Source organism: Adiantum capillus-veneris, chromosome 15 (genome assembly GCF_014529385.1).
Source record: "Adiantum capillus-veneris isolate H3 chromosome 15, ASM1452938v2, whole genome shotgun sequence".
NCBI classification, from domain to species: domain Eukaryota; kingdom Viridiplantae; phylum Streptophyta; class Polypodiopsida; order Polypodiales; family Pteridaceae; genus Adiantum; species Adiantum capillus-veneris.
The window spans coordinates 81580742-81652830 of NC_140945.1; the positions used below are offsets into that span (position 1 = coordinate 81580742).

General features: G+C 42.1%; 1 protein-coding gene across 2 annotated transcripts; it reads right to left on the reverse strand.

Moving 5' to 3' along the window:
- Positions 1–12488: 12488 nt before the first annotated feature.
- Positions 12489–32128, reverse strand: LOC147440965 (putative hexosyltransferase MUCI70). Of its 2 annotated transcripts, XM_086482748.1 has the most exons (10): positions 31935–32128; positions 31206–31593; positions 30455–30883; positions 30120–30339; positions 29939–30048; positions 29659–29858; positions 13866–13969; positions 13450–13637; positions 13154–13353; positions 12489–13075 (listed from the first exon to the last, which is right to left on the reverse strand). In XM_086482748.1, exons 2-10 carry the CDS (start codon positions 31486–31488, stop codon positions 12884–12886), a joined length of 1926 nt encoding a protein of 641 aa, XP_086338874.1. In that variant the 5' UTR covers positions 31489–31593; positions 31935–32128; the 3' UTR covers positions 12489–12883. The 2 variants fall into 2 exon arrangements, with proteins under 2 accessions (XP_086338874.1, XP_086338873.1); XM_086482747.1 differs by having other exon boundaries at positions 31206–32128.
- Positions 32129–72089: the final 39961 nt, after the last annotated feature.

The following is a 72089-nucleotide window of genomic DNA, read 5'->3' on the forward strand; positions in this document are numbered from 1 at the left end:
CTTCAATTACATAACTACACCCCCAACGATGTGCGACATTTTTTTATAATGGCCATCCAACATATTATAACCTTGGTAAACAGACATACAAGCGAGGAAGGGACGAGAGCTGAGGAGTTCAAACAGGCTCGCATTGACGAAAGGACGTAGCGCTACAATCAGATTCAAGAGGAGGTTTGAAATATGCAAGAAGCAATAAATCAATATTATGCGGACGTCGTAGAAGTAGAGGAATGGGCTACACGTCAGTGGCAAGAGCAAGAACAGAGGGAAGATTCACAGGTGCAAGATGCATAGGAAGCCATGGAAGAAGCCCATGATTTCGAACGATGCGAAAGGATGCCCGAGACCAGTGTCCCCCGAGGTAGAAGTAGCAGCAACCGGAGAAGAGAGCAAGGGAGCAGTGGCAGCAACCAGGGGAGAGGGTAGGGGACCAGTGGCAGCAACCGAGGGAGAGGACAGGGGACCAGTGGCACAACTGAGAGAGAGGACAAGGGAACAGTAGCAGGGGAAGGGAGAAATAACTTGTATACATCTTGTCAGAAACAACACAATTTGTAAAGTTTTGAGACAATGAAAAGTGTACAATTTTTTAACATTGTTTGAGCGACACAAAATGTCTCTGTATTAGTCATTTTAAAGAGTACATCATGGTTTTCATGGCATCAAAGCTCATTGCGTGCACAAGGTATGTGACTTACCTTCCGGTGGAAGCAATTAAGTGAAGTGTATTTGAGAGTGACTCCTTGCACAATGTTGTTTTCTCCTTGCGTCTTGGAATCTGAGAAGAAGAAAGAGTTAGATTCTATGTCTTAATGTATTGAAGACAATCAAAATTCATCCATTTAGTAAGCACCTTTCTATTGTTGGGGCATGTCTGGGTTTAGTTCTAAGCTAGTCCAGGTTTATCATTTATAACACCATGTAAAATGGCATTCCTTTCACATGCACGCAGGCGACATGGTTAGCTCAAGCCTCAAAAGGTGTTGGGGTGTAAGGTCGTGGATTCCAATCCGGGCTCCTCACCTGTGCCCCCATTTTTTGGGGGAGCTTTCCCACCTCGGGATGCCTGCCACTCTCCTTCGTCGTCGATCCCCTTACCCACCCCCACGTACGCCCCCGCGTCACTTAGTGTCGTGGTTCATCAACGCCTTTTTGCAAGTCTCGACGCATCGCAACACTAGCTTTGCCTCGACCCCCCATGCAACTCCTTTATATGTTTGATTGGAGAGTCCTACAAGTACTCCTAAATGGGCTTTGTAGCAACATATACCAAGAGGGCGTAATATATAGGGGTTGCAAAAGCTCATTTCTCATCATTTATTGATTTAATCACATAATTAGGTGCCACATTTGGGACGTCGGCACCAAGTTAACACCGGGCAACATTAGGAAAATATGAACCCTCTAGGGGCCCTTTGGGATTAAGGTTAATTAGAGGCCAGCCAATAGGAAGAGGGTGGTGGACACACTCTATACCCTCAAAAAAGTAGGGGGACAAGGTAGCCTTACACTTCTTAATGGCCTCTTACCTAGTGAGAAGGTAAGGGAGGTGGCTAGGGGAAAGGGAGGGGGGGAGAGGGGGGGGGACCACTTTGACCTTTTTTTCCCCCACTTTTTGGCCCGGATTTAAAAATACACTGAAAATTTCAAATTTCAAGTTTTCCCTCCTTAAAAGGTCCCCTAACCTATTTTATGGTCAAAAAAGTATTTTTGACCTCCAAAAGTCAAAAACGTGCACTAAAAAATTTCAAAAAATTAAATTTTTTCAAAAAAATTCAAAACATCATTTTCCACCCTCCATAGTCTTTCCAAACCTATTCTATAGCTAAAAAGTGATTTTCTCTCTCTACAAACCCTTTTCCAAGCTCTCCATGGCTGCAACAACCACATGCACCCCCTATAGTCTAGCATTATCTCTCTACTAGCTTTCTCCCATCTCCATTATAGCACCAAGCAAGCTTCTCCCCCATCTCTTCCCCTTGCACACCACATAGTTCCACACCAAGCTAGCTCCTCTCCCTTCTCTCAGCTCCATTACAGCATGAAACAAGATTCTCCTCCTTCTACTTTCATTCACTCGCACTACATGGAAACCTCTACTCCCGAAGGTGGAAAAAGAATCAACTCACATGACTTGCATACCACAAGAACAAGAGGTGTGAATAGTGTATGGGCATTGCAAGGATTCATCTCCAACATAAAGATAGAATGGTGAAAAAACTACCCTTGTAGCTTATATTCAGAGCTTAAGATCATCTCCATCTTTAAGTTTATCATGCTGGAGGGAATTAACCTCTTTATGGCTTTCAATGTTTAGGCTTCACACCTCATAACATTGGATGGTGCTATTTTGTTGATGGCTTTGGTGCGCCATCTATAGTTTTGTAGCATGTGATTGAGTCTCACAATGTAAGTAAGTTGTGTTATCTATGGAGAGTCATCAAAGATTTTTCTTATAATATAGTTATCATTAGATTATTAGAATGATATCATTTTGTACTTTATAACTTTGTGCTCACATAATCTGTTGTTTACTTACAGAGTCAACTTACTTTGAGAGGACATGAGCAAGCAACCATGTGCAGAGATGGAAATCACCCTATTTTTGTTCCGTGAGGAACCTTTCACTACCGTGTTAAAAAATTTTGATAAGAATAGTAGGATTTTTGTAGAATCTTGAACCAATAGGTACTCTCTAGGAGCTCTTAGAAAATCCATCCCTATATTACTACTATCTTCTCTAGTGTCATAGACACACAAATACTCGTGTATATGAATCTCTAGATGAGAAAGACAAATACTTGTAAGAGAAGGCTAACAGCAACAACATTGTCTCCATTTGTAATTATTTTTATGAGGCTGGATTCCTCTATAAATGCAATATAAATATTTCTTTTTGTTAAATGGTGTCGCACTGAGTGAGAGTATTTAATTTAGATTACTGGAGTTTCATACAAATTTGAGAAATATTGTTGATTTTTATGGATATTCTGATTTGCCTGGAAGATGTTTGAAGTTTCAAGTCTTAATCATTCCACCATGAAGAAATTCATGCAATATTTTGATTTGAGTTTAATCACTAATGGTTATTCTTATTAAGTGGATCATAACCTTTGTCAAGATGTCCTCATTTGGGGATGTTGAATATATATCAATAGCAACATTTCAAAAGTTGAGAAAGCTAAATTCTTGCTTTCCAAAATGTTATTGTTTCCATACTATGCCTATGCCAAGCTTGACTTAGAGAAATGACAACTTGAGATGGAGGTGTAGATATATAGGGGTGACTTATTATTGATTCTTGTTTCATCATATATATTATAAAGCCTTTGAGTTTCCACCTTTTTGAGTACTGTTGACAAGTTTTTGGTATCAAACCTTCTTAAATATCCCTATTAATTCTCTATTGGTAGCTATTTATTTGGTATTACTAAAGATCATACCAATAGCTATCACCTTGTGAACTTAATTGTTGAATTGCGGATTTGATTTTTACTATGTCGCTCATTTGTATAGAGAAAGTGTAAACATAAATTATAGATACATGCATTGTTAACATAGAAGATATGTATCACTCGAACCTATATAACTGCTACTCAAGAAACCTTTGGTTGGATACTATAACAATAGGGGTCACATGTGGTTTTAAATACCAAAGAAATGGCTTAACCAAAACATTCCCAAGAACACGAGGTGAACACAAGGAAGTAAAAATTGGCTCCTTGTTTGGTTGATTTCTAGTGCTAAATGTTCTGTGTGCACAAAATTTGTGAGGCCTTTGACCTTGGGAGTTCACTAAAGTATATGTAACGTAGCACATGTGTTCAACAGAAGGGAATTTATATTCTTGTAAAATTACAGAAACATGTGTAGGTAAGGCCTATAAGGGCTACTTTCAATCCATTGTGGTGAATGCACATGATATAGGAAAATTTTACATAGTGAATACTCCGGACATCAAACACTACAACTCTATCTCATGGCCATACATTAAAACAAAGCCCCTATTTGTCATTTTGAAGCCCTAGGGACCCTCAACAAGAGGGACCACAATGGCGCGTAGAATGCCCCAGGGACCCTCAACAAGAGGGGCCACAAGGGCGCGCAAACTGGCCATCCAAAATTTTTGGATGGCCAGTTTGTGCGCCCTTGTAGCCCCTCTTGTTGAGGGTCCCTGGGGCCCTAAAATGACAAGTGAAACTATTTTTCAGCCATACGGACGCCAGAACCATTGGGAATAGTGCCCCACCTAAATTCCCTATTCTCAATGTTCATAGTCCAATTCCATTACACCATGTGTAGCCGCCCTTGTGTAAACAAATTCAAGTTGGACTCTCCAATGCGCCCATGTGTGGTCTCTCTCGAGAAGATAAGTCCATCTAGACATCGCCATCGACCATTGAATTTGGCCACCGGCCAACCGACGGACCATTTTCCAATCACTTTCTAATCACCATTCGGCCATAATATTCCGGTGAAAAGAAAATATTCCGATCAAGAAGTTTTGGTTTTTCAGCGAGAGTAATTTTTCTTACACACGATGGCTTCTCCTCATAATGGGGGCCTGACAAATGTACGTTTTTAAGACTAAAAGTTACAAGGGGTAAACTAGGCTTTATACTTAACACACTTGGAGAGTGATCTCCACACCAAACCTGTGATTGTTTTCCATCTTGGCTTCTTATCCTTGAATATTGATTGAAGATGAGCAAAAGCTCAACTTCTCCTTGTTGACCACCTTTGTAAACATGTATGTAGGACTCTCACTTGTGTGCACCTTTCCTAGTTTTAGATGTCCCTCTTCCAAAAGAGTACGTATGAAGTGATATCTCACCTCAATGTGTTTTGTCCCTGAGTCAAAGACTGAATTCTTCACAAGATAAATGCTACTTTGATTGTCATTGTAGCAATTGTACAAGACAATTGTGTCATTGTACAAGACACAATTGTCTTGCTTATATCCAAGCTCCTCTAAGAATCTGTGAAGCCACAAAAGTTCTTTATTTTCCTCTATCATTGCTACATACTCTACTTCCGTGGTAGAAAGTGAGACCACTTTTTGCAGCTTTGAAGCCCAACTTACCAATGTGACTCCAACTATGAAGACATAGCCAGTAGTGCTCCTTCAAGTATCTTTGTCACCTGCCATATCTACATCAGTATACCCTCGTAAGAAAATGTCTGTGCCTCCAAAATACAAAGCACTTGTAGTTGTCCCTTTTAGATACCTAAGTGTCCACTTCATAGCTTACCAATGCTCTTTATCTAGACTGTTCATAAATCTACTCACAACTCCCACTGCATGTGCACTTTCTGGCCTTGTTTGCCATACCATAGCATACATTAGAGAACCTACCGTTGCAGTATATGAAACTTTAGACATATAGGCTAATATCCTTGGTTAGTTTGAAGTGACTAGCCAAAGGTGTAGAAACCAATTTTGCATCTTGCATTGCAAACTTTTCTAGTACCTTCTTGATATAATCCTCTTGAGATAGCTTTATTATCTTCTTTGTCATGTCTCTTGATATCTTCATACCGAGTACCCGCTTTGCAGCACATAAATCTTTCATTGAAAAACATTTAGACAGGTCCATTTTAGGTCTTTGATATCCTGCATATTAGCACTTGCAATCAATATGTCATCAACATACAACATTAGGATGATGAACTTTTCATCTCCCAAATTCTTTGTGTAGACGCAGTGATCTGAGTTGCATCTTTTGAATCCGTGATCTAGCATCCATCAATTGAACTTCAAGTACCACTTTCTTGATGCTTGCTTTATACCATAGAAGCTCTTATTTAATCTACAAACCATCTTCTCCTTGCCCTTTACTTGAAGCATATAAATTTCCTCCTCCAACTCACCATGAGAGAATGTTGTATTTACATCCATTTGTTGAAGATTTAAGTCATGAGCAACCACAAGACTTAATACAATCTTAATTGAGTTTATTTTTACAACAAGAGAAAATATTTCATTGAAATCAATACTTTTCTTTTGAGAAAACCCTTTTACCACAAGTTTGGACTCTTACCTTTTCTTCCCATCTTCTTCTTCATTGAGCTTATACACCCACTTGTTATGCAGTGTCTGCTTAGCTTTAGGCAACTCAACCAACTACCATGTTTGGTTGCGATGTAATGAGTCGAACTCCACTTGCATGCTCTTCATCCCTTCTTCTTTGGATTCGTGTTGCATAGCTTATTCGTATGATTCCGGTGCTCCAGAATCTAAGACCAAGAGATGGTTGAAGGAAGGAAGGAACCTTTCTGGAGATCTACTTTCTCTCGTAGATCTTTGGGGCATAGACTGAGGCTCCTCATTTGGTTGACATTGTTGCACATTGTTACGTTTACACTCCTTGAAAATTCACCGTCCTCAAGCTCCATGTACTCGTCACCTATATCTTTTCTTTGTTTTCTTTTCAAGTAATCTTTGTACATATTTTGTTCATTGAAAATTACATCCCTACTTCTAAAGATTTTATCATCTTCAAGATTCCATAGGCGATACCCAAAGTCATCTTCTCCATAGCCAATGAAGAAACACTTTTTGGACTTTGCATCTAGCTTTGACCTTAGGCTTCTATCTATGGGCATAAAATCCTTGCACCCAAACACTTTGCGAAATGCATAATATATCGGTTTACCTGTATGTGCCTCTTCTGGAACCCCCCATCCAATTCCGTTGAGGGGTGATCGGTTGATCAAGTACACAGACGTACTTACTGCTTCCGCCCAAAGCTCAAGCAGTAGGCATGCATGTAGCTATATGCTTCGTGCTCACTCCATGATTATTCTGTTCATCCTTTTCAAAATTCCATTTTGTTGAGGTGTCCTTGGGGTTTTCCTTTGCCTTTGAATTCCATTGCTAGCACAAAAGCTTTCAAAAGCTTGGTTGTAATATTCGTCTCCATTGTCGAATCTAAGGCATTCAAGCTCGGTACCTGCTTCATTCTCCACAAAGGCTTTCCAATGTTACATAGTACAATGAGCCATCAAGGGATGGTGTACTTGTAGGATCCCAAACATCAGAATGAACCAATTCAAGTTTTTTATTTTTTCTTTCATTTCCTAATTTTTGAAATTTTATCCTCTTTTGTTTACCGTGAATACAATCTTCACAAAACTCTAAGTCCACTTCTTTCAAACCTGGTAGAAGCTTCTTTGATTGAAGGATTTGCATTCCTTTGGCACTCATATGCCCAAGCCGGTAGTGCCACACCACACTGTCAACTTTTGTAGCTGTTACACAAGTTGAAGATTGCATGTTGACAATACACAAGTAAAGTGCACCAACCTTTTCTCCTTTGGCAACAACCAACAAAGATCCCTTTGAGATCTTCCAGCATTTGTTTCTGAATGCAATATTGTGACCTTCATCGTCCAATTGTCCTATAGATATTAAATTTTTGCGAAGAGAGGGAACATGCCTAACATCTTTAACCTTCCATTCATTTCCATTTGCAATTTTTACACAAACTGTACCTTTGCCGATAAATTTCACAAGCTTCGTCGTCTCCCAAGTATACAGACCCAAAATTACCTTTGGTGTAATCTTGGAAATGCTGCTTGTGCGGTGTCACATGGAATGAAGCCCCAGAATCTACTATCCAAGAATTAAACACATTGTCTAATGAGAGAATTAGAGCATCTTGCTCTACTTTACCTGCCACATTAGCCTTTGATGTTGACTTGTTGTTTTGATACTCCAACTCCTTCTTCTTGGACCAGCAATCCTTCTTGACGTGGCTCTTCTTGCCGTAGTTCCAACATTCAAGGACTGAATTTGTACGTGACTTACTTCGCCTTGAGCGATCACGACCCTTTTGGTTTTTGAACCTCTCCTTAAGCCTTCTTCTTGTTTTCATTGTTGTGACAGTGCAGCACTTGATGATTCACCTATGCTTCTCCTTCGCATTTCCTCGCAGCTTAGGAGAACACCCACAACATCATCAAACTTAAGAGTATTTGTGCCAAAGATAGAGTTATTTATAGCCTTCACAAGGCTGTCCCAACTATTCGGTAGAGACGATAGTATAAGGAGAGCTTGCACTTCGTCATCGAAATTGACCTTCATCGATCGAAGTTGACTTATGTTGGTGCTAAAGTTTTGTAGGTGTTCTGTAACTAAACCATTCTCTGTCATTTTTAGATTGAGCAAGCGCTTCAAGAGAAATACCTTATTGGATGCCGATGGTTTCTCGTAGAGGCCGCCAAGTGACTTCATCAAGTCTCCGAAACATTGAAGGCCACCGTTGACGCCAAGCTTAGCCGGATTGTTCCTAATGTCTTTTGGTCAATGATAATCCATGCTCCATCTGCCATCATTGTTGGCTTCTTTTGCAAGACCGCCTAGTGGCAAATAAAAGTCCTTCTAGTCGAGATAGTTTTCAATCTGCATCTTCCAATGTTGGTAGTTTTTACCGTTGAACTTCTCGATCTTGAGCTTACCTTCCTCCATCATTACTCCCAGTCAATTCAAGGAATCCTTTCCTTGAGAAACTTTAGCTACAGGCAAACCTTGCTCTGATACCACTTTGTTAGGAACTAGGACGTAGCTAACTAGATATTATAGTAGCTTACTTAATGGAGAGAGATAATTTTTTACACACAAGAGATTATAGAATAGAGAGATAACTTTTACACACAAGAGATTATAGAGTAGAGAGAGAGAGAGAGAGAGAGAGAACACAATATACATGGTTCACCCAATGTGAGCTACGTCCACAAGAAAGCACCCACTCAATGGCTTTAGTACTTCAAACAAGAAGTAGCTTATAAAGGGATAATACTCTTAATGGAGCTCTTGTTTTGTTTCACTCTCACCACCTTACATGCACCGTGCTTCATCAACTTCACAATGTATTTTGTGCGTAGAAGAGGGCTCCTTTTATAGGCCAAAAGGGATGCCCCCGGTAGCCGTGTGTAGTCGCCCTTGTGTAGACAAGTCCAAGTTAGACTCTCCAATGTACCCATGTGTGGCCACCCTTGAGAAGACAAGTCCGCCTAGAAATCGACCATCGGCCATTGAATTCGGCCACCAGCCAAAGACTTCCATCTACTGGCCACTGGCCATTGGCTTTCGACCACCGGCCAACCGGCCAACCGACCGGTCGTTTTTCGATCATTTTTTGACTGCCGTCCGGCCATAATATTCTGGTGAAGAATTTTTTATTTTCCAGCAAGTGATTTTTCTTACGCACGATGGCTTCTCCTCATAATGGGGGCCTTACAAATGTGCATTTTTAAGACTAAAAGTTACAAGGGGTAAACCAGGCTCCATACTTAACACACACTTCATCAATCAAAATTTTGACTTGCTAACGCTCACCCAATTCAAAGAAAGTGAGAAGGGGGTGCTAGCAACTATGCCCAGGATGACGCAACCTACTCTCATAGTAATTGTTGGATTTAGGATTGAGGGATGTACACACACCTTGGAGAAGATGAAGAAGCTCAAGGCACACAACAGAGAGTGTATTGCTTATTGCGCAAAATAAAAAAATAAGTTAGCCCTCGATTTTGCCACCTCCAACGCTTCCGCAAGTAGTAGGCATGTCCTTGCAACAATAGCAAAAAGTATGAGAAATCAAGTATAAAGGCAAGAAAAAAAAGGCATTATTGCAAGGCAAATGATCATCTCATTAAGCAAAGTGGCTCATAAGAAAGAGGAAAATGCAGCCATTGTAAATGCTTCTTGAAATGCACATTTGACAAATGTTGTTCACAATGCAGAATGGGCTTTTGGTACAATGTTAAAATTGTTTCTATATATGTGGTAGTGATATGTGTGAACACACTTATGATCGCCAGGGCATTGTTCCGTCACTAGGAGGTATTTTTCCTCGTGCATTGTATATATGCCTATCACTTTATTCTTCTTTTTCTGTGTAGCCACAAATGATCGTTCAATACCATGCTACTTAGTCCTATTTTTTCTAGATTGTCTACAAAAGTCTGATAAGAATGTGGCAAAGCATCCAAAATTGTCTGCATTGGAGAATTGTCAAGAATGATCTCACCAATGGAAATTAAATGCTAATTGAGATCTTTAATCTCCATGAGGACTACATCCATAATCTTAAACTCTAACTTCTTATGCAAGCAAGCAATTTTTATCAAATTAGGACTTACATATAAAAAAGGTATTCTATTCCATGCATGTTTGCTATTCGTGTTAAGTGAATGTTTGGAGTAATGATAAGCTTAACCGAAAGCACAATCACTACCTGAGTGTGAACATCCTTAGCATCCCAAGATGCCTGCTCAACAAAATAACTCTAGTATTGGAGCTATTAGAACCCATTATCCATAAAATCTACATCCATAGTACTTTATCTTACATTATAACCCTGCACAATGTTTCAAAATTCTTTGCAACAAGGAGATGTTTCACCATGTATGGACAAAGTGGGTAGTCATCCACATCCAATTTATCCTTAAGAGACACCATGCGAAAAGCATCGTTTTGTCAGCCATGGATGGCAACTACACTTCATGCAAAATTGTCTTTATAGAGGTAAACTACACAAAACTAACTTGTGCTATATATCACAACCCACAAAAGATTATGGAGTAGAAAGGGGTAGTGGCCAAACTAAGCCTAAATCAAAATTTTGATGATACTGAGCTCTATGAGCTCACCCCAAGATCGCCCCACGGCGAACGCTCACCAAACATCACCTCAATATGAAAATGTGAGAGAGGAAGGTATTGGCGACGTTGCTCAAGATGCCAAAATCTCCTCGTATAACAATTGTTGAAAATATGGAGGCACAAATGCTCATGAAGATGGAGAAGATGGAGGCAAAGCTCAAAAGCACACAACGCAAGAAATAGGATTACACGGTGTGCTAACACAAAGATAAGGCTTGTCCTAGAGTGATGAACGTATAAACAAACAGGAGGGAAAAAAACGTTCAAGAATCCTAAGTGTGTTGAATGTTCACGCACATCACAACCATAATATGGTAATATTCACAAACTTATAACAATAACGACAATTTTCTTTAAAGGAAGTTGTTATTATTGCAGACCTATAAAATGTGTTTGTCTGTCACTGATGTAAATAGATTAAGAATTTCACGGAATTGAGGTCAATGCTCGTCCTTGAACACTCGAGTCCTTGCATGGGTCGCCCGAGGAGGAGGTTCCTAACTTGTTGCTACGGGTTCTCTCCGTTGTTCCCAGCACATGTGGTGCATCAATTAGGTGGTCATGGTGATGCCTACATGTGGCTCTTGCCCGATGGTATGGCCCTTGCCCGACCATATATTTGGAAGGGAAAAGGACCTCCCATGTGGGCCCTCTAGTGTGTTGTATAAAAAGTATAAAATAAAAAAACTTTCCTAGACAAAATATGGTATGTCCATGTGATTTGTGGCACCAGGTCACATGACAGTCTTTAATATAAATAATGCATCGTGTAAAAGGGAAAACAACCAACAAGTGAGCCATTTTGCAATAATAAAGTCGCACACAAACACATGCTGGCACCTAGGCAGCTTAAGGTGGGCAAAAGCAAGAAGAGGAGCAACTTGAAGCACAGCTCTACTCCTGTGTTTCTATCTTCTTAAGAAGCATGCTCATAGGAATTAGATGCTTTTAAAAGCCTTCGAGTAGCACATGCTTCTAATCCGGTCTTCAAACCTTGAGATTACTCTCTTGTCAATAGTATAAACAAAACAAAAAAAAAAAAAACAAGCAAAGCTAAGAGGGTTCCCCCATAGGCCCTCTTAAGGGGCTTCTGAGGGCAAAACAATTGCCCCATTGGACCCTCGCCGTTGCTTTTAATACAGCCCATGATCTCAAACACCTCTATTACTTGATGTTACATGTTATTCTACCTTTTCACCTCCTGTAAAGGGTTCCTCATTTGAATGTTGGATTCTTTGACTAGGTGGTCACATTTCTGGGGGAGAACACAAATTATTGATAGGTACTCCTACTTGCAGTGCATCAAATGTCGACATCCCGAAGTTTATGCGCATTTTCGTATACATTAAGCAGGTTATATGATTTTTATTTGCTTTGTTTGATTGTGATAACCCTTGCTTTAGCATTGGGCTCTTGAGCTGCCTACCTTGATTTGGTCACTGCCTCCTTGCCCTTGAGCTTGCAAGATGGGCTCCTACTGAGAGGAGAGAAAATGTTGTGCAGCATAAGTTAAGGAATTTCAGTGAATCCATTCTTGCATTTCCAAGGAACAATTCCAAGGGACCTCAAAGATCTATCCCATGAATTTTGAACTCGAGATTTGATACTCGAGGGAAATGGGATAGCCAATCCACCAACTTAGTACACTCTGCATTGTATGGCAGCTCAAGATGCATAATATATTGTTGGACCCTACTCAGTAACAAGTGTGGCATGTTGAAGAAAAACTCTTAACAGATAATGGTAAATAAAATGGCAATCAGTGATCTCACACACAAGTAGCTCCAGCACAAACACAAAGGGAAGTAGAATACGACACAGGACATTTAAGTTCCCCGATTTTCAATGGCTCGTATAAGCTAATAACTGTACACCCAGTTGCTCTCTTGTACACGGCATACTCAAATATGCCTTATTTTTCTTTTTCACCTATTTTTCTTTTTCACCTATAATGAATGAGGACGAACTTTTGGTTTGTCCATTTCCCAGGCTTTACAAATATCTGCCAAAATCTACAGATTAGAGGATTGTGATTTGTCCTGTTTGTGAAAATCTTTTGTGAAAGCCGTGCAAAATCACTCTTGGCCTGACTTTTGTATTCCAGGCAATCGCAAGAATCTCTGACTTGTCGGCCAGCTGCTCTCAGACATTCTCTGGTCTGAGAAACTTGTACCAAAAAATTGTGATCTAATCACGAAGGGATCCATAACTGCTATCACAAAACAGATCCTCGCCTATGTTTTCGTGCCTTCCTTGTCAAAGCTATGGGCCTGGCATGTGATGGAACCATCCCCTTCTCTTTTGATGCAGCTGAGGGTATAGATAGAACCTTATGCGGATCTCTCATCTGCCCGGACGAAGAATGTAAGAGGGATTTTTTCTGCTCCAGTACATCTTTATGATAACCCTGTCAAGGAACCACTGCCCATAATTAGCAAAAGATCCACTTAGCTGCTTACCCCTGAAATTGTGATGAATAACAAACCTGAACCACAAAATTTCGTCGTTCACAGTCGAGAAACATATTGACTCCCCAAGAAGCTTTTTCCATTAGTGTATTGCGAACGATAGCAAAGCTCAGCTGATCCCTAGGCGTGAACCGATCCACCTCATTGAACCAAAGGCACGTAAATAGATTGGAAACCGGGGTATGTTCTCGAATAATGACACAACCCTCAGGAACATCTACATAATACAATGACTAAGCATGTGATAACTAGAAATACAACAGTGAAGTGATAAACTTCAAAAAGAATGACATTGAAGATCATCAACACCAACCGCTTCGAAAAGGCGAACCCAATTTGTCAAAGTGCGTTATCCCCTCTCTTCGATAGAAGTCTACTTGTGCATCAATTGAAGAATTGTCATACTTTCCAGCAGCCTTGTTTGCCTCTGCTTCTTCAAAGACATCTAAGCGTTTGTAATGTTGAGAGATGGCAAATGTTTGATTTTGCCGCCACAAAAACCTGCAAGCATGTGTACAAGCAAACATTCCAAAATGTTTCACGTAGAAAGAAAAATAATTTTTCCACCTATTGCAGCAGACTTTATCTGATTGTATATGAAGAATTACTATTGAGCACCCATAACCCAGAGTTTTTTGCATAACCCACAAGAAAAGAGCTCCTTACTACAACAGTAGCATGTTTAACATTTATATTAAATTAATAAATTTGTCAGAAACTTCTAATCACCTTTCCAGTACTTGGTAAGGGTCCACAGCGAGCTGAAGCTTTCCATCAATCCATAATGAAAAGCGTGCATTTGGGAAAAGGCGATGAAGCAACAGCTTTGGAATCTGCAACAATAATGGACAACAGATATCATACAAGTACCATACAGCAAAAGAATCCCAAGCCAACTGTTTTTTATCTACGCATGCCCAAATGCCAACAACTAATCCGAAATAACAGGGCAGAAGACTAGCGAAGTCGACTTGCTTCAGTAGAAACATCTACTTTGCTTTGGCATACCTCTTAAAACCAAAAAGAAGAGACAAAATGAAAAGCACAAAATGATATGGCATGGGGGTAGCACCTTCCCAGGAGATCACCCATCCCAGTACTATTCCTACACATACACGAAGTTTCCACAAACTGGTCTAACCATCCAAAGACCATAACCTTAAGGGGTTAAGGAACCTCCGGTCTAGGTTGGCTGTTGGGGTAAGCAAGCCAAAGTGGTGCTTAACTAAGAGGCTTGCATAAATTGGCTGCTTACATGAAAATTATGTACGAATCTGCTTCAAGCAGATTCATAGACTTGCAGATTCATAGATACCACTTCCTATTACACCACGATTAATTGAGGTTTTTTCATCATTCTTCTACTACCTTTTGATTTACTCATCAATCGTGGGTTTTAGGTTTTCTCCATAAGGTTTTCCGATAGCTTGAGCTAGGCAAAGAGCCTCCCCTCAAGGCTCAAGCTATAGAGTTTAGGAATCTCTCGGATTCGTCCGGTTGGTCCCAGTTCTTCCCAAGGACAGGTGTTAAGGGAGAGAGGGCTGTTTTGTGGTTGTGCCCAGCCAGTGTGAGGTTGTTTTCTCATATCGGGATGTGTTTAGCCTTTGGTTTTGGCTTGGTTCCATGGCCATCAAGCTCTTGCAGGCTGGGAGTATTTTTCCAATAACCCTTGAGGGCTTTGGGTGCCCCTTTTCCAAATTTTCCTTATTTTAAAGGTCGTGGGGGCTGGTGGCCAACTAAAATCTTTGACAGTAAACATCCAATGTGTCTTCCTTGGTCATCCTCAGATGATTCCAAGTGGTAATCACATCTTGTTCTACCATCACCATTGCAGGAATATTCTCTCTCCAAGCAAGTCTCCACCATGCAAGAGCTTATGGACCATGCCGCGGTTGGCTACAAACTCATGAAGGGAAGTTGGAGTTTACCACAGAAGAACCTCCGGCCACTAACCACAACTCTCGACAAGAACGAACAAATTCTCGGGAGTCTCGTGACACCCAACCTCAAAGGCCTCGTCTGACACGACGTCAACGAGAAACCCTTTTACATGAAGGCCAATGCTTTGGATGTTTTCAAACAGGACATACATTTACTACATGTCTTGAGCGAGCCTCGACGTCTTCAGAACAACCTTCTACTCCTACGACATAACGATCCTCAGGGCCACCGCCAGCCAAGAGAGCTAGACCCGCTATTGGACTAGTCCATGATATTTATGGCTTACGCCTTGAAAGTACAAATGAATTGGGTCGAGCATATGGCAAAGTCAACGGCTTCAAAGCCCTTATTTTCTTTAACCACGGAGCTACAGAGAACTTCATCCATCCAGAATTCTTGAAGCAGATGCACTTTGATTATGATGCAGAAGGTGGAGAAATTGAAGCTGAGCTAGCCACGGGGCAAACTCAGAAAGTGGTACCGCTCATTGGTGTTCTTCCAGTGACTATCCAAGATTATCATGGAAAAGCTGATTTCCACATTATGAAGTTAGGCAATTGCGACGTTCTCTTGGGCATGCCCTAGCACGACAAGAATGATGCGACTCTCCAAGTTCGGAACCGAACCATCACTGTGACACAGAAGGGCAAGCCAATCATCCTCAAAGTTCGGTTGTCCGAACAAAGCCTTGAATAAACTCTCTAGTTGTTTTTTAGTTAGATACTTTTGAACATTGTTTGAGAAAGTATTGTTTGAAATTTGTTTGAAGTGGATGCTATCGGTTTTAAACCTATCTTGGTGCCGATTTGAATTGTTTGACTCTGGTTTTGATATTGGTTTCAATGATTGGTGAATTTACTCCCGGGTGGAGTAGTGAGAAATGTTGTTTTGGTATTGTCTGAACCTCGGAACGACGCACACGGAATGTCTGGGGAGTGTTTTGTTGTATGCTTGAAAACCTCCGAACGACGCAAACGGGATGTCTGGGGAGCCTTTCATTGTATGCTAGAAAACCTCCGAACGACGCAGACGAAATGTCAGGGGAGCGTTTGGTTGTATGCTTGAGCCTCCAAGCGACGCAGGCTACGGTCTAGGGAGTGTTTGGTTCTACCAGTCCTCTAAACTCATGGCCCGGACCTTTTTTAGGTTATTTGCAGGGGGAGTGAGGAGGTAGTCGTTGAGTAGCTTCATACCGCAGACCGTTTGTCTCGAGAGAGTGCTCAGCGGCACTATTTGTTGTGTCTGTAACATGCACATGTGAGCATTTGTGTTGCATTGTGATGTGCCAACCACTGAATATTCCTAATTGGATGAGATTGCCTAGGTATGTAATTTAAGTGCATCAAGACATCCGTGGAAGATCAGTGCGGTCTACGTGTGATGGCTAATTTTACTACGCCGGAATATCAAGAGTTCCGATCTGGACGAAAGGAGAAGCCAACTCCTTAACAAAAGAGCTGAAAGGGGAAGCCAACTACTTAACAAAAAAAGCAAACAGATAGTCCCTCAGAATATCCCTCGAAAATTTTTGAGCTAACTTGAGTTGTTTTGCAGATATGCTATAATCGCGGACGATTGCTCTCTTTCAAGAAGGGGGGATGTCACAAATTGCTGACGTGTCAAGCCATTGAAAAACGGAGCCGACTTGCACATCTTGATTCTGCCACTCCATGTCGTGTGTTGTCTCTCTCTTTCGGTTCAGTTGTTATTGAAGTGCTAAAAGTTTGTTCAATCTGTTCTTTTCTATTCACACGTGGTGCCCGTCTTGTGACACCTTCAACTGTGAGTTGAGGCTTCAAAGATTTCAGAAAAGGAGCTGACAAACAAAGCGTCATTAGAACCACAATTCAAGGAAATGGCCAAGGTGTTGTTTGAAGCACGCATCAAGGCAAAACAGCCCTTAACAGAGGAATGGATCCATACTACATCAGTCTATCACAAACAGGTCAAAGCCACACTCGCCAAGGGAAGATATACCTTGTATGATGCTAACACAAAGACATAGAATGCTCTGACGCCATATGAAATGGAGATGATGATTGATCGCAGAGAGCAGCTGGAGCAAGAAGCCATTTTTCTGCTCATTCAAAAGGATAACGGTACTGACAGTGCTCAGCATATGGGTCAACCTTTGACAATTTAAGCTCCACCTCAGGCGATTCCGAAGGCCACAAGGAAGAAGGCTCCAGATAAGAGGAAACGATGACACCAACGCATGTATGGAAAGCCCAAGAACCAACGTTTCAGAGAAGTCTGCAATTTGTTGCAGAAGAGCGTGTTAAAGGAAAGTGGGTGGATTCATACCACTTCCCCGAGGATATTAGTCATTTTCACAAGCATGCTTGGAATTTTGAAAACACTCCAAAATTCAAAGAAAAGGGGGAAGGAAATGTAGACAGTGGGAACAGACCCTAGTAGGAAATCAAAGTAATAATTAGAATTGGTAATTATTAATTACCGAGTACAGTTACCACGGTACAGTTACAGAGCACAGTTAGTTTGAGGCCCGGTTTGGTACCTATAAATAGGGCCTATTATTCATTTTGCGAGACTACTGTTACTGTTGGTATTCCAGAGTCTAGTTCTACTCTTGTACTTTTTGACATTTCCTCCTCTGAGTGTTACTTGGCTCTCAAGACTCATGGTTGTACTTGATACCTACCACTTGTACTCTCATTATCTAAATAGTCTCATGTCAGGAGCAGCGCACACAGAGCTTTGATACCAATGTCAAGTGCAACGGAAGGATTTAAGGATTTAGCTCGGATCTAGTCAGTGTAACAGGGAACGGGGAGCGCAGCCCAAACGTTCCGAAACACCGTTCCGGACGATACTTGTTCTCGAAACGGAGTTGGAAACGGAGTTGGAAACGGAGTTGGAAACGGAACGTTGTTCCGGAACGGGGTGTGTTCCGAGTAACTATGGATTTAGTACTCCGCACAAACACAAGGCTACTTTACTTCACTTGAAAAGAGAAATTGAACTGAACTATATGAAAGAGAGAGACGCAAAGAGAGAGAGAAAGAGACGCCACCATCAAGGGCCCCCTTGCTCTGATGTACTGATGTTGGGTACTGACGAGGTACCGAAGGATACTACGTAGATGCTAGATACTACGAGGCTAAGGACTTGCTACTGCGGGTACTTTGATACTTGGTAGTACGGGTTCTTGGTACTTGGTACTAAGGATTTGTCACAAGACGAGCACCACTTGCCAATAGAAAAGAACAGACTGAACAGACTTTGAGCACTTCAATAACAACTGAACTGAGAGAGAGAGAGAGAGAGAGAGAGAGAGAGAGACGACACGCGACACGGAGTGTTCGGAATTCCACCCCAGAGAGTATTGGCCCCAAACCTTGGCGTCCCTTTTGATATTTCTTTATATTGCATCAACACAATACAAGCCGATACTTCAGACTCTGCATCTTCTACAGGAAGCATGCTCGAGAATGAGCCCATGGCCTCATATTCAAAGGCCCTAGGCCCAAAAGCAATTTACATGAAAAGCCTTCAAACTCAAAAGCATCTGGTCCAAAAGCGATGCCCAAAAATTGCCTACGTAAATCATGGAAATCCGTACAACTACCACGTCAGCAACGCAAATCGTGAAAATCCGTACAGGCTGCCACGTCAACATGTCAGCGCAATTCACAGAAATCCGTACAGTCTGTCATGTCAGCAATCAGCGTGAAATCCCGAGTTGTCCGTACAGTCTGTCACGTCAGCAATCAGTGTGAAATCCCAAGTTGTCCTTACAAATCTGCCATGTCATCAACAGCTGGCTGCGTATCTTGTGTGTGTGTGTGTGTGTGTGTGATGGTCCTTCTTCATCTTCTGCTGCTTCTACCTCTTCACTTAGGCTTTAGGCCCCTCAGTTGAGATATGCACAGTGGCTCCATTCTTCAGTGGCTTGACACGTCAGCAGTTTGTGACATCCCCCCTTCTTGAAAGGGAGTAATCATCCACGATTACAACATATCTGCAAAACAATTCAAGTTAGCTCCAAAAAAGAATCCGAGGGTCATTCCGAGGGTCAATCCGAGGGACAATCAGTTTGCTCTTTTTTTTGTTAAGGAGTTGGCTTCTCCTTTCGGCTCTTTTGATCAAGGAGTTAGCTTCTCCTTTCGTCCAGGTCGGAATTCTTGATATTCCGGCGTAGTAAAATTAGCCATCACACCCAGACCACACTGATCTTCCATAGGTGTCTTGATGCACTAAAATTACATACCCAAACAATCTCATCCAATTAGGAATTCTCAATGGTTGGCACATCACAATGCAACACAAATGCTCACATATGCACGTTACAAGACACAACGAACAGCGCCACTTAGCACTCCCCCGAGACCAACGGATGAAGCTACTCGACGACTACCTCGACGATCCCCCCGCAAATAACCTAAAAAGATCCAGGCCATGAGCTCAGAGGACTGTACAACCGAACGCTCCCAAGACCGCAGTCTGCGTCGCTAGGAGGTTCAAGCATACAACCAAACGCTCCCCAGACATCGACCTGAGTCGTTCAAAGGTTTTCTGGCATACAATGGAACGCTCCCCAGACATCGGCCTGCATCGTTCCGAGGTTTTCAAACATACAACGAAACGCTCCCCAAGCATCGGCCTGCGTCGTTCCGAAGTTCAAACAATACCAAAACACTATTTCTCTCTTCTCCACCCGGGAGTAAAATCACCAATCAATGAAACCAATATTAAGACCAGAGTCCAACAGTTCAAATCGGCACCAAGACAGGTTCAAAACAGATAACATCCATTTGAAACAAATTTTAAACAGGATCACCTGTCACGTGACACATCCAACCCTATGTGTCCGTGGACAAGCTACACCAAAACAAGGTTTCCGTCAATCAAGTCAGTCTAGATTAGAATTTAGAAGTGATCTGGACCTTTTGTGAGTCTATTCGTAGACCGTGCATGCCCAGTCACTTAGTACAGACGCATATCCTCTGGTTGCACACATGATCATAAGCATTCCCATCAGAATCTATCAGATTCCATCAGAGGAATTTTCCAATGCATTTAGCCTATTTTACCTATTTTTGGCATTTTTCACTTATTAATTTAAGTGACTTTCCAACAAAAGTAGGTAGGGCAATTTGGGTAAGAAAATATATAAGCAAACCAAAGTTAGTACTAAATGGCAGAAGAGGCAGCAGGAGCTCCACCGCTCAACAGGCAACTTCTCAAGCAAGAACCCCTTGGGGCCGATTCCCGCGAGCAAGATCCATTCCCTAGCGTTTTTCATCAAACCTCAGCCTTTTCGTTTTCTGCAAGATTCCAGAGCAAGGACTGTTTCCAAGCCTAGCGTTTTTGCAAGTCCCATCGCCAGCAGACTTTGCATGCCTAGCGTTTTTGGTCCAGGACAGAGTAGCTGCAGATTTTCAGCCTTGACCAGCAGCACCTAAAACCTGCGTTTTCAGCCTTAACCCGCAGCAGGACAGCAGCGTTTTCAGCCCTAAAACACAGCAGCATCTCAGCGTTTTCCATCAGACAAATTAGCGTTTTTCAGCAGCACCAAAACAGCCTCGAAATCAGCGTTTTCCATCGCAGCAGATTTCAGCAGTGAGCGTTTTTGGACAGCAGTTAGAACCATCCCATTTTCAGCCCTATCGTCGTCATCGTCATCCCAGTTGTCGTCGTCGACATAGCCTAGATCTGCATCAGTTTTATGCATCATCATTGTACCCGTTTGTGCAATCAATCGTAGACCACTCTCGCAAACGAGTGGGGCGATCGGAGGACGGTTTTACGTCTCTAGTGTCGTATCTCTCTTCTCTCTATCTCTGTCTCATACGCTTGCACGCACAGTGTCCACTCACTTTGTTTGTGATCATAGCACTCTCCATTAAGAACGGAAGGCTCTCCCTTCCATAAGAACTAAAAGGAACCTTGAGCAAATATGGATCACTGATCTTGAGAAAGAACAACATTCATTCCGCTACACCTAACATTGGTATCAGAGCTTTGGCAACGTTCTGTATCACTCAAGGAAAGAACCACAAGAATCACAAGAATTTTTTTTGCTTCTTCCGGTCGCACGAACCCAAGTTCGCTTGGGCGTGTCGATTCCTAATCGTGTTTTTTGAAGAGTGACAGGAATCCCAAGAAAGAAGGGCTTGTCCAACCTCCCCTTGTCTCTCTTTTCACTCATTGAGAGCGGACCGTGCACTTACGGCCGGCCAACAGACATGAGGTGGGAAAAAGAAACCTTGGTGTGAGCGCAAGGCCGCCAAACAAGGGGTGCCCTCGTGGAAAGGAGTAGAACTCGGGTGAAGAGAAGATCCTTCTAAAACAAGGTTTGCAAGCGAAAGAAAACCTCAAGAACCTCAAGAACCCAAGAACCCAAGACCCTCAAGAACCCAAGTTCCTCGTGAACTCTTACCAAAGATCATAGTGCATGGTCGTCACCCGAAGCGGAATGGATACTTCGCATACAGGTGATGAGCAGGAGAGAGGCGACGAAGAGTTCTCTCCACCAAGAGATTTTTCCTACCCTCCCCCTTCGCCATCTACGCCACGAGTTGTACCAACTTCTATGGAGGCAATGGTCAAGTCGATGTTGGACATAATGGCACAACAACAAGAAACGAATCGAGTTGCGTTGGCACAACTAGCACGCAAAGCAAAACAACAGGAAGCTAAGGACCGCGAGCACGATGAAAGAAACGAAAGAATTGCCGCACAACAAGAAGCAAATCGCATTGCTTTAGAACACGAGTGCGACGAACGAAAAGAAAGAAAAGAACAAAGAAAGGAGGAAGCGGCAGCATGAAGCGTGGCCTTGGAGGCCGAGCGTGCCGCTCAAAGAGTGGCCTTGGAGATCGATCGAGAGGCTCAAAGAGAACTACGCACTCAAGAGTTGATTCAACAAGTACTTGCCTCGAAATCCGAACCAGCCAAAGATCGTGGGAGTTCCTCAAGTGGCGGCAAGCGCAAGCCACGATGCGGATTCCAACAACCCAGTCACCGAGAAGTTGACTTTCAGTAAGTATGATGGTAAGATGGATGCTACAGTTATTCATTCTTGGTTGCATCAATTTAATGCTTATTTTGCGACAACTCAGAAGACAGGGAATAGCAAGGTATTGACGGCAGCTATGTACCTTGCCCGTGATGCTATCAATTGGTACCACGCATGGCAAGAGGCACAGCTAGCCGTGCACCTAGAGGAAGCCGACGAATTCACGCCCCTTTCCTTCAATTGGGCTGATTTCCAAGACAAGCTCAAGGCGCGGTTTATGCCACCTCAATACCTAGCACGGTTGAAGGACGATTGGCGCACTCTCAAGCAAAATGGTATGCCGGTTATGTCTTTTTCTAATCGTGTTTTGCAGCTAGGTACCCAATTACGCAAGTCGGATGATGAACGCAAAGAGGCATTCCTCTATGGATTGGACGAGTATATCAAGTACGATGTCGAGGTGCTCGATCCAATCGATCTCAACAAGGCGGTAGTGATTGCTCTCGCACAGGAGATGAAGCACAACAAGGGAAAGCCTAAGGAGAACAAGACGTCCACAAGTACCTCGCAGACTTCTCAAAACCCTCCGACAGTAAGAATGGTAAGAATGGTAACTCTTCTAACCAATCTTCCAACAGTCTCTCAGAAAAGAATTCTTCCAATGAATCTAAGGGTAAGGCTCACACAATTGCTAAACCTAAGCTTACTCCATATGAAAAGGTAGCACAAGGAATTGTAGGAGGATACATCACGTCAGAAAAGCAAAGCACTTATTCTAAGGAAGGTCGTTGTTTTCATTGTCACATTAAGGGTCACATAAAAAGAACATGTCCTAAGCTCGAATCGAATGAATCTAAAGAATCCACAGAACCCACTTCCTCTGTCCATGCAATTAATGATAACACGAGTGTGCCGCAAGTTTCTCATGACCCTCCCATTGATTATTCTCTCATTAAATGTTTTGATCATATGATGGGGCAGCGTTTTGTCATATTGTTTCACCAACGTAGTATGCATGATGTGATCAGTCCCTCTCTTGTTGAGAGAACCCGCTTAGAAGTTAGTCAGAGATCTCCTATCGAGGTCTCTGGCTTTGTTCCCGATATGGACGCTCTCATCACGGAGGAGTGCCTTGATGTGTTGTTTGCAATTCAAAAAGCTGCCTTCACTAGAAGATTTGTTGTCTCTCCTCTCTCAAGATGTGATATGATTTTAGGCATTCGATGGTTTCGTGATGCTAACCCTCTCATTGATTGGGAGGCTAACACTTTCACTCTCAATGCCAAAAGTGGTTCTCCCATTGTCATTCATGGAGAGAACATTGTTCATTCTCCATCTCTCTTTGCTAATATGCAAGAAAAGATTGAACGGATTCGTGCGAAGGAGACTCTTTGTCTCTTTTTCTCCAAAGCATGACACACAGAATTTGCATGGTTGTGAGCAGCATGATTATTTGATTGAGAATGATCGACATGATGATTTGGATGATAAAGACAAGCATGATGATTTGCATGATCAAGATGTGATTTCTCACAAGCATGATGATTTGCATGATCAAGATGAGATTTCTCACAAGCATGATGAGTTGCATGAAGATGATGTGATTGTTCACAAGGATGATGTGTTAGTTGATGCTTTTTCTAGCGAAGCTAACCTCGTTGCAGATTCGATCAATCACGAAGGATCGATCTTGGCTCTCGAGCCTAGGTCCAAAAGAACCCTCACAGGAAGTATTATGTGTTCGCATGATTGATACGCACGCATTGTTCGAGTGTTTCATTCGTGATCGTTTCCTGTATTTTAGTCAGCGTCTTTATGTGATCCCTTTTCCTAGGCATGATATATTGTATGTTGAGCACGTTTCACTCATGAATGAGCACGGATGTATGCGGATTGTTCATGAAAAGCTGAAAAGTATGCATTCAAGGAAGTCACCTTTCCTGTCTCTTCCTTGGCATGACACATTCGTAGAACGAGCACATGAAAGTATGAGCACCAAGCATGGGCATTTCCGTTGTGAATTGCCAGAGTTGATTGCTCTCGATCAAAAGAGCGAGATTCGATCTCATTGTTTGCATGTGTTTGATGAACGGTTTGGCACTCCGTCTCTTTATTCATCTACATGGCTTGCACAGTCTTTCCGCAAGACAAGATTTTCTGCATTCACTTTACATGGAATGGGTATGTTCATGTTTGTGTCTTAGAAATGGTTTCAAGAATTTTCAGTCATGGAGACTCTTGAAGAAGAAAGAAGCAGGACTCTAGACGAAGTTGAAGTATCAACGGAGCCGCACAAGACTTTGTCGCTTTCGGTGCGGCCCAAAGAAGCAAGCGTTGCAACCTTTATTAAGTTCAAGTACCGCACGACCCACACATCCGAGTGGGCCGGCGAAGAGTCCCTTCTTGGATTCCGGATGCTATTGGCGATCTCCCTCGACGCCATACAATTCGGTACCAGTACCTCACTTTGAAAAGGAGGGGATGTCACGTGACAAATCCAACCCTGTGTGTCCATGGACAAGCTACACCATAACAGGGTTTCCGTCAGTCCAGTCAATCTAGATTAGAATTTAGAGGTGATCTGGCACTTTTGTGAGTCTATTCGTAGACCGTGCATGCCCAGTCACTTAATATAGATGCATATCCTCTGGTTGCACACAACATGATCATAAGCATTCCCATCAGAATCTATCAGATTCCATCAGAGGAATTTTCCAATGCATTTAGCCTATTTTACCTATTTTTGGCATTTTTCACTTATTAATTTAAGTGACTTTCCAACAAAAGTAGGTAGGGCAATTTGGGTAAGAAAATATATAAGCAAACCAAAGTTAGCACTAAATGGCAGAAGAGGCAGCAGGAGCTCCACCGCTCAACAGGCAACTTCTCAAGCAAGAACCCCTTGGGGCCGAATCCCGCGAGCAAGATCCATTCCCTGGCGTTTTTCATCAAACCTCAGCCTCGGTGTTCTCTGCAAGATTCCACAGCAAGGACTGTTTCCAAGCCTAGCGTTTTTGCAAGTCCCATCCCCAGCAGACTTTGCATGCCTAGCGTTTTTGGTCCAAGACAGAGTAGCTGCAGATTTTCAGCCTTGACCAGCAGCACCTAAAACCTGCGTTTTCAGCCTTGACCCGCAGCAGGACAGCAGTGTTTTCAGCCCTAAAACACAGGAGCATCTCAGCGTTTTCCATCAGGCAAGTTAGCGTTTTTCAGCAGCACCAAAACAGCGTTTTCCATCACAGCAGATTTCAGCAGTTAGCGTTTTTGGACAGCAGTTAGAACCATCCCATTTTCAGCCCTATTGTCGTCATCGCCATCCCGGTTGTCGTCGTCGACATAGCCTAGATCTGCATCAGTTTTATGCATCATCATTGTACCCGTTTGTGCAATCAATCGTAGACCACTCTCGCCAACGAGAGTGGGGCCTTCAGAGGAGGGTTTTACGTCTCTGGTGTCGTATCTCTCTTCTCTCTATCTCTGAGTCTCATACACTTGCACGCACAGTGTCCACTCACTTTGTTCGTGATCATAGCACTCTCCATTAAGAACGGAAGGCTCTCCCTTCCATAAGAACTAAAAGGAACCTTGAGCAAATATGGATCACTCATCTTGAGAAAGAACAACATTCATTCCGCTGCACCTTACATCACCAAACAAGTTCTCAAATAGAACTCAAACTTAAAAAGCAATCTCGACATCAAGCAAGCTCGAAAAGTCGATTGACTTTCCATCCTGAAACCTGCATCAAAAATTAGGGGTGGTTCCTTCCATAAGGCCATAGACAACCACAACATGGTCCATCAGCTCTTGGACAGTCAGCGTTCCTCTGGCGGCGATGGTAGTCCCAAGACAACAATCACACTAGACCTCCAAGGTTTTTAGCTCGAAAAGAGACACCTACTGAGAGATGTCGAGAAACTTCAAGTTATAATCTGCTAGGGTTTCCATGGCAAGCATTTCACGATACCTCTCTGCCAAAAGTTGCACTTCAAAGGAAGATGTCAGAAACCATATAACTCCGGGCAAAAATTTTCTTAAAAGATTGCCAAGTCCTTGGAGTGTGCGGCTTGGTAGCTATAGACATCAGCATCTGCATGGCACTGCCTTTGAGAAAAACAGCAGCTCGAAACAAATCTTGGATCCTTCTCTTGCAAATGATCTTTATGGCTTATGCCCTGTAAGATATGAGCGGTGAAGACGGGAGCGCGCCCGATGCACGATGTATGAAGGGTGGGAGTGGCTAATAAGTCTTGGGTCGGGCCCCGAAGATACTTCAAGTAAAATTCCAGTAGCTCTGTCTGCTCTTTCATAGGACCGGTATGCTTTCAGAAAAGCACACGCCTGATGCTCTGAGACCACTGTCACAAGACGGACACCACGTGCCAATAGAAAAGAACACACTGAACAGACTTTGAGCACTTCAATAACAACTGAACTGAGAGAGAGAGAGAGAGAGAGAGAGAGAGAGAGAGAGAGAGAGAGAACATGCGACACGGAGTGGCGGAATTCCACCCCAGAAAATTGGCCCCAAGCCTTAGCGCCCCTTTCGGTATTTCTTTATATTGCATCAACACAGTACAAGCCGGTACTTCTAGACTCTGCACCTTCTCTAGGAAGCATGCATGAGAATGAGCCCATGGCCTCATATTTAAAGGCCCTAGGCCCAAAAGCAATTTACATGAAAAGCCTTCAAACTCAAAAGCATCCTTCAAACTGCCACTGTAAATCACGGAAACCTGTACAACTGCCACGTCAACAGTGCAAATCGTGAAAATCCGTACAAGCTGCCACGTCAACATGTCAACGCAATTCACGCAAATCCGTACAATCTAGCACGTCAGCAGTCAACGTGAAATCCGGGCTGTTCGTACAAATCTGCCACATCATCAGCTGGCTACGTATCTTTTTTGTGTGCGTGTGTGATGGTCCTACTTCATCTTCTACAGCTTCTACCTCTTCACTTAGGGTTTAGGCCCCTCAGTTGGGATCTGCACAGTGGCTCCAACCTTCAGTGGCTTGACACGTCCGCAATTTGTGACAGGATTCCTATGCTGAGCTAGGCACGAGCCAAGCCAAAACACGAGGGGTAACTAGGTGCTGGGGTAATGTGTCAACGATGATGGCAACGACGACGAGGCTATGGCTGAATGCCGAACCTGCTACCGACGTTGACGGCTCGAATCTGCAACCATGACAAGGCTAAGGGCTGAATGCTATCGCCGAGGATGACAACTGGATGAAATCTGCCAACTGTTCTGGCTGATAACGCTGATGATCAAGGCTGAAAACGCTGATGGAGAGGAGGCTGAAAACGCTGGCTGTTCTGGCCTTGCAAACCCGGAGTATGCAGATTCTTCTCCTTCTGCTGCCTCCCCCCCTTCTCCTAGCGCCCAAGGCATGCATATATAGTTGGAAAAGGCTGGGTCGAGCAAGCATAAGGCCAGCCCTCACGCCCTTGCTAAATAAAATGCTGAAAATCACTTATTAAATCAAGTGCCATGCTAGAGGAATCGAGTGCCATGCTAGAGGTGGTTCACACGCGGTAAATTTCCTCTATGCTAAAATGTTGTACTGTGCAAGAGAGGGTATGCAACTATTACCGGCCTGGACGTGACGTCCTGCTAGAGGCTCACAAAGGTGCCAGGCTAGGTTTTAAGCTAATGACCCATGCTAGACTGTAGCAGAAGCATGTCCACGTAGCACAAGTGAAGTGCGCAGGTGACATCTCTAGCTTCTATTTTCAGTTCAGTCATTGTTTGATCGTATATCTGAAGTTTGCTTGTCTAATCTGATTTGACTAACTCTTAACACTCCAACCTGGAACAGTTGTCAGAAGTGACCAGCTCATTCTACTCGGGTGAGGACCTTTCAGGTCTTCCTATTCTTAGCAATCTGAGTTTACCGATGGTGTGAATCTCTTTGAGTCGAGTTCCTTGAGATTCACATTTTGCTATTCAGTTACAGAGGAAGCGATTTTACTCCAAGTTGTCTCAGTTTTCTTTTGGACTCACCCATCTCCGGTGATCTAGTTACACAAATAGAGATTGTTGGAGAGTTATGGTAGTTATTGAGGTCTAAACCTATTCACAACTCAATTAAATGAAAACTACGCTTTCACAACGGTGTCCCTGGATGCAATCTCATGAACATATGCGATGCAGACATAGACTCCTTCACAGATGCTTTACCAACAAGCACTCAAAAAGAATCCTGCTTTTTAGAAAAAATCTACATTTCTTCAAAGCTTCTCAGAACCCATCTTCATTCAAGTACTTGCATCTTCCGCATAACTATTACTCAATTTGAATTTCCCTCTCAGACCATGGAATATTTCCTAACCAATGGTTCCATAACCCATCTTGTGACGCGTCAAGAATATCCATTACTCGGTCTCTCCCACCAAACTTACAGAACAACTCCCTAGTGATGCTTTACGTCACCCATCATATGATGCACCAAAGATGTCCATTTTCGATGGCTTTCTCAATCTTGTAGATATACAGTTCTTAACTTAACAATCCTCATGTGCACAAATTTAAATGGTCCTAATTTCATTAAATAGAAATTACTTTGGCAACATCGAGAGCAATCCCGTCGTGGTGATCTTCTAGATCCGCAGTGTATGCACAGATGGAATCGCCCAGGGCAAGAGAGGGCACAATAGAGAGAAACTTGCAAAACACAAAGGCACAATAGGAGGGATGGCGATCTCATATTTACCACAAAAAAAATGCTAGTGAGAGGGAAAATGCTAGAGACAAGCTACACGAGAAGAGAGAACAAACACGAAAGAGAGAGAGAGAGAGAGACCCAAAAAGCTGGCAATCTATTGATGACACACATAAAATTGGTGGGCACCCCCTCTCTATATAGGGAGAGAACAAAAGTGCCCACCTCCCCATAAAAGCCCCACGACGCTAAAATCAGAAAAAACTCACGCAAACCCTAAAAAAGGCCTGTAGGTGGCAACCAGAGCCTGGGACTTGAGGCCACCAAGACACGACCGGCCGGAAAGATGACTAACTCTAACAGGTCTCTATCTCTTTGCATATTTAAGGTTTGCCAGTATGATTCAAAAGGGGATTAGATCTACTATGAGGGTGCCTAGGTGACAAACCGCCAACTTTTTTCCAAGAAGATGGCCTCAACGCTTCAAATCATCCTCTAATTTGGCTGCTGTTTTCGGTGGGCAAATTCAATACAAATTAATTATGTAGATTAAGCATGAGCATTTGAGCCAACCTAATGTCTGCCTCATTGTGTGGGAGCAACCCTAGCTCCTTGTCTCTTTATCTAAAGTTCCATATTCCTTTTATTTTTGTATCATTATCTACATAATCTGGACGACAAAATTTTGGTTCCATTTGATGTTCCTACCACCCCTTGGTGTTCCCATATGCCAATTTTGCGGTTCCCCCACTTTAACATACATTACGTTTGTCTTAAGAAGAAGCCATGGACAGTTCTAGGTGAATATATATCGAAATGCAATAAATGGACATCTTAGTGGGCATGGGTATTGGGTGAAAACTTTGTTCTATAAAAAGTACTATGTACACTCAGAAACGAGCATCTTACATAATTTGCACATAAAATTACCTTTCCATTACGACGAGCATCTTTATATGGCATATTACGTACGACCACAACTTTCCAAACCCCGGTTTCCTTTGCATACCCATCTGTCTTGACTTCATCCAAAGATTTTTGGGTTTCCTCATCCACAAACATAAAAAAGCAAACAGTACTCCTTGAATATGGGTTTAAATTTCTTGGCTGCTGCAGTAAGTCATAGTTACCTGCAATGCAGCACCAGGTCTTAAATCTGAAAACCCCAGCATATCCCTCACTGCAGAAAGGTAGGAAGATAGGTACCTACCAAAAATAGCTGATGCTACAACGATTCCTTTGCATCTATCCATGTCAGCAAGATCTTTTGCATCAATATCAAAACCTGTTCCAACCCCTGGTTTCACACCCCGTACAAACCTACTCATAAAAACCTCAAATTAGTTGAATAGACTGTCTATGAAGTCCAAAAATAAATTGTGTCAACTTACCCGCAATGGACATTCATGTGCTCTTGAACTTGGAAAGAGTTATTACGATCTTCTAGACTAGGATGGCCACCAAAATGGGAACCTTGAAGGCCCTCCTGTGGGACAAAATCAGGTAGCTCCACCTTGTAGGTAAGGCTTCTCACAGTTGATACATCAAGAGACATTGCGGCTGGCATTTTCTCGATGGCTTCCTCAACTGGGAGGTAGCAAACAGGGCATGCTGCAAACAGTCCACTAAAGAATGACTTCAGCAATTTGCCAGCCAAGATTTGACCTTTATCTATTTCATACAAAGCACTGAATAATCTAGCAGATAAAGCAAGCAATGTACTCACGACGGGGCCCAGTTCGCTTCTTGTCAGCAGGGGGTGGTGGCAAGGTAAATCCTTGGCAAGGATGGCCAGGTGGAAGAGGTTGATCTGAGCTAAGTAGAGACCTTGGGAGGCTGCTATGGTTTTTATGATTGGGTGGGTTAAACTCAGGAACAGTGTGAGCCTTTGATTTTACCCCTTCAGAAAGTACTCGTGTAGCCATGGTAGTTGCTTGTGTGCTTTGCACCTCCGATTCCAAGCTTCTAATCTTTCCTGTACTCATCATCTGCAGTTGCTTGCCTTCGTCTCCCTGTGTGCCTGAGTTTTCCACATCTATTTTTGATGTGTACGCTATATCCAACGTCTCTACACCCTTTGCAGCTGCTTCACTTTCCAGTTCCGGTATCTTCTCCATGTTACTTTCTGTCCGCAAAGTCTTGATCACCTCCAATCCTGTAGATATCCTAAATGCTTGTTATGTTTTCAGAAAAATTGATCCAAATCGTGCACAGTGAATTGACTGCCTATTGCTTGTAGAAAACTGAGCATAGGGAAGGGTGAACTGGCATCCTTTACAAGAGGAGGGAAGACAACACGAAGATCAACTTGCACAAATGCAGCTGGAACATTTGGATAGCGTGATTGCTCAGTCATCCATGTATTTTTAGTGCACTATCTACATGATACAATTATCCACGCTATAATTTTATCCAGGTTGTGCACACAGTTTCTCGACCACTCCTAAAAAGAGGAAACAAAAATGCTACATGCATACCCGATGGAGGAATGAAGTGGACTGATAGCCGACTCGCAATGTTGATGAGCATCAGGAAGGAGAAAAGAGAGACAAGAGCTGCTGAAAGCATCCCGACTCTTCTGCCTGTTATGGTCCGATGTAAACGGGAGAAAAACCCAGAATCACCTGGGGTGGGGCTTTTGATATGTGGCTTCTTGAAGCCTGGTGAAGGGTTAAGATGCTGCCACGTCCCATTTGCACCATGCAAGCTGACTATGCTGCTGTTGCTGCCGCTGCGCGGAAGGACGCCAAGTGGGGTCATGGCCTCCCTGCCCTTTGCTTTCACCAAGCACCCACTACATGAAACGCCAACCAGAAGTACCACATTGCATGCCCACAGCTAGTAGGAATAAAAGCAGGCTTGATCCTGCACAAAGTGATCTTGCTTCGGAAAGAACAAAATGCACAAGTCCACTTTAAACACTTGATGCTCTCCTTGATGAATCAAGAAATGAAATTGATCTCTGGTGCAAAACATGCAAGAAGAGACAGGCTTCACAACAGGAGATAGCGCTTTCTTTCTTGCTAAGATAGCCTGTTAAGAGTGCGCTCGCAGGAGCAAAGAAAAAAGAAGAGGTTCACCCATTTCAAGATAGTGGAGAGGTGTAGGCTTGATTCTTGGAGTACGATGGGTAATGGCTGAGCGCTCGGGCTAGATCCGCAACACGGCACCCTGATCAAGAAGTAATTGCGTTTTTTGTAACGTACCTTCACTGTGAGAAGACAATGCAGCCCCCTCGAGCCTCTTATATCTTGCTCCCCGTCTCAGGCTCTCAGCGTATTGCTATCTCTAGTAAGCCGCTGGCAGGCCTCCACTTCCTACGCCTTCTGCTTAGTACGGGGAAGTAGCAATCAAAGGTAGTTCAATTTGTTGCTTTTGATTTGGAGTATGCGTGTGCAACCGACCGGCGAGAGAAAAACAAGAGAAACACACACACCCATTTGAAAAGACTGGTTCTCACTGCCATTGCTGAAGATGCCCAAGAGTAGTGTATTTTCACGAGCTACAATTCCAAACTCTTTTTTTTTTTAATATACTAGAAAGGACAAAATATTACATTTTTGCGAGGCAAGCTCGTTCCAATAGAGAGGGCACAATACATTTGAGCAAATTACATCCAAACAAGCAACATGCCTCATAGGTGTCGATTACAAAAAATATATACAAAATCATTTTAATTATGGTCCACTCAGACACTTGCATAAGCATCATAAACTTTTTGGATATGCTCCTAGTAAATATCAAGCTCCACCAATAGAGACTCAAGCGCTTCCACAAGCTCAGTTTCCCAATAGTAGATAGGCTTTAAGAATGCATCCACGTTCTCTACAAGATCTTCATTGCATGTATTTTCCTCAGCTTTGACATATCTCTCTAGGCACGAGAGTCTAGTTTTGAAGATGACTCTTCACTTCAAAAGCCTACAGCAGAACAATAGGTAGCCAATCACTATCAACGGGCTGTTTATTAGCAAAACTTTACTTACACTTATTATTTCTAATATGCCATAAGTACTCAGCACGCACTGCATCCCACAGAGCAGTAGGGAAGCCCATAAAATCTCCTAAATAAATATGTTTCCATGTCATTGAGAACATTTAATACGTGTAATATGGTTCAGAATTTGCAAATCCTATTTACTATCCTTACAAACTATTAAAAAAAATTAAAAAACATCTTCCTCTACAGAGCTGCACCGTTGGCCATTACTCTTGCCTAGTTTTAGTGCATAATCCCCTATCCACACAATTTTGTGGAACGAGAAGTTTTTTTGGAATTAGATGTTTGACCCATAACATAGTGAATTTCGACCTCCTTTGCCTTTTCTTCTTATTAAGCCCACATCACCTTACTATGCAACTATATTGATGTGGGCAATTGCAAGCAATGAATGTTGGTTAGAGGGAGCTTGGTTGGCCATTGAAGTCGCCATAAATCAAGTCCCCTTTACATGCAATTTTCCAATTGTGCCCCTCTTGTAAAAGTAGGATGCACCGATGGATAAGAGCTAAATCACTTATTGAGAAGCCAAACTTAGCAATAAGTTCCCTTTCAGACAAAAACTGACGCTATTGTTGTCTCGCACGTCTTGCCATGTTCAAAATCCCTTTTCGTGGAGTTTATGAGCTTTCCAACGTCTCTATCCTTCTATGGAATGATCATCTTGTCCCGTTTTGGGAGGTAGCTCCCTGGGAATGTCATCTGTAAACACATCTTGAAACTCATTTAGGAAACTAGAAAGTTCTAATTCCTCTTTAATTTCATATTTAACTTCGTTAAGAACACATGCATCTTTTTTAGACTCCTTGACAAAACCCATGTAACAAGAAAGAGAGCTTTTCATTATTTTGTCTAAAGTTTGAGTTTGTACAAGAGGTATAGTGTTGCCCGAACTATTAACATCAAGCGCAACATCCTTGCCTCGATAGGAAAAGAGGACTTTTCTCTCTTGAAACTTTGTAGTGGCAGCCATGCAATCAAACCATGGTGCCCTTAGGATAACATCTTCATGTGTGAGTGGAGAGATGAAGAAATCTTCTTTATCAACATAACTTTGCACATGGAGCCTTAACTTCCTAATCAACGGAGTGATTGAGACCTCTTGCCCTTTGAAATCTCTATCTGCTTATACCACATCTCCCATCTCGAAGTCACAAATTCCTAGCTTGGTAGCTAGCTCGATAGAAATGAAGTTATGGGTAGAGTCAAGGTCAAAAAATATGAAAGCATCATGATGTCTTACTTTTCCCCAAGCATAAGAGAGTGGTGCTCCCTTGCAATGGCCTTCCTCTTTTAGAGCTTCCACCATGGTGGCTTTAGGAGGGTCATTACGTTCACTTCTCTTGGGACATGCACGGGAAATATGACCTTGCTCTCCACACTTGAAACACTTGTTATCTTTACGATATTGGTCAACCTTTTCAAGAGAAAGTTTATTTTACCTTTGTAGCTCTTTTATTTTTTCTTAAAGCCTTTCCTTTGTTGTTGTTGTTGTTAGCCTTGGGAGAATTTTGTGTCGCGTTGTTCTTCCAATTGGCTTAGTGATTCCTTGGCTTCTGTTGGCTTGGAGCCCTTCTTAGTCCCTTGTTGGGAATGAATCCTTGACCATAGTATGATGTATGACCTCTGTAATAGTTTTAGGTCTTTGTGAGTTGATATACTTGCTCATCTCCTCAGATAGGCCAGCACAAGATTGTAGCATTTGTTCCGCAAAATCTATCTTTTTGTAGATTGTGGCTTTGAGGTGTAACTCCCAAAACTTATCCACATAATTTTGGATAGACTCATATGGGGCCATCTTCAAGCTTCACCATTCCGTGAGGACTTTGTCTTTGGCATCACTTGGAAGGAATTGCTTTGTAATAGCAATCATCAAAGCTTTCCAAATTTTTGGAGCTTCACATAGGCTTGCCCACCATTGACGGGTTGACTTTTGGAAATGCATAGAAACATTTTGGAGCTTTGAAGATTCGGAGAAATCTTCATCTCCCAAAATTGCGTCAAATTGTTGGATAAATGCCAATACTTTGTCATTTGCTCTGAAGGTTCCATCATAGGCAAGAAAGCTCATGCTCTTTCCTCCCTCTTTGGTTCAACTTACGTGAACTCTTCCATGTTTTTAAGATTCCATGGTATAACCCTCCTTCCCAAACCCTAAACACCCCAGCGGGGGAGAAAGGAATTGTGGGGAAAGAGTAAGATAAAGGTGGAGAGGTATTTTTCAAGCAAGAGAATTGTTATTCCATGTACACTTGTTGATGAGCAAGTTCTTAACATAGTTTAGTATTAGCATAGTAGAGATGGAGAAGAAGAAACTTTCATTGGCTTGGATTTGCATCCATATCCAAGAGCTTGAGCATGTGTGTGTGTGTGTGTGTGTGTGTGTGTGTGTGTGTGTGTGTGTGTGTGTGTGTGTGTGTGTGTGAGAGAGAGAGAGAGAGAGAGATTGCTTTGCACACTTGAGAGAGTGTGTGAGAGGAGAAAGAGCCTTAAAAGTGCAACGAGACCTCTCTTGTATAGCTATGCTAGTGTGCAATTAGATTAGAATGCTTCACACTTGACCAATATGGTGAGAACACCTCCTAATGCAACTCAAGCATGTCAAACACTTGTTCATTCTTGCCTTGCATGCTAGAAATCCTCCCCCTCCCTCCTTCCCCCCCTTCTTGGGACTCATCTTGGCAAGTGGAGACACCACACACACTTGTTTAAGTTCACACAAAGCAAGCATTTGCTACCTTGGACGTGTGGCTTAGTCAAGCTTAGAAAACAAAAACTAGAGTCAACTTACTAAATTAGGAAGGGTTGATCTAACCTTAGTCTTTATCCTTTCCCTTTCATTTAATAAAAAACCATAAGCTTACCTTTTACTTAATTAGCTCGGGTGCAAGACCTTTGCACAAACGTTGGAGGCTTATGAAGCTAACTCGGGGTTGCAGTCTACTACTTGCTAATTTACGACCTTCTAAATTAGAATAATATTTGGCAAAAATAAAACTCACCCTTTGGGGTTTAAATTCTTTATCTCCTATGCAAAATCTTAGCATAGTGCTTTGGAGGTGCCACTTAGCTGCTTTCAAAACCTACTAAATTTAGACTTGCTAAATTTAGACAATTTGTGGCAAGTCAAAACTTCACCTTAAGGCTTCCCAAACTTCATACTTGGAGTCTAAAGAGTTATTCTAATGACTCGAGCTTAGCACATGCATTTTCTATTTTTAGACTCCTATAAGTGTTATTGATCCTCTCCTTTGTCTTGTACCTTTGATCAAGGATGTCCTAGATAAATTTATCCTTCCTTGACATGTACCTATGAACTGAGATAATTAGTTAGCAATTATCCTTGTTCTTTTATGGACTTTCCCCTTTGGTCCCAAGCCTTGATTGCCATTAGCACTTAATCAATTTCACTTGCTCTGTGTTTATTTCCCCCATACTTAGTGGCCAATTTAAGTTGGAAAATACTTTTAGAAGTTTAGAATTAATACTCATGACACGAGAGAGGGTCCTAAAACAAAGGGACTCGTCCCATTTTTGGTGCCAACATATCAATGAATTGATGATAGAATTCGGTCAAACCATCATGCCCACACTTTTTTCCCTTTTTTTGAGGTTTGATTGCCTCCTTGACCTTTGAAAGAGCAAAGGGAGAGTCTAATTGTTAGGCAAGTGAGTTAGAATTTTTTTTTGACACCTTGATATTTCTTCTTGAGCAAGCTTCTTGGCCTCTAGTTTGAGGAAGGGGTTGCAAAGATGTTGTTGAAATACTAATTTATGTTTTTTCTCTCCGCAGAAGTCTAAAAATTTATAGAGTTGGCCTATCAAAATGGGTAGCCATCAGTTTTTGAAGCAAATCTTCTTTCAATTGAGATAATTTAATTTTGCATTGTCTAGTGCATATCTAAGTCGTCTAATTTTTTCTTATGTCTACTCTATAGGTTGCGCTTCTCATTCTTCTAGCCTCTTGTAGCTCTGACACTTTATAATTTTTTCTATTTGTTTGACTTGTTTACTATACCTTGTGAAAGTTTTTTGCGAGACCTTTGTGGCCTACATTTAAGCTCTAGCTGGAGATTAGAATTTTTTGTGCGAGTCCCCCTAGATATTCTAGATTTTCTACATGATGAAAGGAATTTCCAAAAGAGATATGCTTGCATGAAACCACCCTCCTAACGGTTTGGGGGCATCCTCTAACGAAATGATGACTAGATAATGATATGAGATATAGTTGGATTTTTGAAGATTTAGCCTTGGCTCTATGAATATTTGATAGCAAAGATGAAGATATATAGCATTTGTATAGTCTTGCCTTATGGCAAAGAGGGCACTTGCTATAGATTTTCCATGAGAAATCCCCAATGTCCACTAAATCAAAAATATCAAAATTTTAAACAAGGATTTCAAATTCATGTGATCACGTGTTTTTTTTGTGTGATCACACTATTAATTAACAAAATTCTCAATTCACAAGTCTTCACATTCACAAAAAATGGCATGGTGACTTGAAGGGGACCGGGAGGCTCGATGAGATTTGCTCGCCTGTATAGCACTGTAGCCTGTCGGGCAACAGCGGGATACCAAAGAAGCCCGAGAGTCCTCACAAGGAAGACAAAAAATTATGGTATAAATTTTAGCTTAATTTCATAAACTCTTTTACTACTTTCTTTTTAAGTTGGTATACTCTTTTCTTAATAATTATTTTTTGTAGTTTTAAAAGTATGATGATCTTGCTTTTCACGCCAGCATCGGTCCTAATATTGGATCAAAAGTGTCGTTGTGAAACGCTAGACCAGCAAGCACTGTTTTACAACGTGTTGATTGTGTTCACTTCGGCATTGGTTCTATTTTGGATCAGAAGTGTCGTTGCTGAACATGGTTGATTACGTTCAATTTATAGGTAGTTGTATTAGCCTTGTTATCGGCATCAGTTCTATTATTGGACTGGGAGTGTTGTTGTACAAGCTAATAGATTGCTTTCTATGTTTTATGAGTGATCTACGTGCTGATAGGCTAGTTAGGTCCACCAACTTTCTTCATTACATTCTCTTCAGCCGAAAAAAGGTGTAAAACCCATTCTCAATGCATTGCAGCAAATAGTCACACTTGAACGAGAGCACAACGAAAGTGATAGCTCCTTCCACAGACGTCTAATCCGCACAGATCCAATAACAACATCTCGTTTTTATATTAACCGCTTCACATCCATGAAAAGACTACTACTCAATGATGGTACTATTTGCGGAAAAATTATCGACTACTTCTTTGTCACAGAGTTTCAAAGCCATGGTAGTCAACATTTTCATGGACTTCTGGGTAATGACAAAACCAGTTCTCACCATTTTATATGGGTGCTTCAACACATTAGTAAACTTGCCTTTCATTGCTTTCCATGCCTCTTGCATTCCATTCTTCATTTGTTGCCTAAGCACTTGTACATCCCCTTCTGACATTAACCCATTAACATCTAACTCCTCTTGATTCGGCACCTGTTTCTCCATATCCAGCAAGGGTTTAAGTCTTCAGTCAAACACCATATTCTGCACCTGCAATTCTACATTTTTCAGTTGGCCAATTGCTCCAACTCATTTGTCACTTTCCCTTTCAAGGTCATGGTCCATTCTTTGAACATCCCTAAAGACATTTTAACCTTTGTCAATTCATTCTTATGTTGCAACATAACATCCTGGATCTCATCTCTATGCTTGATCTTCAAATTCTCCATCTCCAAGCTCAAATTCTTCATACTATCAGCCTACTCTTGCAATAACACTTGTGCTTCCCTTGTTTTAGACATTGACTGCATCTGATTGTCCAACTATATCTATTGCCCGCTCAAAAACTTTTGAACCTCTGCTAACATGTGTACAGCTATCCCTACATCCTCAATGGTAACATTCTGTTGAACCTTCTTGACAGTCCTAGGTTCAAAGTCCAACTGTCTCACTGCTCTGAACACTTCAGAGTCTACCTTTCTCTTCTTTGACAGAGTAAAGACCTTCCCCAATTTGGTTGGTGTTTGCAGCTTCTCATTAGAAGTAATGATTGGAACATCCACCTTATTCATGGATTCAACCATTGTTGAATTCTGCACAGCCTTCAATGCCTACTTTGAATATCCAGCTTGTACCAGAAACCTAAAAGATGACATCTTTTCCTAATCCTCCTGCATATCTGCTGGTAGCTCCACTTTTTGACTGGAAGTATGATCCTCCTTCAACACTTCTCATCTGCACAACAAACTTGTACATGCGTGCTCATCTGCATCTTCCTCATTGAGAACTTTTTGAGGAAAATAAATAAAGATGTTAAGAATGTAGATAACCTTCTACAATTCTGAGCCTTCCTTTTATTTGACATATAAACCTCAAAAAAGATTTTGTCATACAGCCAATTTGCCCAATTCACCTTACCTCCCTGCTCTACAAAACACAATGGACCATAGTTCTCCTTTGACATATAGTCAAACTTTATGAGGAAGAATAATTTCTCCAAATACCATTTGAGCTGCTCTCTTCTCACATAGTTTACATGCTTCAACATATAGTATTTCCTACCACCCTCAGTAAGACCAAACTCTTTCTTCAACAAAGCTTTAGAGCATTTAAGAATTGTAATGATACCTTTTAATGGTTGTGATACCAATTCAGGGGTGAAAGATAATGTGCCTGAGATCATACCCTTGGTCTTTCTGAGAATGTTCAGCTGTGACTTTGCATTATAATTATTCCTCCATTCAACCCATGGAAAAGATGCAAATGCATGAAGTCCAATGCTTTGTAACCACACCACATTAGCCTCTGTTTTTAGGTCTAGAGATACCTTAAAATTTGTAAATGGATCCATAAGGGACTGCTGCAGCTTTGTTGTGCTGAGAGGAGTCTCTACAACAACCTCTTCTTCACCCGAAGCCTCTTATTCCTCTGGGCTATTGAGTTCGGTGTTTCTTTCGACATCAGTCCTACTACTGGACTGGAGGTGTCGTTAGATTCATCGAATGATGCCCTTGCTTTCAAGCTAGTTTGGTGTTTCTTTCGGCATCAGCTCTACCATTGGGCTGGAGGTGTCGTTAGATTCATTGAATGATGCCCTTCTTTTTAGGCTATCGACATCAACCCTACTATTGGGTTGGAGGTGTTGTTGGTTGCATTGAATGATACCCTTGCTTTTAAGCTAGATTGGTGTTTCTTTCAGCATCAGCTCTACCATTGGGTTAAAGGTGTCGTTAGTTTCATCAAATAATGCCCTGCTTTTTAGGCTAAGTTCGGTGTTGCTATTGGCATCAACCCTACTATTGGGTTGTAGGTGTCGTTAGTTGCATTGAATGATGCCCTATTTTGTTGGGTTAGTTCAGTGGTGGTCTCAACATCAACCCTACTCTACTGGGTTGGAGGTGTCGTCACTCTCATTGAATGATTGCCTACTCTTTAAGCGAGTGTTGTCGTCAGTTCAATGCATGAAGTATAAATTTTTTATAAAATTTAAAGTTATGTTGTCTTTAAAAAAATCATAAAATATGTGTTGATTGTAGCATACATGGATCTTGTGAACAGGAGTTAAAAACCAAGATCAGAACTTTGTTGGTCACGTGTATATGTACCCTCACCATGGAGGAGATCACCTCTATATTGGAGAGTGAGACGCACAGAGATCGTTTCCTTGATACCATAATTGAAGCAGTTCAGGCACACTTCTTAGTTGTAGATGCAAAGGCTATCCGTAGGCTAATAGATAGTATTGTGGGCAATATGACACAATGCTTGAGAGACTTGGGTGGTGTTGATGCACCAGCGGATGCAGATCTAGCCAAGCTACAACATTGGACTAATATATGGCATGTGGAGAGGTTAAATTCAAAAAGAGCGCACAATATTGATGCTCGAGATGTCCATCGCCAAAAAGCTAGATCCATCTTTTATTCAGCAGGGTCCTCTCAAGATGCAATAGTAGGAAGATCAGATACAGAAGTCGGGATGAAGCATTTATTATGCACCCATTTTATGTCTCAATGTGCCATTGGTGTTTACCTCACACCGGAAGCTATCAAATGTAGTTGAAAGCTTGGGAAGGGATGCTATGGAGTTGTGTCAGAGTGCACAATCGATGGAGTCACTTGGTTGCCACCAGAAGTGCAATATGTGGTCAAAGACTTCAAAGGAAATGCACCAGAGAGCCGCCAACCTTTCGCTCTAGAGGCGAGCGTGCAATTGTTCCATAGAGGCATCATATGAGTGAGCATTTAGATGTGTTAGAGCTCAACTCGGAGGTCTGTTTGTGTCTGCTTAGTGAGATGGTGCCCAGATTTTAGTTTACTTTGGTCACTTTTGTAAACAATGGTCTTTTTTGAATTATCTGACATATGTAGATGGAGCTTTTTATATATTCATGGACCATTGAGTTAAGTTGTACCTTTTTATAATGATCGAGTCATGGTGCAAAGCGATTAATACACAATGTGGTGTGTCGTGATATTTTCTGTTGAACTTTGGAATCTGTCTTCAAAAGTAAAGTCTTTTTGAAATGATGGAGGAAAGCGATTAATACATAATATGGTGTACTATGATATTTTCTATTGCAATTCTGAACATCTATTCACAAGTAAATTCTTCTTATAGTAATGGTGTCATGGTGCAAAGCAATCAATGAAGAATGCGGTATGTTGTTATAGTTTTTTTTGAAATCTGGACAGTATATTCGCAAGTAAAGTCTTTTTGGAATGATGGACTCATGGTGCAAAGTGATTAATATAGAATGTGGCGTGTTGTGATAACTTAAATCAAAGTGTACCACTGGATTTGCAATTGTATCTGTGTTGCAAACTTAAGTTCTATCACACATTGAGATAGTGTAAATGTGTTTGTGACAGGTATGGACGAGCGTGAGAAATCTAAAAAAGCATACTATCGCTTGCGTGCACTTGAAGATGCAATTAGCCCAAACGCCCAAGCAAGAGTTGCCGCAAGGACTAGTGAGTGGACGTCGGAAAATGGCAAGCAATGGAAAGACATCAACAAATGGTCAAGGAAGCATGGCCAAATGTGTCTGACTTCTCTATCCACAAAGGAAGATGGAAGCTGGATAAGTGTGTTGTGCCAGACATACACATGCATGCCGAAGCTATATACCTTGCATGCACAGGGAGTACACTAAACCACACAGATTGTCCCTTGTGGTTTGCAAAGATTCTATACGTCCAATTTGTTCAAAATGAGCCAGTGGACTTCAGCGGTAGCAGAGCCCCCAATAAGAGCATAGTGGATATCCAAAGTGAGACAGTCACAATATCACGAGAGGAGCTAAGATATGCATTGGATGGCTTTGCTATGCAAACACATGACGCTATGGAGGAATTGCAAACACAGCTTCGTACCTCCACACAGACGACAGGGGAAGGGGACTCAAGCAATAACAAAGAGTTACAGAGAGATATCAAGCTTCTCAGGCGTGAACTCCGTGAAATGGAGCAACAGGTTCAACAACAATCGATCATGACAATGATCGAGCATCCTAAAACATTGTGGCTACCTCCAGCTCACACATCGGATGCAGTGGGCCCTTGCCCGGTTTGCGGACACTTTTTCAATAGTTGGAGTGGACACTACAGAATAGCTTGTGGCCACATGTATCATTTGCCATGTCTCATGAAAAACATGGTAAATAAAAAAGAGTGCCACATTTGCAAGGCTCCGATTGACGAGCTTATGTATTCCATGTTCAAAATGGAGAAAGACTATCAACGCTTATTGGCGGAAAATGCAAGGGAGAGAGACTCTATTTTGGATAATTTGAATCTATCTTTGTAAATTGTAAACATCTTAACCTGGAGTGGATTGTAGTGACTCTTATGATCCTTGTATATGTCTCCCTTGCAATGAACATTGAAGCCTTGTAACACTTGTTGTGACTTTTTGGTTGGTAAACTGATCCGTGAAAGGTTAGATAGTCTTCCTTGGTGCAAGTAATGTTATAAATGCAAAGTGTATAAAGTCTCCCATTGGAATTGCAAACAAGATTTATGATAATTTTTAAATTCATAAATGACAAAACTCGTTTGAATGACAATATAATAAAAGTTGTGGTATGTCACTTGATCCACGAGCCACAAGCCACAGAAAAAAGGGTTTACATTACATTCAATCGTTCTGCACCTCAATGAAGTGTTAACCTACAATGCTATCTATGTTTACATCGTTGTTGTGCAATGCCCTTCATTGTCGAGTACGAGGAAAATCATCCACCTCAAGGTTCGCATTCAATTCAAGCAAAGTACATCCACCAAGCTTACAAAACTCAAGTTCTTCGACTGTCACCTCTTCCCCTTGCTCCTGGTCATCTTCATTCATATCCAGTCCACCGTGCTCTATCTTCTTCATACCTTTCTGATTGAATATTGCTAAGTAGCATGTGATTGCAATATAGGTAAATCAATTTCTTGGCTCAGTCACTGAGAAGCTAATTACGAATAGTTGAGGTCATCTTTATTCATATCTAGTCCACCGTGCTCTATCTTCTTCATACCTTTCCGATTGAATATTGCTAAGTAGCCTGTGATTGCAATATAGGTAAACCAATTTCTTGGCTCGATCACTGAGAAGCTAATTACGAATAGTCGAATGTACATAGCTATACGTACTCCAGTTTCTCTCGGAACTTGAATTGGCAGCACATTGTGCAAGAACCCTAACGGCCAATCGACATAATGTAGGCACCAAAGCATCATTCATGAGCCATCATCTCCATGCTGGTTGTTTTGATGCAAGGTTTTGCACAAAATCCAAATTGAAAAGGCCATCCTTTACCCTATACTTTGTCAGGTCGGTGAAACTGCTTGGGCTTTATCATCTGGATTGCTGTAGAAATTACTTACCACATCATAGAAGTCTTAGATCACCTCCTCATCTAATTCATCACAATCCATGTTCCAATACTCTGGATCAAGCAGAAAAGAAACATTGTGTAGTGGGCTATGCGTATTAACTCATCGAGCATGTACATACTTATTTAAGATATCTCTTTTCACCTTATTAAAAGGTGGTCTCATGGGCTCTCCTGAACATTATCCCAGCCCATGTACACCTTCCCTAGATTGGGTAACTTAAGATCAAACTAATACAAAGATATCATCACAGGCCTCATCACCAAGTATGTATCCCCAACATGAGGCCAAAATTGTCTATCATCAATAAGCACTTTCACGGATTGAACCTTTGTTTTTACTCGTACTGGTTGCTTTGCTTCCCACTCATAGAAGCCAAAACAATCAAATATCTCCAAAACAACATTTTTATTTTGCAAAAGACTCTCCACATTGTAGAAGTTAGTGCAAAATCTGGTTTCACATGGAAGCTTCAATATTGTGGACATACATTGCCGATACATGTCTAGCACACGTTGTCTCTTCAAAATAAACTTCATCACCTTCCTTGCATTATCTGTAATGAATTTGAACCAATCAGTGTCGTCTTTATAATACCAATCCTGCAACACAAGATTCAAGCTATATGCATTGCAACCAAACATGTACAAGCTAGGAAAGCGCTCCTCCAAGAGACCACCCGCTGCTCTGTAATTTTTGGCATTGTCCATTACCACTTGTACTACATTTTGGACACCAACTTGATGAATTGTTTCTGTGATTATATCGGCTATATTGCTCCTTGACTTTATCTCACTCGAGCTATCAACCGATTTAATAAAGCACTCCCCTCGAGGAGTGAATATCATCACATTAATCAACGGCCTACGTTGGACATTTGACCATCCATCACTGACTATAGTGCATCTTGTTTGATCAATTGATATCAAGATCAATCTATCAACTTCTTTTTGGGTGTCCACAAAGCATTTATCCAAGAATGTTGTGCTGATGGAAGGGAAAAACCAGTCCCATACTCATTGATATTCTTCCATGCATGCTCCCATGACTCTCGTGTGACCATCAACATAGAACTGCCTGTAAAATAGATAGCTTGTGCAAGAACAGATTGTGCCTCTTCAAGAGCAGTCGATCAAAATCTTTACTCTAGGCTTACTTGCCTCATTCTATGCATTTCAATCTGGTAGCTAGCTCTTTGTGTGTGTGTGTTGGCCGGCATGGAGGGTGCACCACTATTTTGTTCGCCTTGTGTTGAGGCAGCATTGCCTTAGTGCTTTGAAGCATAATGGCTTGGAGTCCGTATTCTAGGTCGCCTTGCATTGGCTACACCTCCTAACAACTCTCTCAAGCGTTTCGTAGCACTCTCATGACCTACACCATTACATCTGCCTCCATTAGACCTATTAGTTTCCATTCCTTGATCCAAGGAAGTGTTCCCTAATACGAGGTGCACCTCTTGGTTTTTCTTTGTCACATAATTTGCAATGCCAATCTATAAATGATCTTACATTCTGCAAATTGCCACTTAGGCCCTGGCACCTTACCATCGACGGTCTTGCGCTTCCCTTTATTGGAAGCTCCATTGTTTGATACTTCACCACTAGTCGATGGGAAAATAGAAGTAGCTGCATTGATGTTTTGAGAGCAAGCATTGGCATCCATGACAAGTTCAAAAGCCACCTATACATTCATATAATCGTAAAAATATTAGGTTTTTGAAAAACATTATTTAATTGAACGATTGTATAATAAAGTAAAATATATACATATAAACATAAAGCAAAAAGAAGTGAAAATTTGATTTCAGCAATAGAAATGGGCAGACAAGTATGTTGGTGTAGTGATCAGAAGCACTCCATTCCAACCATAGAAATGAGCCCCACACACTTGCACCATCTAACCCTTCATAAGGATGCTCCCTATCCAAACCTGTTTCCAGACGGATAGACAGCCGAGGAAGGTAATCAAACGTAACAAACAACTAGGTCAGTGCAGTGATAAGAAGCACTCCATTCCAACCATAGAAATGAGCTCCAAACACTTGCACCATCTAAACCCTTCACGAGGAGGTTCACTACCCAAACCGAGGGCATTTGCTATAGATTTTCCATGAGAAATCCCCAATGTCCACTAAATCAAAAAGATCAAAAAGCTCATTAGCAATTTCCAATTCTCACCCTCAGAAGTGCCAAGCCCCTTATACCTATCTCAATGCATTTCCGCCATGGTAAAGTCTTCAAATAGTACTAGAGGCTTGTGATGCTAGTTCATAATGACTTTTAGATATCTCCTCTCTTCTAAATGGATCTTCTTGGATAGCATGTGACTAGGCCAAAAGAGGTGGAAGTGTTGAATTCAAAATCTATGCCTTCCCTTGTATTTGTCAATCTTGGAGCATAAGCATATACATAGACTTGTCTATGCACAATTTACTTGTCTAGTCTCCTGAAAAAATACATGTGCCAATTTGAGGCCCATCCTCACTAATACATACACCCCCTCTGAATAGGGATTCTCGTCAGTAGGGGTATTGCCACATGTCAAATCATATGCATACATACCACATAAAAAAACATCAATAACATCATCCTCATCTTGCTTTGCATCATCATCATATGCATCTACTTCATCTACGATACATTTAGGCTCTTGCTCCTACATATATGTATCATCATAAAACCATGTGCAGTTATCACATCATAACAAGTGTCTTCTTTTTGGTTGAAATATTCTTCCCATACCTATAGACAATCCACATGCATGGAATCCTTCTATGAGCTGATAAAAAACAACAAGTAGCTAAAATCTTCACCTAGATTGCTCATGGCACAACTATAAGATTTAGGCATTGTTGACTTTGGTTTCTGCCCCTTTAACTTGTTGAACATCCCAAAGTGCATTATCCTTCAAGGAAAAAATGTGAGAGACCCAATTTGATATAAACCGCTTTGACTATGTCTTCATCTTTAGCATGAATTAGCTACTCATCCTACAAACAACAGACATGCATTGGCCATGGCTTCTAACTTGGCACAAACAAATCCTTGACCGCTCGCATAACTTGACATCTTCTCAAGCAATCAATTACTTGGTTCTTCTAGAGCATCCTCATTGCAAAAAATATATTTCTCCATCCACGAGTCCAAATAACATGCACTTACTTGCAAAACGGCCTCTTCAAAAGTTTGCCGATAGTCCCCATGTGCTTTGAAAAGCTTCTACATGTACTCACATAGATCTAAACTCACTGTTTGCTCAAATCTCATGATCATATGATCATTTGAGAAACCTTTGAGTTTTATCTTGAACTTATAACATGCAAGGCAATATTTTGCATTACTCCCAAAAAAAAACCTTTGCACCATATACCTGGGCAAATGCTGCTACCATTTGCTTTGTCCAATTCTTTTTGTGTCAATTCCTCTTCATTGATTAAGAAATTATCAATCATTTACATCAAACGTGAAAAATCTATAGTTTTTTGTATCTCTTTAGAGAAGTGTCTTGCTTTAATTTGTTGTAGACTCTTTCCCATCCCTGTCTGCCTCTCCATTTGCACTATCTCACCCCCGGACAATTTCACATCAAGTTCACCAAAAAATATTGGAGTGTGCGATTCTTCGGGGTTGATTGGGAAAGCATCGGGCTTCTGGCCATGAGAGAGCTGAGAGAAAGAGAAGCAAAAAAAACAAAGAAACAGAGCCATAGAGACCCAATCCAACATTGAATCTATTGGATATCATAATTTTTTCACAAAATGCGGTCAAAATCAACCCTAGATGAGCACCAAAAAATATATGAATCCCTAGGTAAAGGTAGAAACATAGCTTTGGCACTAAAACATGATGAATAAATGCTTCATAGCCTTCCAACCGATCATAAATCTGGTCCTTTCTTTCTGTATACTCAAGCCCTCGTTGTTTGGTAGTGTACATTTGAGCTCTTTGTGCTCCTTGACTACCTTAGTTGTAGGTTTATTCAACCTAGCACTTCACCATGGGCTTCCCCCATTTTGTTGGTGAAGAAAAAAGAGGTCATTTTGTTGGCAAAGAAAAAGAAAAGAGGTAGCATGCACATGTGCGTAGACTATCGTTGTCTTAACATGGTTAATATTAAGAAGAAGTATCAGTTACCAAGGCTATACAAGTTTTTTGATAAACTCACACATGTACACTATTTTACGAAATAGATATGCGGTTTGGGTATCATTAAGTAATATTTAGACTTGCTAATATACCTAAAGCTACTTTCCCAACAAGGTTTGGAAATTATGAGTTTTTGGTTATGCCTTTTGGTTTAACCAACTCTCTAGCTACTCTTACAAGACTAGTGGACAATATTTTGAAATCGTATTTGAGCAAGTTTGTTATATTTTTCTCAATAAAATTTTAGTATATAGTGCATCTAAGGAGGAGTACTTTCGTTATCTGACGCAATGTGTTTGACCTTCTTAGCAACACAAATTATGCCAAAGAGTTCAAGTCTGATTTTTGAAGATAGAAATCCATTATTTGGGGCATACGATTTGCAGGAATTCATATGGATCATTCCAAAGTAACAAACATCTGTAAGTGGCCTCATCCTAAAATTTTGGAAGGGCTCCAACCTTTTTTAGGATTTTGTAGGCTTTTATTGCAGGTTTATTAAAAACTATGCAAAAATTGATGTTCTATGAGAGATCAATTGAAACCCAAGGGCAAAACATTTCATTGGGGTGATGCTCAACAACAATGTTTTGAAGCACTTAAGGTCGCTCTAGCTACTACACCCATATTAGCAATCGGGCCGTTGGAACAATGCTTTTTCAAGAGGAAAGTCCAATTGCTTTTGAGAATTAAAAAATCCAATTTCCCAAAAAATTACTCTCTTTATGAGAGAGAATTATATGCAATAGTATACACTTTGAAAAAATGGAGATACTATTTGTATGGTGCTCATTTTGAAATTGCATTTGACCATGAAAGTATTAATGGTTCAAAAGGCTAGGTGGGCTGAGATTCTTCAAGAATGTGATGCAAAGCTTTGGTATCATAAAGGATAGTACAACGTTTTCATTGATTCTTTGAGTTGTATGTTCGAGATCAACTCTCTTTTCTTCACGGAGCTTACAAGTGAGTTTCTAGAATCTCTTAAGTGAAAATGTGACCATGATCATTCATACTCCAAGGTGTGGAGTGATGTCAAAAAGAGGGATCCTTCTCACTCCAATAATGGTTGTGCATTCATTTCCTCCTCCACACCTAGTTCTCCTCTTTTGAGTGATGAACTAACTGTATGGAAGAACTATTCCAATGAAGATGGTTACCTACTCCACAAGGAGAGAGTTTGGGTACCAATGGATGTAGACATTTGGTGCCAAATTCTTTATGAATTTCATGACAATCCAAGTGTAGGGCACCCAAGAATAAATAAGACTTATGCACTTATAAGATGATAGTTTTACTAACTAGGTTCACATGGGCATGTTCAAGACTACATCTTACACTGCCAAAAATGTTAGGTTAAAAAAGAAGATCACTTAAAGTCACGAGGCTTTTGCATCCTTCGGATGTTCCCAATGGCAAATGGTAAAGTATTTGTATGGATTTTATTGTGGATCTACCACCCATCGTATTAGGTGGTGACTCTGTATGGGTGATTGTAGATAGGTTGACTAAACTTTGTAAGTTTATTTCAAACAAGTCCACCATTAAGACTCCCAAGTTAACCAAGCTATTTGTTGATAATATTTACAAACTCTACAATTTTCCTAACAATGTCAGTGATTGTGATCCCAAGTCTAATTTTCACTTTTGGAGGGTTTTATTTAAACACTGGGAACACACCTTAAATTTGATGTTTCAAATCATCCAAAGATGGATGGTCAAATTGAGCAAGTCAACTAGGTTCTAGAGCATATGCTACAAGCATATGTTAGCAAAAAGAAATCAGATTGGGGAGATTATTTTGCTATTTTGGATTTTTCTTATAATAGTGAAAAGCATGTTACTACTCAATTTAGGACACTCATGCTTATGTATTGTCTTCAACCTAGGTCACCTGTCATCATGGGTCTTATCTAGATCCATTTCCACTTATAATTGAGGATGCCATAATGGGTTGTAATCTCTAGGATGTCTTTTTCCCAAAGCACTTCCTATAGAGGATTCCATGTGGTTCTCAAGAAATTGTAATGTTGGTAAATGTGGAAGTTCCATCCAGAAAGGATACATGGAAAGTTCATTTCCTTTGAGACAAAAATGATGGATCCACCAAAATAGGTAGAGATCAAGCTTTTGAGATAGCTCCTAAGGCTTGCACAACCACTCTTCATCTTTAAGGAGAATGATATAAATTTGTTTAGGTAAGACCTACACCTGTACCACTTCTACTCCCTTCACTAATCAATTATCTCAAAACCAAGTACACATAACTTCTAGCAGAGGTCCATCCCAACATGCCATCAATATTAATGCACGTTTTTCCTATTCAAGTTCATATCTATTAGCATTAATTATTGTGTCTATTGCACTCTTTGTTGTTGCTACCTGATTACATCCATCACCTTATTTTGCTACAAGTCTTTGGGAGTTTGTGCTTTTGTTTTATGGGCAACGTCCTTAGCAGCAAGAATATGTCGACGCTCCTCCTACAATAGGGTTTAATTAGAAGGCATGGTTTAGAGCTGAGGATGATTTCACATCAATGGATAAATATCACTCAGGCTAGGGTGAGAGTGTTGTGTGAGTGGGAGGGTGGGAGTAGCTATGGTTACTTGACTTGATGCATATAAAGAAGCGAGATAGGGATGAGGAGAGTGAGAGACGTTGCAAGGGTAGTTGCAAACACAAAGTGAGGGAGTGGCCATATGCATACTATTGAGTACCCAAAAGGGGGAAAATGGAGAGAGTTCTCTTGTGATTGCCAATCATTATAGCTCCATTGCCCAAGGTGCCCCTCATGGGTGCCATGTGGCCGTGCATTGTACAATGGGTTAGTGCTAGAAAAATGGGCAAACTACAAGTTGGTGGGATGGTTAGCAACCAACAGATTGGCAAATTGGGGGGTTAAAGGCTCAAGGCGTGCACTATGTAATCATCTTAGTGTATCATGTGAGCTCAACAAGAGGGATTTTTAAATGCAAATATTTTAGGAAAATTAGCATAGATACATTAACAAAAGGAGTTTTTATATTCAATTTTGTAAAAATTCCTAAAATAAGAGGTTCTTTTAACCATTCAAACATGTTAAAAAAGGGGTTTTTAAAATACCCCTTGAATGCATGTTATATAGGGAATGTTCTCAATTGTGCAACCTTGAGCTTAAAGGTTAATAGGGAATGATGGGCATGATGGAACTCCATCTTGGGGTTCATGCCATTGCCTATAGAGTTGAGTAGCCCACAACCGTCCCAAATGCAATGCATAGGATTTGTTTAGTTATATGCAGGGGATGAGAGCATCACCAAGTTTGCCATGCCACCAAAAAATAGCCCCACATATAACCTAATGGAGCCTATGCATTGGTTTTGAGCTTCTTGAGCAAATTGATGCCGATTTGGATGGATTTTCGTTGCCATTTCCCATTGTGAGCAACCACATTACACCTGCGTATAAGTCCGACATGCATTAATTTGTTACAAGGTTTTGAAAATAGCTAAATGGGGTGCTTAAATAATCTTGCCCGATATCATGAGAAGAAATACAATTAAGACAAAGTGCTTAGTTGATCACAACCTTTCATCATACCAAAAAATTAATTATATAATCTTCTAACCTTAATACTCATAAAAAACTAGCAAGAAATATAGAAGATATGCTTTCATTGCATCAAAATACATTTAGCTAGTTGTAATAGGAGTAAACATGCTGCAATACAATGAATTGACACTTTATGCAACCTCCATCTCAGCTTGGCCTAACTTAGGAAAAAAGCCTATATCTATGAAGAGGTATCCCCCTAGGGAGACATCCATGTGATCATCTTAACACATCCTCCACATTGCTCCCTTGTATGTCAGGGCTAAGGGCCAGAGGCCACAAGCTAGTCTTCTGAACGTGGCGAGGGGGAACCTATAAGAGGCTACGACTAGGTGGAGAGTTGGCATTCAAGCTACCCACGGTCACACATTGGTATCAGAGCTTTTCTATTCGAAGAGGGCATGGTCTATTTTGGGCTCCCTCATGCAAGCTGCAGAGATCAAGTCAATGAAGAACTTTGAGCGAGGTGGCTAGGCATGAGGTCGAAGGGCAAACAACGGCGTGTGTAGAGTCCCTTAGCTGAGGAAATGGGGCATGTCGACCACCATGAAAACCTACGTGTCTGGCCTCATTGGGCTGGTGCTGCAACAAAGGAGACTTTCAACACGACGGCGAGCGCTGTTGCTAACTGTGGTGAGCGCTACGAGCAGGAAAGGGTGCCACAATCGCTGCCTCCAACCAAAGCTCCATACTTTTTATACTTTCCATGCTTTCTCACCTCGGGTGCCAAAGATAAATCCTTAGGGGTTTAATTTTAAAAAAAAGCATATAAGGGAAGGTGCCCACGGTTGGCATCCCCCCACTTGCTTTCTCGATCGATTACGGAGTCGGTAAAGCTCTCGAGAGAAGGCAACCAAGGGTGATGATCGGAATCTCTACAATTTCACAAACTTACTGAGAGTCTTGAGGGTTTGCAATTATTCAACAAATCCAAGTTGCCAACTCTCGGCCTATTACAAAGTACCAAGAACTACGAGTGATTGGAGGGATTCAAGCGGCGATTTTTGGTCAATCGGTGGCAAGTACAAATAAAGCATGAAGGCAAACTGCAAGTTCCCACCATTACAAGGTAACGATGATGAAAGACCATGATGCCAAGGTGTGGGACACTCAAGTGAGAAATGTATTGCTAGAAATTCAAGGGTACCACACATCCTTGAATTTCCAAGTTATGAATATGGAGCGGATGGATGTGGTCCTTGGTTGGCAGTGGTTATATAGTTTAGGATCATCACTTAAATGTAGCTATGAGAAAAATAGTTTGATGCTCAAATCCAATAGTGTGCACATGATACTATTGGGAGAGAGGGATGTGCCTTCCTCACATGTACAACTGAGATTATGAAGCTCACTCCTCAAGATGAAATAGAAGAATTGTTTCTATGTTACTCCATGTGTCATTTTCTTTCAAATGTTGATGATGTTTTGAATGGAAATTCCTCAATGCCACATGCTTCTCTTTCTTTTCTTCCACCTATGGCTACTACTCTCTCTCTCTCTCTCTCTCTCTCTCGCTTGAACAAGCAAATGTTGCTAATAATTTAAAAGATTTATGGAATATAAAGATGTACTCCCAAATAATTTGCCACCAAGGTTATCGCTGACACAGACTATGTAGCATGGAATAGACATGGTTGTAGGTAGTAAACCCGTAAGTAAACCACCCTACAAAATGAGCCATTCTAAGGCTATTGAGGTGGAATGTCAGCTTGTTGACTATCTTAGTAGAGTTTTTATACAACCCAATTCTTCACCATGGGCATCTCCTATCTTATTGGTGAAGGAAAAAGATGGTAGTGTGTGTATGTGTGTAGAATATCGGGGATTGAATGTGGCTATCGTTAAGAAGACGTACCATTTTTGAGAGTGGATGAGTTATTTGATCAGCTCACCCATGCTCAAATCTTTATGAAGATTGATGTATGGTCAAGGTATCATCAAGTACATATTAGGCTTGCAAATATACCCAAGACTGCATTCCGAACACGGTTTAGACACTATGAGTTTTTGGTTATACCCTTTGGGTTAAGCATTGCACCTGCAACTTTCATAATGCTTATGGGTAGTGTCTTAAATCTATATTTGGGCAAGTTTATTATCATTTTTTGTGATGAAATTCCAGTGCATAGTGCCTCTGAGGAAGAGCACTTACAACATCTAAAACTGGTGTTTGAATTATTATGAGAAAACAAGTTATATGCCAAAGAATCAAAGTGTGATATTCTCAAGGAGGAAATTCATTACTTAGGACATGTTATTTCAGTTGATGGGCTACACATGGATCAATTTAAAGTGGATGCCATTTGGAGATGGCCTACTCCCAAAAACCTGCAAGAGTTACAAATTTTCTTGGGATTTGCAGGTTTTTATCAAAGGTTCGTTAAAAAGAATTTAGTGGGGCTACATCTCCTATTCTAGCTATTGTGGATCCTTTGAAGCTATTCCTTTTAGAAACAAATGCCAGTAATCTTGCTATTGGAGTAGTCCTTCTGTAGGAGGGAAGGACAATTGCATTTGAAAGCAAAAAGCTTGATTTTGCCCAACAAAATTATTTTGCTTATGAAAGGGAGATCTATGCAATAGTGGCAGCTTTGAAGACATGACGACATCATTATTTGTATGGGGCTCAGTTTGAGATTTTATTTGACCATGAAAGCATAAAATGGTTTACATAACAAACTGATTTGAAGGGTCAAAAGGCCAGCTGGGCTGAGATTTTTGATGATTATGATGCAAAGCTTCGGTATCATAAAGGACGATACAATTGGTAGCTGATGTTGTTTGTCAAATACCTGAGATCAACTGTCTTCTCTTTATTGGGAGGTTCAAAGTAAGTTTTTGGAATCTCTCATGGAAAAATGTGAGCAAGACAAGGCATACTCCAAAGTGTGGAGCCATGTGCAAATGAGAGATCCTTCTCATTCCAATGCTGGTAGTGGGTCTTTAACCTCCACACCTAGTTCTCCTCTTTTGAGTAATGAGCTGTAAAGATGGAAGAATTTTCCCATAGATAATGGGTACCTACTCCACAAGGGGAGAGATTGTGTACCAACGGACGCGAACATTTGTCACCAACTTCTTTATGAATGTTACGACAGTCTAAGTGTAGGGCACTTGAGCATTAACATGATTTATACTCTCGTAAGATGATAGCTCTATTGGCCAGGTCTACATGGTGATGAGCGCAAAGCGTGGCATGGATCCCGACGGCCTCAAAATGCCTGGTGCCGATGCACGCCAAGCTGGCCACAGTGGAATGAACAAGGGGCACCACCTAGCTTTGAGCGGCTAGGACATGGACAACGGTGAATTGAAATAGCAAAAACACTACACACACACACACACACACACACACACACACACACACACACACAGAGAGAGAGAGAGAGAGAGAGAGAGAGAGAGAGAGAGAGAGAGAGAGAGAGAGAGAGAGAGAGAGAGAGACGCAAGTGATGAAAACCCCTCAGGATGTGAGGGAAAACTGATTCAGTGCAATATTTATAGAAATCTTATCTTTGGCAAGATGACAACCATGGTGATAGAGAGAGATGGTGAGCCTAATAGTGCGTTCTCTAGAGGTGATTTCATAAGCACGGAGGTTTCACTCTCGTGTATGTGTAGCAACCCTTGGAGTCAGGCTGTGGACATGGCTTCCTTCTCATAGTGCTAACTTCCCAAAATCCCCTCTCTCTTGATGCAAGTGTTGCCAGTTCCCTCACCAAAATGCTACCAAAATACTGACTCCCCCGATAGTGACCTCTCAGTGCCTTTTTAAGGTGCATGCTGCATTAGGTTAGGGTAATCTGATTAGGTTAGGGCCCTAATCAGGAGAGACAAAGCAAGGAGTTGGGTCCTAGATGGATGACCCTTGCTTTGTCTTAGGAGATTTTTAAAAATGATATCTCCTAGGTGGGCCTTTGTGACCATCACCTAGAGAGAGGTGGTAATCTACAATGGGTTTTTTAACAGGTTTTTGGCTTGAAACTGGAAAATAATAATAACCTACGGATGTTACTGCGCAGATGCGTCGTGGACGAGATGCCGACGAATGGCGGGCCTTGCTGGTGCGTCGGTGTAGCGCATTCGCCAGTTTTTGGGTCGATCGGGGCATGCCTTCGGCACCACTTCTTGATTTGGTGTTTCTACTGCGCGACTTGACCGTCCTTCTTCTTTGGTGTTGCGCGTCGATGTCAAATTCCTTTGTTTTTTATTTTTTGTGGGTGCGTATGACGTGCGTGTATTGTGCATTTATGTGTGTGAGTATAGGCGTGTGTGCGTTGAATATGAGTCCATATGTTTGTTTTCGCTCGTAAGTGCGTATGCACGCGTGTGTGTATGTAATTCTGTGAGTGACGAGATGCTTGTGAGTGTGTGTGCACATGTGTATGGGTTGTGTGTGTGTGTGTCGGCTGTTAGGAAATAAGACGTAGCTAAATAGATAATTGAGTAGATTATTTAATGGAGAGAGACAAATTTACATACACGAGATTATAGAGTAGAGAGAGAGAGAGAGAGAGAGAGAGAGAGAGAGAGAGAGAGAGAGAGAGAGAGAGAGAGAGAGAGAGAGTACACACGATGTACATGGTTCACCCAATGTGGGCTACGTCCACGGGAAAGCAGCCACTCAATGGCTTTAGTACTTCAAAACAAGAAGTAGTTTACAAAGGGATTATACCCTTAATGGAGCTCCCGCCTTGCTTCGCTCTCACCACCTCACACTCACCTTGTTGCATCAACTTCACACTATGAAATGTGTGTAGAAATGGCCTCCTTTTACAGGCCAAAAGGGATGCCCTCTCTCATGAGAGGCAGCCATGTGTAGCCGCCCTTGTGTAGATAAGTCCAAATCGGACCCTTCAATACGCCCATGTGGCTGCCCTTGAGAAGACAAGTCCGCTTTTGAATTCGGCCATTGGCCACCGGCCATTGAATTCCGACCACCAGCCACTGACTACTGGCCACCGGCCAACCGACGGTTGTTTTCCGACCACTTTCCGGCCGCCGGCCGGCCATAATATTCCGGCGAGGAAAAAAAAAAGTCTCAGGGGCGGCCCCTAAAGTTGCCCCTGATTCTTGGCCGTGAAAATTTTGGTTTCCGTTGAGTGATTTTCCTTCACGCACGATGACTTCTCCTCATAATGGGGGCCTTACAAATGTGCGTTTTTACCACAGAAAATTACAAGGGTAAATCAGGCTCCATACTTAACAATCTCCCACTTGGAGACTGATCTGCAAACCAAACCTGTGAACTGCTTTCCATCCTGGCTTCTTATCCTTGAATGCCGATTGAAGATGAGCAAAAGCTCAACTTCTCCTTGTTGACCACCTTTGTAAACATGTCTGTAGGATTTTCACTTGTATGCACCTTTCCTAGCTTTAGCTGTCCCTCTTCCAAAAGAGTGCGTATGAAGTGATATCTCACCTCAATGTGCTTTGTCCTTGAATGAAAGGCTGAGTTCTTCACAAGATGGATAGCACTTTGGCTATCACTGTACAAGACACAATTGTCTTGTTTGAATCCAAGCTCTTCTAAGAATCTGTGAAGCCACAAAATTTCTTTGCTTGCCTCCGTCATTGCTACATACTCTGCTTTCGTGGTAGAAAGTGAAACCACTTTCTGCAGCTTTGAAGCCTAGCTTACTGCTGTGCCTCCAACCGTGAACACATAGCCAGTAGTGCTCCTTCGAGTATCTTTGTCACCTGCCATATCTGCATCAGCATACCCTTCTAGAAAAATATCAGTTCCTCCAAAATACAAAGCATTTGTTGTTGTCCCTTTTAGATACCTAAGTATCCACTTCACAGCTTGCCAATGCTCTTTACCTGGGTTGTCCATGAACCTACTCACAACTCCCACTGCATGTGCAATGTCTGGCCTTGTCCAGACCATAGCATACATTAGAGAACCTACCGTTGCAGCATATGGAACTTTAGACATATAGGCTATCTCCTCTTGTGTCTTTGGAAACATATCCTTCGTTAGTTTAAAATGACCAGCCAAAGGTGTAGAAACTGGTTTTGCATTTTGCATTGCAAACCTTTCTAGTACCTTCTTGATGTAATCTTCTTGAGATAGCTTTATTGTCTTCTTCGTCCTGTGCCTTGATATTTTCATACCAAGTATCCTCTTTGCAGCACCTAAATCTTTCATTGAAAAAGATTTAGACAGCTCCTCTTTTAGGTCCTTGATGTCCTGCATGTTAGCACTTGCAATCAACATGTCATCAACATACAACATTAGGATGATGAATTTCCCATCTCCCAAATTCTTCGTGTAGACGCAGTGATCCGAGTTGCATCTTGTGAATCCATGATCTAGCATCCATCGATCAAACTTCAAGTACCGTTGTCTTGATGCTTGCTTTAAACCATACAAGCTCTTCTTTAATCTACAAACCATTTTCTCCTTACCTTTTACTTCATACCCCTTTGGTTGAAGCATGTAGATTTCCTCCTCTAAGTCACCGTGAGGGAATGCCATATTTACATCCATTTGCTTGAGATTTAGATCATGAGCAGCCACAAGGCTTAAGACAAGCCTAATTGAGTTCATTTTTACAACAGGAGAAAATATTTCATTGAAGTCAATACCTTTCTTTTGAGAAAACCCTTTTACCACAAACCTAGAGTTGTACCTTTTCTTCCCACCTTCTTCTTCCTTCAGCTTGTACACCCATTTGTTTTGAAGTGCCCGCTTACCTTTAGGCAACTCAACCAACTCCCATGTTTGGTTGCGATGTAGTGAGTCCATCTCCACTTTTATGCTCTTCGTCCATTCTTCTTTGGATTCATGTTGCATAGCTTCTTCGTATGATTCTCGCTCTCCAGAATCTGAGATCAAGAGATGGTTGAAGGAAGGAACAAACCTTTCTGGAGGTCTACTTGCTCTTGGTTGAGGCTCCTCATTTGGTTGTTGCACATTGTCACTGTTTACAGTCCTTGAGTCTTCACCGTCCTCAAGCTCCATGTACTCATCACCTGTTTCTTTTGTTTGTTTTCTTTCCAAGTAATCTTTGTGCATATTTTGTTCGTTAAAAATTACATCCCTACTCCTTAAGATTTTACCATCTTCAGGATTCCATAGGCGATACCCAAAGTCACCTTCTCCATAGCCAATGAAGAAACACTTTTTGGACTTTGCATCTAGCTTTGATCTTAGACTTCTATCTATGTGCATGAAAACCTCACACCCAAACACTTTGAGAAATGCATAATTCACCGGTTTACTTGTCCATGCCTCTTTTGGAACTCCCCCTTCCAATGCCGTTGAGGGTGACCGATTGATTAAGTACACAGACATACTTACAGCTTCCGCCCAAAGCTCAAGCGGTAGGCCTGCATGTAGCCACATGCTTCGTGCTCGCTCTATGATTGTCCTGTTCATCCTTTCCGAAATCCCATTTTGTTGAGGTGTTCTTGGGGTTGTCCTTTGCCTCCGAATGCCATTGCTAGCACAAAAGCTTGGCTGCAATATTCGCCTCCATTGTCGGATCTGAGGTATTTAACCTTGGTACCTATTTCATTCTCCACAAAGGCTTTCCACCTTTGAAATATGGAAAATACATCGGATTTATTCTTCATGACATAAACCCATGTTTTTCTAGTCGCATCGTCTATGAATGTTACATAGTACAATGAGCCACCAAGTGATGGTGTACTTGCAGGACCCCAAACATCAGAATGAACCAACTCAAGTTTTTTATTTTTTCTTTCATTTCCTGATTTTTGAAATTTTACCCTCTTTTGTTTACCATAAACACAATCTTCACAGAACTCTAAGTCCACTTCTTTCAAACCTGGTAGAATCTTCTGTGTTTGAAGGATTTGCATTCCTTTGGCACTCATATGCCCAAGTCGGTAGTGCCACACCGTACTGTCAACTTCTGTAGTTGCTGCACAAGCTGAAGGTTGCGTGCTAACAGTACACAAGTAAAGTGTACCGACTTTTTCTCCCTTGGCAACAACCAAAGATCCCTTTGAGATCTTCCACCGTTTGTTTCCGAATGCAATGTTGTGACCTTCATCATCCAATTGTCCTGTAGAGATCAAATTTTTGCGAAGAGAAGGAACATGCCTAACATCTTTAAGCTTCCATTCATTTTCGTTAGTAGTTTTGACAGAAACTGTACCTTTGCCGACAATCTCACAAGCTTCATCATCTCCCAAGTATACATACCCAAAATTACCTTTGGTGTAGTCTTGGAAATGTTGCTTGTGTGGTGTCACATGGAATGAAGCCCCGGAATCTACTATCCAGGAATTAGACACATTGTCTAATGAGAGAATTAGAGCATCTTGCTCTACTTTACCTGCCACATTGGCCTCCGATGTTGGCTTGTTGTCTTGAGACTCTGTCTCCTTCTTCTTCTTGGACCAGCAATCCTTCTTGACGTGGCCCTTCTTGCCGCAGTTCCAACATTCAAGAACTGATTTTGTGCGTGACTTGCTCCGCCTTGAGCGATCACGACCCTTTTGGGTTTTGAACCTTTCCTTAGGCCTTCCTCTTGTTTCCACTGATAGTGTATCACTTGATGATTCTCCTGTACTTCTCCTTCGCATTTCCTCGCTTAGGAGAACACCCACAACATCATCAAACTTAAGAGTATTTGTACTAGAGATAGAATTACTTACAACCATCACAAGGCTGTCCCAACTATCCGGTAGAGATGATAGTATAAGGAGAGCTCGCACTTCATCATCAAAATTGATTTTCACCGATCGAAGTTGACTTATGTTTGTGTAAAGTCATTTAGGTGTTCTGCAACAACTGAACCATTCTCTACCATCTTTAGATTGAACAAGCGCTTCATAAGAAATACCTTATTGGATGCTGATGGTTTCTCGTAGAAGTCGTCAAGTGACTTCATCAAGTCCTCCGTGGTCTTCATCTCCGAAACATTGAAGGCCACTGTTGACGCCAAGCTTAACCGGATTTTTCCCAGGCCATTTCGATCAAGGACAATCCATGCTTCATCTGCCATCGTTGCGGGCTTCTTTGCAAGACCGCCTAGTTGCAAATAGAGGTCCTTCTGGTAGAGATAGTCTTCAATCTGCATCTTCCAATGTTGGTAGTTTTTGCCATTGAACTTCTCAATCTTGTGCTTCCCTTCCTCCACCATAACTCCCACTCAATTCAAGGAATCCTTTCCTTGAGATAATTTAGCTACGAGCAAACCTTGCTCTGATACCAGTTGTTAGGAAATAAGACGTAGCTAAATAGATAATTGAGTAGATTACTTAATGGAAAGAGACAAATTTACATACACGAGATTATAGAGTAGAGAGAGAGAGAGAGAGAGAGTACACACGATATACGTGGTTCACCCAATGTGGGCTACGTCCACGGGAAAGCAACCACTCAATGGCTTTAGTACTTCAAAACAAGAAGTAGTTTACAAAGGGATTATACCCTTAATGGAGCTCCCACCTTGCTTCACTCTCACCACCTCACACTCACCTTGTTGCATCAACTTCACACTGTGAAATGTGTGTAGAAATGGCCTCCTTTTACAGGCCAAAAGGGTTGCCCTCTCTCATGAGAGGCAGCCATGTGTAGCCGCCCTTGTGTAGATAAGTCCAAATCGGACCCTTCAATCCGCCCATGTGTGGCACCCTTGAGAAGACAAGTCCGCTTTTGAATTCGGCCACCGGCCATTGACTACCGGCCACCGGCCAACCAACGGTTGTTTTCTGGCCACTTTCCGGCCGCCGTCCGGCCATAATATTCCGGCGAGGAAAAAAAAAAGTCTCGGGGGCTTTCGCCCCCAAGGCCCCTAAAGTTGCCCCTGAGTCTTGGCCGTGAAAATTTTGGTTTCCGTTGAGTGATTTTCCTTCACGCACGATGACTTCTCCTCATAATGGGGGCCTTACAAATGTGCGTTTTTACCACAGAAAATTACAAGGGTAAATCAGACTCCATACTTAACATCGGCAACGTAAGGGTGTGTGTGTGTGTGTGTACAGGTAGAGAGAGGGGGAAACAGTTGCACCCACGAGTTGCTTACACAGAGATCGCGAGAGAGAGGGAGAGATGCAGGAGAGAGATGGTGCCGACGGGAGGTGAGTGGGTGAGAAATGGGGAAGTGTGCGTGTGTATGGGTGTGCTACGAGAGAGAGAGAGAGAGAGAGAGAGAGAGAGAGAGAGAGAGAGAGAGAGTGAGAGAGTGACTGCCTCTGTGCTGGTTCGGGCTGCTTGGCCGATAGGAAACGAGAGGGGGGGGGGGGGGGGGGGAGTCAACGGGGTGGGGCTAAACGAGGGAGAGAGGTGGCGGGCCGGGGGGAAATGAGGGTGAGGTTGAGGGTGAAGGGGTGTGTGTGTGTGTGTGTGTGTGTGTGTGTGTGAGAGAGAGAGAGAGAGAGAGAGAGAGAGAGAGAGAGAGAGAGAGAGAGAGAGAGAGAGAGAGAGAGAGAGAGAGTAGGGGGGGGTGGAGAGAGAGAGAGATGTGCTGTGCTCGCATGGGCTACCGGGGCCAGATAATGAAAGAGAGAGTTAGAAAGAGGGAGGTAGAGAGAGAGAATGAGAGATGGGGAGAGCGAGGGGCTGAGGGAAGGGATGAGGGAGAGAGAGAGTGTGAGGGATGGGGTGAATGGGTGAGGAATGAGAGAGAGAGAGAGAGTGAGAGGGGAGAGAGGGTTTGGAGGCAGCCCACCTGAGGGGGAAAAAGGGGTATGGACAAGAGGGGTGAGAGAGAGAGTGAATAATTAAAGAGAGAGAGAGAGAGAGAGAGAGAGAGAGAGAGAGAGAGAGAGAGAGAGAGAGATAATATGAATAATGAAAGAGAGAGAGGGAGACTTTTGTCTATGCATGGCAGCCCTGAGAGAGGGAAAGTTCGTCTTATGCGCCCATTGGGCTAGGTGACACAGGAGCAAGATAAGAGAGAGAGAGATAGTGGGTTGGCAGAGCCAAGCAGGAGAGAGAAAGAACTCATCCTCTAGTGATAATGGAGGGGTGTGGCCAAACTCACTGCGTGCAAGCATAGAAGGGGTAGTGGTGAATGTAAAAAAAAAAGTTTTTTTTTTAATCGTTTTCTTGGTATTGTGCTCCTCCCCAATTGGGGTTGGTTCTTGCGGCCGCGGTTTTGAAAACCGGCCGTCAATAGCCCTCCCTTCTGGATAGAGCCATTCATGCTTCTAGCTTTGTAGTGGAGTTGGAGGGTTCTCCCTCTTCTGGAATATCTAGTATGAACTCTGGATCAAATCTTAAGAAGTACCTTTTTAGCCTCCATCCATTGACTCTGGTCTTGTGAATTCTACCATTTGCTTCCATCAATTCGTAGGTGTCGTTGGCGTATTGCTTTTTGAGAATGAATGGCCCTTCCCGTCTGGGTTGAAATTTCTTATCTTTTCTAGCGTCAAATCTGTTGTCGTATCTCAACACTAACATGCCTTTTTCCAGACCCTTTTCCTTTAGCCCTTGATTGAATGTGAGTCGGCGTCTCTCTGCTTGCGTGGCATAGTGATTGATCGCGTCTTCCCTATCTAGTTGAAGCCTTGCTAGATCCAAGATGTGGTTGCGGAGATGGGCAACTGGGCACTGTAATTGGCTAGCCATGACTCGCAAGCTGGCTATTTGTACCTCGATGGGTAGAATGGCCTCCTTTCCATATACCAGATGGAAAGGAGTGAAACCTAGTGATGTTCAAAATGTCGTGCGTTAGGCCCAAAGAGCGGCCATGAGATGCTTATCCCAATCACTTGTGTGGTTATTGATCTGCTTTGTGATGATCTTACAGATCATGCCGTTTACTTTTTCCACTAGACCATTGCACTGTGGATAGTATGGGGTGGAATGTCGGCGTGTAATGCCTAACTTTTTCATCAATTCTCCCACCAAATCGCCTCTAAAACCTGGTCCTCTATCAAATATTATCTCCAAAGGTGCGCCAAAATGGCAACAAATGTGCTCAAATATGAACTTCGCCACTTCTTGGGTTGTAATGCGCGTGGTGGCTGCTGCTTCCGCCCATCGGGTCATGTAGTCTACACCAACTAGAATGTATAGTTTACCTGATTGGGCCCTTGGTAGAGGACCAATTGCATCTATTCCCCACTTCTCAAACGGACCAATGAGATGATAGGAGTTTGTGGCTTATAGGTTAGTGTAAGGTCACTGGACACTTGACAAGCCTTGCATGTTTTACACCAACGATCCTGTTCAAACTAGGCCAAGAGAAACCTGCCTGTAGAATCTTAGAGCAAAATGGCTGCCATAGACACCATCATGGCAACTTGAGATTACCTCCGTGATTTCACTGGAGATTGGCTCTTGCCTTAATCTGCCTTTGCCCTTGCAATATAAGTTGTTTTTTATAAGGCGGTATCTTGTAGCCTTCCTGACAAGACATTGTTTCTGGCCATTGGTGTACCCTTCAGGACACTCTCTTGTATCTAAGAAGCTGATAATATCAGGCATAGCATCACTACCTTGAAAGAGGGTAGTTTCAGTTTGATTGCCCCTATGGGAACATCTTGTATTATCTCCTTGGCTAGAGCATCTGCCTCTTGATTTTCTGCCCTAGGGACATGAAATAACTGCATTGCTTCAAACTTTCTTAAAAGATTCTTAACTTGGCGCAATTAGCCAAGTAAAACCTGTTTTTTACAAATCCAAGTGCCATTTATCTGCTTTATCAAAAGCATAGCATCGCCAAACACATTTAGGCGTTGAATCCCTTGCAAAATACATTGTTCTAATCTAAGAATTAAAGCCACGTACTCTGATTCATTGTTGGAGTGGGAGTGTAACAGCTACCCAATAGAGAATACCTTTTCCTTTTGCTCATTGAAAATGATGATGCCAGTTGCAGACTGATCCACTGTTCTTTGGTATGCTCCATTAAAGAAAAGAGAATGAGCACTTTCTAGCTTAGGAATTTCTACCATTGGTATCACTTCTTTGCCTTCTGTGTTGACCTTTAGCTTCTTCTCATAGTGACGATGAGTAAGAATACCTGCTAGACTAGCCCTGGTGGAGTCTTCTACCTGCATGGTGTAATCAAACTCTTGTAATCTAACAAGCCACTTAGAGATCCTAGATGAGACATCTATGTGTTGCATATCACATACGGAAAGACCTCTCCCATTGTCAGAATTACAAAGGGTCTAGGCAGAGCAAAACTTTGTAGTGGCAAATATCAATGCAAGCACCATGTGCTCTACCATGGTGAATCTTTTTTCAGATGGGGTCATGACACGACTAGAGAAGTATATAGGACACATGAAAGAGGTTTGGGGGTCCTTTTGCATTAGTATGGCTCCAAGTGTATCACTTCCTACACTGGGGCTAACATATAATGGCTCGCCCCATCTAGGGGGTGCAATGGTGGGAAGTGTAGCTAGGATTTGTTTCACTTCGGTAAACTGTTACTCATTTTCTTCACTCCATGAGAAGACATCTCTCTGGGTGACTTGTTGTAGAGGGAGAACCACCTGAGAGAGCAAGTGAATGAGCTTGCTCAAATACCTTACCTTCTGAAGGAAGGAGACCAATTTCTTAGCTGTGGTGGGTGATGATAGAGATACTAAAGCTTGAATCTTGCTAGGGTCAGCCTCAATCCCTTTGGCTGAAATTACATGGCCAAGAAGAGTGACCTTGTGTAAGAACTAGGGAACTAGACTCTGAGATCCTCCTCCCAAACTCCCTTTATATAGGCGGGCTCCTAGCCCCTTGCCCTAGACGGATCCCCTGTCCACACTGCCTAGCCTGACCCTTGGCCGTAGTCCATGACTATCCTAGTTCTTAGGGTACAGGACCCTTGTCCTGACATTACTCCCCCCTTAAAGAAGAGTTTTCGTCCTCGAAAACAAAAGTGGGAAACTTCTTCTTAAGAACACTAATGTTTTCCCAAGTGGCACCTTCTTCAGGTCGGTCTTTCCACTTGATTAAGGCTTGTTGTCGTACATGATGTCGTGTACGCAACTCATGGTAATCCATAACACGTTCTAGTTCATGCGGTAAAGTAGGAGGTTTAATGTAATCGACCAAAACCTGTTGGTCAATGACGTTGTCTTCCCCATGTAACTGCTTTCGTAGACGACTTACATGAAACACCAGATGAATGCGAGAGTGTGATGGTAGCAGTAGTTTGTAGGCATGATCACCAACTCGCTTGAGTATTTTGAAAGGCCCACAATATCGGGGAGATAATTAGGTGTCGGTCCAGTTTTCAGACTTTTTGAATGTTCTGGCACACGTAAAAATACTTCCTCCCCTTCTTCGAAGGTAACCTATCGACGTTTCTCATTAGCGTATTTCTTATACCGATCCTGTGCTTGTCGGACATTCTGACGAGCAAGTTTCAGCATATCCATGTGGTCTTGGAGAAAATCCTTAACCTGTTGGAGTTTTTTGGTTGCCAACCCCACCGTAACTGGTGACCTAGGTTGAAACCCGTATATGAGCATGAAAGGACTGAAGCCTGTTGTGACATGCTTAGAACTATTGTAGGCAAACTCGAGAATAGGTAAGTATTCTTCCCAGTTTGTCCGTTTTTTGCTGACGTATGCTTTAGCAACTAGTTAACCCATTCTATTTGACCATCTGTTTTTGGATGGTCAGCTGTACTAAGGTTGAGTTGTGTACCCAATCGTTTAAATACAGCTCTCTAGAAGTGGTTGTTAAACTTGGGGTCACGGTCACTAACAATATTACTTGGCAACCCATACAATTTGTATAGATTGTCCACAAATAACCTTGCTAGTTCTAGTGTCTTAACCGTTGATTTGGTCGGAATAAACTTACATAGTTTAGTCAACCTGTCTACGACCACCCATACTGAGTCATGACCTCGTATAGTGGTTGGTAAACCTACAATGAAATCCATGGAGATACTTTCCCATTTTCCATTGGGAATTTCCAAAGGATGTAAGAGTCCTCCTGTTTTCAGGCGCTTTGCTTTGTTAACTTGACATTTTTGGCAATGCAAGACATAAGCTTGAACAAAGCCATGTAGGCCTGGCCAGTAAAACTGTCGTCGTACGAGAGAATAAGTTTTTATAATCCCCGAGTGCCCTACACTTGGACTATCATGACATTCATAAAGAATTTGGCGCCGAATGTCTGTGCCCGTCGGTACACAAACTCTCCCCTTGTGGAGTAGGTACCCATTGTCGATGGTAAAATGCTTCCATCGCTGTAGTTCATCACTTGATAAAGGAGAACTAGGTGTGGAGGTTAATTGTACACTACCTGCATTGGAGTGAGAAGGATCCCTCTTTTGAACATGGCTCCACACTTTGGAATATGTTTCATCTTGCTCATATTTGCCCTTAAGAGATTCTAAAAATTCACTACGAAGTTCAGTGAACAAGAGTGAATTGATCTCTGGCATTCGACTGAGAGCGTCTGCCACTATATTGTATCGGCCTTTGCGATACCTTAACTTGGCGTCATATTCCTGAAGGATCTCAGCCCACCTAGCTTTTCGACCCTTTAAATCTTTTTCTTGTGTAAACCATTTGATGCTTTCATGGTCGAACACAATCTCGAACTGAGCACCATACAGATAGTGACGCCATGTCTTTAAGGCAGACACTATTGCATAGAGTTCGCGTTCGTAAGCAGAATAATTCTGCTGAGCTGCATCCAGCTTCTTACTTTCAAATGCAATTGGCCATCCGTCTTGTAACAGGACTGCTCCAATAGCACGGTCATTGGCATCCGTTTCCAAAACGAATGGTTTCAAAGGATCTACAATAGCCAGTATAGGAGCTGTAGCTAATGCATCTTTGAGTGTTTCAAAACTGTGCTGTTGAGCGGAACCCCACTGAAAAGCCTTACCTTTTTCTTTTAGTTGGTTCGTCATAGGTACAGCAATGCGAGCATAGTTTTTAGCGAACCTTCGGTAAAAACCTGCAAAGCCTAAAAAGATCTGTAATTCTTCCAGATTTTTAGGAGGTGGCCATTTCCGGATGGTATCCACTTTGGATTTATCCATGTATAGGCCATTAGCTGAAATAACATGCCCTAAATAATGAATTTCTTCCTTGAGAAAATCACATTTAGATTCCTTGGCATATAACTCGTTTGCACATAACAATTCGTACACCTGCCTGAGATGTTGTAAGTGCTCTTCTTCAGAAGCACTATAAACTAGAATGTCATCGAGGAACACAATGACAAATTTGCCCAAATATGGTTTCAAGACACTATCCATAAGTGTCATGAATGTCGTGGGCGCATTGGTTAACCCAAATGGAATCACCAAAAACTTGTAATGTCCAAACCGTGTTCGGAATGTAGTCTTAGGTATATCGGCAAGCCGAATACGGACTTGGTGATATCCTGACCGCAAGTCGATTTTCTTGAAAATATGAGCACGAGTTAGCTTATCAAATAACTCATCTACCCTTGGCAATGGATATTTGTTCTTAACTGTAATCACATTTAAACCCCGGTAGTCTATGCACATGCACATACTGCCGTCCTTTTTCTTCACCAAAAGGATAGGCGAAGCCCATGGTGAAGAACTGGGTTGTATAAACCCTCTGCTAAGGTAGTCAGCAAGCTGATGTTTCACCTCAGTAGCCTCTGAGTAACTCATACGGTAAGGTGGTTTACTAACAAGTTTACAGCCTGCAGCCACGTCAATGCCATGTTGCACTGAGCGTGTCGGCGGTAAACCTGATGGCAAATCATTAGGAAAGACATCTTGAAATTCCTTTAACAATTTTTGTAACTGATTAGCAACGTTTGCTTGTGTAGAATTAGAAATTGGCGGAATAGAGGAGAGAGAAGCATGCGGCGTTGAGGAATGTTCAACAGACTCAATGTTAGAAAGAAAATGAGACAGTGAGTAACACAAGAAAACCTGTTCTATTTCATTATCAGAAACGAGTTGCATAAGCTCGGCAGTACAAATCAGTGGTGATGATGGTATATCCTTTTCTCCTAACAACAACACATGTGTGCCATGGGAATCAAACATCAAACTGTTGTGCTCATAGCTACGCATCAGTGATGGTCCTAGGCTATGCAACCACTCCCTACCAAGAACCACATCAGCCCTTTCCATGTTCATAACTTGAAAATCCAAACAAGTAGAGTACCCTTGTACTTCCAATGGAACAGCTCGACGTTGAGTATCCCATATTTCACTATCATGTCCATTTATCATTGCTACCTTGTAGCGGTGGGTACTCGGAGCTTGAGGCAGTTTGAGCTTTTTCACCAATCCATAATTGATGAAATTGTGCGTAGCACCGTCATCTACCAAGATGCGCACCTTGTGCCCTTGCAGATATCCATGTATACATACTAACTCATGTGGTCCAAAGGTTTGTTGCCACATGGAAGCTGTGAGACAGCATTCATGCACCACCTTAGTGTGTGTTACTTCCACTGTAGAGAACTTGGAGGAAGACTCGAGAGGTAGTAGTTGCACCGTGTGCATTGCTTTCTCCTTCCCCTGGGCAGCAGATTTCCCCTTGGGACAAGCCTTTTTGCCATGGCCTCTTCCTAAGCATTGAAAACATAGCTTCTCTTTCTTGGCCTTATCAAAATCATCAGGGGAGAGAGGACCCCTGGACCCCTTGGGTTTTTTAGATGCATTTGAATTACAATTATAAATTTTCTTTTATTGTGTTCGTACTGAGTGCGTGTGTTACTATGTGTACTAGCAGGCACATTACTGTCATGTGTTTTCTTATCATCAGGGTCATCATGAATATGTGCTTTCACTATGGCTTCCTCAAGTGTTTTAGGGTCCTGGGATTTGACACACTTCTTAAGTTCTGGAGTCAGACCTCGTATGAACCCTCGTACTTGTTGAAAGGTATCCAAGCCTTCCAACTTGAGGATGACATCCCTACAGTGAGAGATATATTCAAGGAGTGACGGATATTGGCACATGAAACACGTGTCCCAAGCGGTCCAATTCCGATCGGCCTCGTTTGTAGGCAAAAATTCCTTGCTAAACATTGATTCAAAGGCTGCCCAACTCTGTGGTATGATGTTCTTCTCCTTGAGAGACATCCACCATTTGTAGGCCTTGTCTTCCAGAGTTAAGATCGTTTGCAGAGCTCTTACTGCATCCGGAGTTCGCCGTAAGGCGTGAATTCCATCCCATTTACTGAGAAAGATGTTCACTGCATCCTTATTGCGGTCCCGGTCTTCGCCCTTGAAAACTGGTGGTTTAAAATTCTTCAACAAATAATCTACCTCTTTGGCAGTGAGAGTATGCAGTGTTTCATTAATTGGGCCTTGCCCTTGTGTTCCAACGTGCTCATGCATGTGGGTGTCAGCCGGACTCTTAGTCTGCTGTTGCATCAATTGAATGACTAATGTGGAAAGTTTAGTAACATTTTCATTTAAAGCCTTAAAATTTTCATCCATGACTGTCATGCGTGTCTGAAGTGCACGAAATTGTTGAATATCGAGCAATTCATAAGTATCTTCTCCTACCGTAGCGTCGCGGGTACTCTCCTTGAGAGGATCCGGCCGCGAGCCGTCATTGGCAGGATCGGGAGTAGTTTGCTCAAAATCGAATGTCATGTTGATATCCAAATCCATGGCTACACAGTGCAGTGAAAGAAGTACTCAGAAAAAAATACCTGATTTTGGTAACACTTGCAAAGTATAGCGAACTCCCCTTTGCGCGTCGTAGCACTTAATCGTTGAATAAACAATAATTTGCACTAGCGGGGTACAAATCGAACTCCGTACCGTGTATGGTTGAAGATTCACCTTTGAGTCGAAGCTTAAATATTGGAAGCGTTGACTATTATGTTGCTTGAACGGCTCTTGAAATCATCGCCCAAAAAAATATGCAGGTTCTGTAAATTTCTGCAGGTACTGAGCGTAGTCGGACTTCGTGAGATTTGATGGGAAGCCGAGTGTTTGCTTCGCCTTGCTTGTGTTGCTCTGGCTTGCTTGACCACTTTGGTTTGCTGAATTGCTTGTGGGAAGGGCCACTAGTAGTGGCCAAGGCCTAAGGCTAATGGCCAAAGGGCCTCACAAATGTGAAAATAGCGAATTTTGAAGGGAAAAAAACGCAGGGTGCGAGCTCTGCACAGCGCGAGGTCGAAGAGAAGAAGCTATGGCGTGCTGGGGCCGGCTATGGCCGAGAGTTGTTGGCACAAAACTATACCTCCCCATGGCGCTGCAAGCAAGCCAAAGACCTCGCGAAATCACCCACCACACACAGAGTTCCCAAACGGGAAAGGCGTCCCGATTTGGCAAGAAAACTGTCTATTTTTGGAAAAGCCCCCAAAAAGCCAAGATTCTCACCCAAAGAGCTTGCTTTTAGGGACCTAAAGAGACCACGCCTAGAGAGAGAGTGGAAGAGAGACTCCTAAGCTCTGATACCAGTGTAAGAACTAGGGAACTAGACTCTGAGATCCTCCTCCCAACCTCCCTTTATATAGGTGGGCTCCTAGCCCCTTGCCTTAGATGGATCCCCTGTCCACACTGCCTAGCCCGACCCTTGGCAGTAGTCCATGACTATCCTAGTTCTTAGGGTATAGGACCCTTGTCCTGACACCTTGCTTTCACCAATGTGACACTTATCCACGTTAAGCTGGCCACCCAAGGCTTGCAGCCTAGACAGGCCATCATAGACCTTGCTCAAATGGAGGGAGCGTGAACTGTAGATGCAAAAATCATCTACGAAGACTCGTATCGACGTTCCAAAGTATGGCTAGAAGACAAAAGTCACATAGTGTTGGAATGTGGCCGGAGTGTTGGTGAGGCCAAAAGGCATCACCCTGTAAGCAAAACATCCCCATGGTGTTATGAAAGTTGTCTTTTTTTAATCTTCTTCTGCAATGCTAATATGAAAGTAGCCCGAGTAGCCATCAAATGCTGTGTAGCACTCATGACCTGCTACCTCATTGAGAATTTCATCTTGGAATGGGAGGGGAAAGTGATCCCTCTTTGTTGCTGCGTTGAGAGGTTTGTAGTTTGCACAAACTCTCCACTTACCATTCTTCTTGGTGTGACTACCACTGGAGAGACCCACTCTGAGTCTTCGATGGGGTAAATGAAACCTGCCTGTAGAAAATTCCTTACCTCTTTGAGCAATGCTTCTTGTTGAATTACCCCAATCCTTCTGAGCTTTTGCACTACGGACTTACTTCCTTCCTTAAGTCTTATGCGGTGTTGTACCACTGTGATGCTTGTGATCTTGTCATAACCATCAATGAACAATGTGCTGAATTTACCTAGCATAGAGACATATTCTTTTCTCTCTTCACCAGTTAACTCACTGAAGAGCATCCGATGTAACTTACTTGTATCCACCAAGGGTTGCGTACCTGATGGTCCCTCTTGGTTTACCGGTGGTGTTTTAGATTGTGTCAATCTTTTTGAGTCTTTGAGGATGACCCCCATCACTTCGATGCTACTGTCGCTCTCTTTAATTGGTGTGGTCTCTTCTCCTGAGGTGGACGAATAGTCACTGGTGGACTTATCTTTCGATGCCTCCAAGTCATGTTGCGTTGTTTCCCAGTCTTCATGTCGTAGAATATGGACTTCCCTTTAGCATCCTTCATTTGAATCATTCTGGTACTCCAGTCTTGCTTAGCCTCCATAGCCATGAGCCAGGGTCTTCCAAGAATGATAGGGTAGCCCTCCCCTTTGTGTTGCATGACAAAAATGTCTAGCTCCACTTTTGTGTTGAACGCCTTTACTTTGACTGCATTTACTATACCTACACACTTCACTCTGACGTTATTTGCCATTTTAGCTCGGCAGAGATTCGGCCTACTTACCTCTAGGCCAAGATGGTGCATCATTTTCTCACTCATGACGCATA

Excerpts from the sequence above, each read along its gene's own strand:
- LOC147440965 (XM_086482748.1), bottom strand. The coding sequence starts at position 31,488 with ATGACCCCACTTGGCGTCCTTCCGCGCAGCGGCAGCAACAGCAGCATA. Across the intron at positions 30,340-30,454 it reads GAAGCGAACTGGGCCCCGTC|CATGCCCTGTTTGCTACCTC; the intron begins GTGAGTACATTG and ends GACTGTTTGCAG. Across the intron at positions 13,970-29,658 it reads ATGCTCGTCGTAATGGAAAG|ATTCCAAAGCTGTTGCTTCA; the intron begins GTAATTTTATGT and ends TTATTGTTGCAG.